Source organism: Watersipora subatra, chromosome 7 (genome assembly GCF_963576615.1).
Source record: "Watersipora subatra chromosome 7, tzWatSuba1.1, whole genome shotgun sequence".
Taxonomy (NCBI): domain Eukaryota; kingdom Metazoa; phylum Bryozoa; class Gymnolaemata; order Cheilostomatida; family Watersiporidae; genus Watersipora; species Watersipora subatra.
Window position 1 is genome coordinate 23,266,854 of NC_088714.1, and position 60,948 is coordinate 23,327,801.

Here is a 60,948-nt window from a genome sequence, read left to right on the forward strand (position 1 = left end):
TATAAGCCTAAGTTTGCTATGGGCTTTCATGTAGTCAATTTTACCCGTCAATAAATCACTTCAGCAAAAATTAATATTTCGATAGACTTTGAAATCAACACAAAATACAATTACAAGTATTGATATTAAAAGGTAAACCCGGACGTTAATTCTCAAGCCTTCACAAATGTTTGGTAGTAGGCAGGGCAACCTATGCACATAAGCAAAACATACCACAGAGCTGAGAACTACAGTTTCCGTTTTTCACATAGACAATGACTTCTCTAAAGATTATCTTTTGTCCAAGATCTACTTTCCACCAAGGGTCTGTTTCGTTCATAGTGCTGGATATACTGCTCAAGTCTCCATCAACTGCTCTAGCAGCATTACCTGTATTGCTTGACTGTTCAGTCATTTTACTCAAAGCATAGTTGTAATCTACAAACATTAGAGTTTAATAGGTACTGCAGTACTTTTCATGCAGCAAAATCTGAACACTAATTATTTCAACTATCCATAATCAGTGCTTAAATAATCTACTGTAGCATTAATATAATTCAAGAGTAAATGCAGGAACAAGTTTGGTAATTTGAATTAAATGCAGAGTTACCTCAATTGGTTTGAATGTTAAAAAATTCCTATTTAAGATAGTGCCCATGTCATTAAGAACTACTAAAGTTGTTATAGAATATTTTGCGTAGATTTTTAACAGTGTTCACAATAAATTTTATTTAGTCTTCATGGACCAGCAAGTCTCTTATTTTTTTGAGTTTGATATATTATCTTTCTCCTTCTACTAAATTTCGAATCAGCAACAATTCCAGCTGCTTTTTTAAAATGAAAAGTTGTGAAGTTTTTTTATAGTATGAAAGAGCATTAATTTTATGAAAAAACAGCTGTTGATAACTTTTTAAGTTTATCATTGTAGGTTTTAAGCAGGCTGACAAAAATTCTTAGCACAGAAAAACATATGTTGAAACAGATGCAGTATGATCACATCATTCACATCTTGAAAAACTGCGAAGTAAAATTGTCATTCATTGACAAAACAATGTATTTCTTCTCAATTCATACTTGCAAACTTAATATGCATTTGGATAGGAAAAAATACCTGGTTTTGTTAAAGTCTACTATTTTTTAAATTGGCTATGAGTTTATATTAATCAAACATCAAATGTTAATTTTTAGCACGTTTATTAGCTGTTATAACTCATTGAACTAAAAATTTAATTGTGCATATACACCCATGCCATATATTTAAGAGAGTAAAGATGATAAATTTTAGGTATCTGATAAGCTTACAGCAAGATAAACATAAACTATTTTTTAAAATTCAATACATCTATGATATTTCATTTTAAAAATATTAAAAGTTTACTGAGACTGAGTATTTTTTTACCTCTAAATAGCCAAAGCTTCAATTGTAAAATATAACATGACTGCTATGTTGTTTTCCATTTCACTAAATAATAGGCAAAACAACTACTTTCTAAGCAAACAATGAAAACTTCATATACAAACCCAATGAAACATTGAACAAAGATGGCCTTTTAAGCATTGCAGCCATTGCTAGAATGATCAAAGATTCTCCAAAAAAGAAGCGAAATGTTGTTGGGATGAACTATGGCTAGTATAAGAGCTGCAAAAGATTCAAATGCAAAAAAAACATGATATTCTTTTATTTATAATACACACATTAAAGTTATTAACTGATAAAGTTACCTAACAAACCTTTCTCACAAAAATTAAGGTAGTGCTACACCATTGTAGCTTGCAGGTTTTTTTCAATAATATTTTATTGAAAGTTAGTAATAGTGAAATTATGTTTGGTGTATATGATAAAATTAAAAACCGATAAAAGTATAATATAATATGATAAATTTGATATTGTTTAATTGGAGAAAAAATCTTTTTTTAATAGCAATCTATGCTTCCACTGAGTAAAGGATAACATTTTTATTTTACAATAAACTATCAAGCTTTGCAGAAGTTTTTATCTCACAATCATGCATAAGTAGACAAATTTTATAAACTAGACTAGAATAAAGTTTTTTTTTTAAATAAAAAAGTAAATAAAAGTAAATTCAAATTAAGAGTTTTATAAATATCTATACTACATGCAGATCTACAATATACTGGTGTTGAGTGAGTAAATAAAACATGTTAGCATTCTAGCATGTCATATACTCAGCCAAAATGATTAGGATGGGTGACAGAAACAGATAATACTACTTTTGTTTATTTGATATCATTTTACCACAGTAAGTTAAATGCTGCAAATTAGCATGCACTATTTACATTAAATTGAAATTATCAGCATAGAAAATTTTATGGTGCAACTATTTGCAAACATTTCACCCCCTGTAACTTATGGAATGAAATAAAATCTTGAAAAAAAAAGTTTTTTTAGATTGTCAGTTTCAAAGTATTGTGGTAATGCACAAATACTGAAACACATTAAAGCTTTTAATTTGTTTAATCTAATGAAAGTCTAAGATGCTGTATATTACATTTTTGTGCAGCCTGAAGCCGTTTTTGACATTGTTTAGCAACAATATTAGATGATTACTTTATATGAGATTACTTTAATTACTTTACTTTTTACTTCATGTATGCTTTTTTATATGAATCAATAGACACAACTACGCAATGTGATGCCTTTGTAAATTTAATTGAGCATTACTGCGCGCTTGACAAAAACCGCTTCACAAAATTTCTGTCAAAATCTTATAAAAGTTTTTAACTTATAGTGGTTTACAGTTAATTGATTGCAGCAAATTTAGCTATGAAACCAGGCTGTCATAAAAGCAGTTATTTTAGACATTTTTTTAGCTATTTGCCGATTTATAAAAAAAAAACTAATTGTTATGTTTTCAAACTAGAAAATGGACACTTTTGGGGATTTCTAACAATTAGTTAAACGGTAAAAGGAGTTCACAAAAAACAAGTGTTATTCAAAAGCTGACCAGTGACTACAGCTATTCTTTGATCAATGATTATGTGAAACTGTTATTACAACACCTAACAGAAAGAAACTCCCTTCCAGCAAATATTTGACCACAAATTTTGTTTTATTTTAGAAGCTAACTGTTTGGGTTTAGTATTTCATAGTTTTCTTTCAACAGATTCAGCTTGAGTTTTAAAAAATTGAAACAGTGCATTAAGTTCATCAATATTTACATTATATGTCTTTTAAGTTAGTATCTCTACTAATTTTAATTTAGCTTTAGTCTTTTACTAGACAACTTTTTACTAAACATAAAATACAACGATTGCTTAAAATTGGTGTAGATTTAAATTTTAATCTTGAAATTTTTGAGTATTTATACCAAGGCTTTGTGTGCTACCGGTAAATGCATCTAACATAGCAAATCTTTTGTTTTGTAAAGTGCAATGCGTCAATCCCTTAGCCAATAACGTGTATTCACTTTAATGGCGGTGACAGGCTAAAAGAATTATTTTTATGTATGGTTGGATAATCCAAGTATCTGCAATCTCAAATACACGAGTAAATAATGCGATTAGAATTATGTTTTTAGTTTTTTAAGAGATAATTTTGGTCTATCAAGTTAAACTGATATCTACCTCAAAGAAAGATAACATGTAAAATCAAGTTTCAAGACATACCATAAACTTCTATTTCAGCCAGACTAAGAGGACTTCCTTTTAGTTGACTATAAACAGCCAGATGCTGTAGTTCAAGTGGAGCCTCAAACCTCTTTACATACGTTGCATTAAATGCTGCCTCTCTGTAGTCTATGCGAGTCCACTGATTAGAGTTGAGGGAAGGATCTTCTGGTGAGGGATGAGCAGATATTAAGAGAGATTGATTGGCTGAGCGGTAATCTGAATATACAATTCAAAGGTTAAAATAGGCTCTTGTGAAAACTAAAGTAAAAACTCAGTTTGAAGAAATGAGCTCATAAAAATGCTGATTTATAGTTGAATTTTTGGAAAAAAATTTGCAAATTACCTCATTTTGTAATTTATAGCAAATACTAAAAGTTTAAAATGTGAGCAGATCAGCACAGTTACTCATAAATATCAGTTGAATATTTTAAATTAGTTGTACCAAACTTCATGTTTATAATTTGGCAGTGTTTCACGACAGACTGACAAACGGAAACCATTTTTACAAAACCTAAATGAATTTTCTGCCATGTAAAAGTGTTGGCTGAAAAATTGATTCTTAATTAAACTTGAGCCAATATTTATCTTCTCTATCATAAAATAGTATATATTTAAAGCCAGCTAAAATAAGAAAGAAAAAGTATTACTTCTGACAGGATTCAAACCTGTATGTTCGATTACGCAAATGTTAAACCAAGCTCACGACCGCAAAGCAATGCATCCACAATACATTGTCTTATGGTGTAGTTAAATAAAATAAAAGCATGCTTTTACATTTATCATTGCCTTCTCGAGTTACAGACAAACATTGATATGATGATATCATTCACAAACTGATATTTAAGTCTAAATTAAACATTTAATCTGAAGATTCATGCCCAGCAAAATTTCTTATGTAAAGTAGGAAACTGTTTATCTTAAAACTAGAATTTTAAACAGCACAGTGTATTAGCTGATAGTCTAAAAGTATACGCGCCCTAGATCGTTCATTTCAAGTTTTCAAAAAAAGGTTATCTAATTCATTTTACTTTTAGTGAATAAATGTTGATATAAATGAGACTTAGTGCCCAACTTGGTGTTAAGTTGCTTTACTGAAAACCTTAGTCAATTGAGATAATCTACAGAGCAGTTTATATTGGAAAATTCATGAAGATTGTAAGATAGCTAATAGTTACATACATTATTATCAATCCTGATTACAAAATTTTAAAGAGAAAAAACCTAATTTACAATAGAAAACTGAACTTTAAAATGAAACTATACATACATGTTGATTATTTCTGCTTGTTTCAAAAACTACAGCAAGTTTTAATCAGGTGATAATGATTTTGTAATTGCTATTTGATTTTTAGGCTTTTCTTAAATGATCCCTTAAAACAATGAACAAAATAAATATTAGTTGAATTATCTCCTTGTGTGAAAATTTTGGATTAGGTAGACAGCTGAAAGATTATTTGGCAATTACCATTACTTAATATTCTAACTGACTGCCTCATTGACTCGGGTTTATTAAAAGATAAAATTACACATTGTTTTTGTATATTGTATCATAATGTATTGGTATTTATCTATCACTTGCAATTGTTTTTATGTTTGAAGTGATCTAATTGCAAGGATATTTTTAGATTTATATCAATTAAATCTAATTGTGATTGAAACGCTTCAAAAAAAAATTGTGCTGATTGAGTTCAATAGTTATTATTGTTGCAATAGTTTATATAGGCTATTGTGTTTAAGTTGAAGCGTTAAGCATATTTATTCTGTCTATCTTTTTGCTATGCTTTTTAATTGCTATCGATTAATTTTAATCTTGAAACAGGCCAGCAATTAGATCATCTCAAAAATCAAAACAATAGCAAAGGATAAAAAAATATTTTTTGATAAATCTGAAAAAAATTTCTGTAAGTTGGTGTTTAAATGAGTTCTTTATACACAACAATGCATGGATGCATAATTGGTGTAAAACAAATGCAAAAGGTCAGACAAGTGCCCATGGCTGTGTTTATACTTATGAATAGTTTTTTAAAACATACACATACATGTAGATTCTGATAGATACCAAGTTATTGTGTGATTTAAAAATTTTCATGTGATGATAGAATTATTTGGGCAGAATAGAAAATGAAATTAAAAAACTTAATGTAACTTAATGCCATGCAATTGTGATATGTTTGGTTAACCATCAGTACAGGTTGTAAAAGATTGCAGAGTTTGATTAAGAATTTTTTCAATGGAAAACATATCTTCAAGATTGCTGCAAAAATAAACAAAATATCATAAGTGATTAAACAGGTGTTTAAATGCTGCTCTGTGATCTTTGCGCATCACAGAGAACTATTATTAATTGGATCCTTTTTTCAAAATTGAATAGTAAGTGGTTATAGGTGATCATATCAAATTAAATAGTAAGTGGTTATAAGTGATCATATAAAATTCAATAGTAACTGGTGGTAGGTGATCATATAAAATTAAATAGTAAGTGGTTATTGGTGATCATATAAAATTCAATTGTAAGTGGTTATAGGTGATCATATAAAATTCAATAGTAACTTGTTATAGGTGATCATATAAAATTGAATAGTAAGTGGTTATAGGTGATCATATAAAGTTGAATAATAAGTGGTTATAGGTGATCATATACATTTCTATAATAAGTGGTTATAGGTGATCATATAAAATTGAATAGTAAGTGGTTATAGTTTGTCATATAAAATTGAATAGTAAATGGTTATAGGTGATCATATAAATTTCTATAGTAAGTGGTTATAGGTGATCATATAAATTGAATCGTAAGTGGTTACATGTGGTCATATAAAATTGAACAGTAAGTGGTTACATGTGATCATATAAAAATGAATAGTAAGTGGTTATAGGTAGTCATATAACACTGAATAGTAAGTGGTTATAGGTGGTCATATAAAACTGAATAGTAAGTGGTTATAGGTGGTCATATAAATTTGAATAGTAAGTGGTTATAGGTTTTCATACAAAATTGAATAGTAAGTGGTTACAGGTGATCATATAAAATTTAATAGTAAGTGTTTATAAGTGGTCATATAAAATTGAACGGTAAGTGGTTACAGGTGGTCATAAAAAATTTAAATAAAATGCTTATTGATCGAGATGTTTGATCTTTGTAACTACTTACAGAATAGAGCCTCATTTCTGTTGTAGAGTTTTATTCTATCAACCGAGTATTTAGCCTGCAAATTCACCATCCACCACTTGTCTTCATCTGAAGATAATGTGTGAGTAAAATCTCCTGCTTCTCCATTGACAGCTAAGTCTGATGTGTAACTTTTGAAGTTGTTACTTTGCTGTGTTGGTCTGTTCAGAGCTAGATTAACTGCAGCTGTAATATATGAGACTAATAAAAAGCGCTAGATAAAACTTTGCTCTCCTACTACAGATCAAAACAATTACGTCAAGAACTTTTGCAGAAGTACTTCACTATGGAAGTAAAAAACAGATTGTTTGGTATAGGCGGTTTGGGGAGGAATGCTCAACTTAAACTTAAGGTGATAGATGAGTGAGTTTATATAAAGTTAAACTATCCATAAACTATAGTTTACCAGCTAAGAATCGTGCAACCAATTGATTATACTCTAAATATTTTGCCTGAAAACCACAAGTCTGGTCATGCATTCACAACTGGTTTGTATTATCAAGTTCAATCAAATGTTGGACCAAAGAGTTACTATACAAAACTAAACAGTAAGGTTATATCATTTACTAAAAACAATATAAACTACATACTTTTAGACATTAATATACATGTAGCTAATATCTGATGATAAACATCCTAAATTATGTCTAAGCTTTTGTGTATCCAAATCAATGTAAAATAGTCTTGTTATTTTGCCCGCACAGATTGAACATACCAATATAAAATAATGTACATTAAATGTATATTTTCACAGAGAATGATTTGGTATGCATGATATGCATGTACACAACTTTAACTGTCCCAGTTATTGTGAATGTGGTCAGACATTTCTAATTGCTTAGTAATACTAACAATTTACAGAATACTTTGCTTCTAGATATCTTTCTAAACATTGCTGATTTTCAGATATGCTAAATTATTTATAAGTGTAGATACTTTTTTATAAAAATTTACACATTGGTGTGCCTGTGCTCATACACACCACACAAACCTATGTAGATACTCATAGGCATTCATCATTCTGTTTGCACACCCTAATGCACTCACTCGCTCATGCGCATACATACACCCACATGAATGCACACACACGCACGCACGCACACACACAAACACACACACGAACACACACACGTATATGCACACATGCACACACACACACGCACACACGCACGCACACACACACACACATGCACACACACGCACACTCACACATGCATGCACATACACACGCACGCATGCATGCACACACACATGCACACAAACACGCGCGCACATCAATACGAACATGTACAAAAATAATTAGCCCTTAAAGATTAGCTATTGAGGCTCTCAGTAACACTAGTACAAGATAAACGCAGAAAAAAGGCAGATGTGTAATGTGACTCTATATGTGATAACGTATTGGCAACAGTTTAAATGTTTAAGTAATTCCTAAGACTATTGCTAATAATATAGACAAGGTGTTAGCTGTAACCAGAATTTATAATCTTTCGTGAACAATCTAGAATTACTGAAATGGGCAGAATTTTAAGTGTGGTATATATAGAAGCTATCATCACTTTGAGCTTCTAAAAAGTAGCATGCTCCAGTTTTTTACTTGTCATAGTAAGGTTCTTGGGTAATGGGTTACCATTTAGCTTTTTTAAAGACAAGATTTACATAAGAAAGTATTTCACTGTGACCTACTGTATGGGATGAAGTTATCTAGCAACAAATATTGCTGAGAATCGGAAAGAATGTAGTAGTGATTAACTGAAGTAACAAAACTGTTTGGGGCAATCAGCATCAGTCAGAGCAATTAAATTGTTAAAGTATGTTCAATATTTTATTGTTCATAGTAAAAATGGTTCTATGGTTAAAAAGAGAAAATTTTAAACTGGCTAGATAAGCAAACAGTGTGACTTGCAAAGTTATTAAATACTGTAACTACATATTAAATTGTTACAACTGATTGTATTTGATAGTAAAAACTGTACAACGTTATAAAGGTCAAGCTAGTTAAAAAGCAACTTTATCAATATTTATGTTTCAGCTATATCAGCATTTGATGGCTTGGATTTGTAACTAATTTAGCGAGATTTTAGGCTAACTGATTAAGCTTTTCCAATACTGTGATGAGTTGTAAAGCAATTATACAGCTTTCTCTACTAACATAGAGATGGAAACACAAAAGTAAGTATTTTATTGAAGATAAATCTGCTAATGAGAAAGCTAGCTGACTATAGTGTATGTCAGGCAGACTAGTTTATATCTGTAACTTTACACTGTGAAAAGTCATTTTGCATTAAAATTCTGTATGCTATTCTAGGAAGTTAGTAATTGGGAAAGAAAACTATAATTAATGTCTGTTTTGACAGAATGCTTTAGTGCAACAGTATATCCAAATCTTTAGATACCAAAAATATCACAGTTTTCCACATATTGACTTTATTTATTTTTAGATGATTGACAGTTTTTAATGTAACATTACAATTAGCTTATTTGTTAATAGTCATATAATGCACATCTCACGCTTTCATGTGAAATAGAGTTAGTTGATAAAAGCAAACAGTAGTCGATTGACAATTGTTTAGAAATTTTGAATATCTTGAATGTATCTATATACACATTTAGTTCATAAATGGTCAGACAGTGTTTTTTAGCTCTGGACAGCACTTTTTGTGTAAAAACTTATTTACTTTCAGTTTTACTGAATTTCCTTTGTAAACAACTCGGGCTCTTTGATTTTCTGTTTATGCTTTGGGATAACTATTTCACTTGTTCTATTACCACAGAAATGAAGGATGAGTGATTTAGGCAGCTTCCAGTTTGAAAACTATTATATTTAACTATATCGTCCTCGTTCAGAGATATAGATGCACAAAGAACCCTGACATGCAGACTACCTTTATCTGTGTTCAGATAACAAGCATTATCACCTCTTTTGGATCACAACCAAAAATTTGTCAAACTCAGAGCCTGTAAGAATGTTTTCTATAACTGCATATCTTGACTTGGTCTGCTTTAAAGGTCCACTAGTAAAGACATGTTTTCTAGCCCCAGACCAATCACATCAGGTGGCAACCAAGACAAGTCAATAGCGATCAAGTCCTATTAAGCATAAACCTTTAGGGCAATTCTCAAATTTGTTTTTCTCTATCTGTCATTCTCATCATTTTTCACCAATACAGTTTTATGTGTTTTACTTGACCTAAAATGATCTCAAACATCATAAGTATGAATAACAATAATAATAATATAAAAATTCCAATAATAGTAAATAATTTACAATTATCATAAGTTATTCTAGTAAGTTGGATGTTAGAAATCCTTAAAAAGGAATATACACTAAATCTTTCCAGATTTTATGAGAAAATATTGGTACTGTTTATCATCTGCAAATGTTTCTGATTTTTGAGGCAATCTAATTGTCAAGTTGTTTTCAGATTAAACTCGATAAAAGTTAATCCTGACTAAAATGCTCGGAAAAAAGATTTGTAAAATCACATACCTAGTTGTTACCATTGCAATAACTGATGTCAGCTATTTCATTCATGTTGAAAAGTTATGCACCTCTATTGTATAAGTCTCTTTGCCATTAAAGACCCAGGATAGTCTTGCTTTCATTTGATATGATTGTTTTAATATTATTCAAGTGTTAGCAAAGTTGATCTGGAAGCATCTGGACAATCAGACCACCTCAAACGAAAAAAAACCAGAACAGATAATAAAAAATACTATAACTTTCATATAAAATTTGCTAAAAATTTTGTTGAGTTCATCTCCAACCGAGTAAAGACAAGGTTTAATGTAAAGAATATTTTTACAAGTATATCGCTTTTATCGCAGTGTATCAGCTACATGGTATCATAGATGTTAGTGATTTTGTCTTAACTCTCAAAAATGTTCTTTCTTATCCAAGCAATAAATAGCCTAAAAACAAGACCGAAGCTGATGATGAGTGTTTAAATACAGCTGTTTGTGTTGATATCACATAACTCTTGCTTCATTGTATTTTGTTCGGCAAGAATATCATTCTTTGGCTATATGTACATGTATATATCTATATACATATACTATATGGGCATGTCTAAAAATAATAATTTGATATTTGGAGTTATTTGATGCCAACTACACATGCAAATGTGCTCCCATTATAAAAATTTTTGAATTAATTGATGCAGTACTTCATTAGCTTTCAGATAGTATAAAATTTACAGCTTTCAAAATAGTAGTTCGGGAGCTATGAAGTGCAACATGCGTAAATGATGGGACATCACAAAATGTCCCATCATTTTCGCATGTTGCACTTCATATCTCTTATTATTATTATTGTTATAGAAGTTTTTCTTCACAGTCGTGTGATGGTAGGTGACTGGTTGTAGTCCATGTTGAGTCCGGGTCTTAACAAAAGGCAAAAGGATCCAACATCTTCCTCAACTCCACTAAGAGAGGACCTTCCTCAAAATGTGAGCTGTTCCTAAGATGGCCGTCTTCTGTATAGTCTCAAAAGACATGTTCACTCCCACCTCCGCCAAGTATGCTACATGCTTCATTGATATTGTTCTGAGTGCACCAAATACTATTGGTATCACTTCGGTCTTCAGCTTCCACAGTCTGTTTATCTCGAACCCAAGCTCTTTGTATTTACCAATATTCTCATCTTCCTTCTGTACTACCCTGGTGTCTCAATGTATTGCTATGTCTATGACCTGGCACAGTTTGGTTTCTTTATTTATTAGTATAAGGTCTGGTCTTCTAGCTTCAATAATCTTGTCTGTTTGCACCTTGAAGTCCCATAGCAGGTTGACTTTCTCGTTTTCCAATACAGCTTCTGCACGGTGGTCGTACCATTTTGCTGTGTGGGGTAACTCATGTTTCTTACATATGCTCCAGTGCACTGCACTTGCCACTTTGTCATGCCGCCCTTTATATTCTGTCTGTCCGATCTTACTGCATTCGCTGACTATGTGGAACACTGTTTCATATTTCTGCTTGCACAATCAGCATTTCGGATTGTTTGTTGACTTTTCTATCTTGACCTTCCTATAGTTAGTTCTTAATGCTTGATCCTGGGCAGCAATGATCAGGCTTTCAGTCTCTCGTTTGAGACATCCCCTCTTCATCCATTGCCATGTTTCCTTTGCAGCTTGATCCTCTGTCTGTCTTAGATGTTGTCCGTTCATTGGTTTATCATGCCAGTTTTGCTTTTGTTTCAGTTTTCTGATGATTTCTATATTCTTGTCGTTCATCTTCACTGTTGGTATTTATGATCTTACCTGCTGTTCTTATAAATTCGACTGGGCTGCCTTCTGTGCACTTCTTTCGGACTGTGACTTTCAAAATTCACAGTTTCCTCAACACTCATTAATCCCCTTACTCCTTGGTCTCTTTCAACATATACTCTATCTATGTCAGATCTTGGATGAAGACCTTTATGCATTGTCATCAGTTTCCGCGTCCTTCTGTCCAGTTGCTGTAACTCAGTCTTCGTCCACTGAATAATCCCTGCTCCGTATCTGTACAAGGACACAACCCATATATTGATAGGGGTAATGAAATTTCCAGCAGTCAGCTTTGATTTCAGCACTTTCATAAGCCTGTGAATGTATTCCTTCTTGATCTTAGCTTTCATTTCAGATTGTTTTATGTCATCTGCCTCCATAACTCCTAAATATTTGTAGCTTTCATTATCTTCTAGTTCATGGATTTCTGTTTCATTTGGTAGCATGATATTTCCTCTGCCAGTTAATTTCCCTCTTATCATGGTGATGGTAGCGCACTTATCTAATCCAAACACCATACCAAGGCCATCACTGAAGATTCTCACTGTGTGTATCAGTGTCTCAATCTCATTCTTGTTCTTCCCATACAGTTTAAGGTCGTCCATATACAGTAGATGGTTAACTGCACATTTGTTTTTGAGATGGTACGCTGGTTTAACTTTGCGCAGTACAGTTGTGAGGGGTATCATTGACATCACTAACATCAAAGGAGAAAGACTCTCTCTCAAGAATAACGATAATAAAAATAATTATTATTAGTGTTGTTATTATTATTATTATTAGCTATATATACACACAAATTGTTTCTTATTAACTTATGATGACTGGTAGTTTCAAACTTCTTCAATGCCTGAAACAGTGAACAATCTCAGAAAACTTATTTATTTACAATTTCATTGACAGACTTGGACATATTTATGTATGTTTTTCTCAAATGTAGCGTGTTGCAATTTGTTGACTTAATTTGTTACCCTTCTGGTTAAATTGCAGGAAAACAATTCAAAGTACGTTGCAGTTTACTGCTATACAAAAATACATGCACGCAATGAAAATCAAAAAAGAAAGTGTTTCAGTTTTTGAATGTTGAGCGTTTTAGTAGTTGCAGCTAGTTTTGATAATCTTCAAATAGGATATGACAGCAACCAGCTTAGGCTACAGCCTACATCTTCTCTTGATGGGAATAGCCCTACTTGTCAGAATGTTCTAGCCTGTTGACCAGATTATGCTATGATAACTACTAAAGAGTCTCACAAACAAACACCTGAAGTCATCATAAGAACAAGGGTGATAGGTTTGATTCTTATAAACTAACCTTGTAGACGTGTTGCAGAAACTAGTACTAGAGTGATGACAGCAAAAATATACATGCTGAATGCCCGTCTTTAACTTAAGCTATCACCTGCCTCCAATAATCGTAAGTAGGTAGAAGAATATACTTGATATGTTGAATGACTCTCTTAACATAACTTCCTCTTTACTAGGCAGCGAGCAGGCATCTTTTAATTGATTATAGCTTAACTTTTTGAATAGCGCATTTTGACTAACACTGATAGATGAATGGATCACATACCATTGATTAATGAATGTTTGAATTAGCATGGATAGATGAATGGGTACAATAGTATTTATAGCTCAAAGGGCTAAAAAGCATTTGAAGTCTGAGTGCATAATTACTTCTCACTAAATAAAAGAACACATAGCGCCTTTGCACAGCTCTAAACTTTTGTTAGAGGTCTGGCAAAGTAAGAATTATATATAATATAGGTAGATAAAATTCTAGTCTCACAATATTGTTTTAGATCCTTACACAAAAACTATATTCAACTCAATGTGATATACTAATATATATATATATATATATTTTATATATAAATGTCTATATACATGTATATTTAGATATATATCACTCAGTGATATATATATATATATATATATATATATATATATACATGTATAAATACATATATATACGTATTTCTAAGTTATTCTATTATGTATTTCATAAGTTTTCTCAGTTCATTTATATATATATATCTTAAAACTATATCTCATATATATATATACAGATATGTATATATATATATATATATATATATCTTAAATATATATATATATATATGTAAGATATATAAGACCAGTAAGCGCTATAATTTGTGTATTTAGGAGAAATACTTCATTCTATGCAATCCTGAGCTTGCAAGCTTAAACTTAAGAAACGATCTTGGGTCAAAGTGCAGACATTCAAGTAAGCACCTAATTTGCAATGCTGTGACATAAACCAATTAAATTGTTGTATTACCATATATGTAGCTGGCCTTTATTTTTAAGCTACTCGATGTGTTTTTGCGTACAGTCATATGACCTTTAGTTCATTTTCATTTTACCTGATGAATGGTAACAACCATGAAACTTTAAGTTGTAAAATGTTTTAAAAGTTTTCAGTTCTTAATATAAATTATATAAATACTCTATTTTAATATTGAGCACTTTCTTCTAGTGAACTGCAACCTTCCTCTTCATCAGTATATATATATATATATATTTATAGAAAAAAATTGTTTCCTCACCCCGGATACTCCGTATGGCTGGTAAGTTCTGCTCTAACGCGGGTCTCCTACCAGAGACCTGGGAGTTTGAGCATTCGCCTCAAGATCTTAGCTGTTCCCAATAGCGCACCTTTCTGCAACTCACCTGAGTGCATTGTTGTTGGTATTTGGGCAAGCCACATTTCATGTGCCAGTGTTATTGCGCCCAGTGCCCCAATGACTACTGGGATTACAGTTGTTCTTACATTCCAGAATTTTTCAATCTCTTCTCCAAGAGGGAGATATTTCTCTACCTTATCTTTTTCTTTGCTGGCTATATTGTAGTGTATATATATATATAAATATATATATATATATATATATATACATGTATAATAAAGGCCATTCTATGCTCACAGTTGGCCTAAAAACGCCAAATGGTGCCATAAAAAATATAGAAACAGGGTACAGTACTTAGGGATTATGCAAAGCAACATCAACCACGAAACCGATGTACCTCACGAAGCCATTACCAAATACAAAAAACGCCTTCGGCAGGTCTTACGGAGCCAGCTCAATTCCAAGAACCAAGTCATGGCAATAAATACCTACGCACTGCCAGTAATAAGATATCCAGCAGGCATAATAAAGTGGACTGAGGAAGCCATTAAAGAAACATATATAGCAACTCATTAAATCCTGACTATGCATGGAGCACCCCACCAAAAATCTGATACTGCAAAATGGTATCTTGATAGGAAAGATGGCGATAGGGGACTCAAAGTGTACAGCAGACAGTGAAAAAGGAGGAGCAAAGCATCAAAGCACATGCTTTGATGCTTTGCTCCAAAGCATGTGATTTATTTTTAAATAAATCACTTTTATATAAAAACCAATTTGGATTCAGAAGAGCTAGAGGCACATCTGATGCCATCTCAACTTTTACTAACCAAATTCTAGAATCGTTTGACCGAAGTGAATGTGTTATAGGAATTTTTATAGATTTCAGGAAGGCCTTTGATACGATCGATCACGCAATATTATTTAAAAAACTAGAGCAATTTAATTTTAGTGAGTTAACCATCAGATGGATACAAAGCTATTTAACCCGCCGAACCCAAACAACAAAAATTAATGATACTTTTTCTAACGCTGACAATTTGACTTGTGGCGTACCTCAGGGCTCGGTGCTAGGCCCGACTTTATTCTTAATTTACATAAATGATCTTTGTGATTGTTTAACTCATCTAACTCCTATATTGTATGCTGATGATACCAATTTGTTTATGAGTTCAAAGAACCTAAACGACGATTTACCTAAAGTCCAATCTGATCTTGAAAAACTAGCTGATTGGTGTCAAACGAACAAATTAACCATTAACTTTGACAAAACCTGTTTTACTGTTTTTAAAAATTACCAGAGCAAAATTAAATTTGATCAGCCTATTCTTTTTAATAACACTTTTATTAAAGCAATTGATGAAGTCAAATTTCTTGGAGTGTCAATTGATAAAAATTTGAACTGGTCTTCCCACGCTCGTAAGCTTTTATTAGATTTACGGCCTATATCAGGCATCTTTTACCGCATAAGTGCTTTCATTCCAAAAAAATTGCTGATTATGCTTTATTACACACTTATTCACTCCAAATTATGCTATTCAATAGAAACTTATGGCAATGCATCCAAAATTCATCTTAACAAAATAATACAGTTTCAAAAGAAAATTGTCAGAATCATTAACCGTAAGCCATTTGGATTTCCAACAAACGATTTATTTAAAACCTCTGATATTTTAACTATTGATAAATTGCATAAATATAAGTTGCTTATTCAAGCCCATAAATTATTTTACTCAAAATGTGATCCAGCACTACCATTTTATAATACTCGTCATCAATTACTTTCTCTTCCCGTACCTAATCATCTAACTTTAGCCGGTCAACGATCCTCAAACTTTGCAACACCTGCGCTGTGGAATCGACTACCTAATTCAATAAGATCAATAAAATGTCTCGGTAAATATAAGGTGGAACTGAGGCACCATCTCCAGTCTGGAGAGTGAGTGTTACGGTCTGGTTTTTGTGCTGCTGACTCGGGCTCGCGTACCACTGGCTTTGCCATTTCGCAATGGGCCCCATCATCATTTCTTACTTATTGTTATTTTTTCACGCATTGGTTAATTATATTTTGTCTCGAGTATTAATTCAATTGTGTAATCTTTAAAGGTGAAATAAAACACACACACACACACACACACACACACACACACACACACATGCAGCCTCCATGGCCACTTCAGAAAAGTTGCTAGCTGAATTCCAATCGACTGCTCTTACAACGGACATACGCCCTGATGATGAGGAAATTGATTGACACACGAAACCTCTTAATGGTGCTTACCACCAACAAATATCTAAGGTTGGCAATCTTCATAAGACATATATGTGGCTGAACAAAGGAAACCTAACGGCCACTACAGAGTCGCTAATCATGGCAGCCAACGAGCAAGTGCTCCCAACAAGGCAACTTCAAACGAAAATCTATCACACTAGAGACGATCCTAGATGCAGACTGTGCAAAGATGCGCCTGAGACCATCCAACACATCATCAGTGGATGCAAGCAGCTAGCAGGAAACGAATACACTGAGCGGCATAATATTGTCGCAGGTGTTGTGTATAGAAGTCTACGCGATGAGTATGGCCTTAATAAACCACAACACTGGTTGGAAGCTCCTTGTAATGTCAATGAAAATGATCGCGCTTAGATCCTCTGGGACTTCTACATCCGAACTGACAAGCATGTCCTAGCAAACCATCTAGATATAGTGGTGGTAGACAAGGAGAACAAAAGGGCTACTATAATAAATATAGCAGTACCCAATGACTACAATAAAGCCGGCAAAGAAAAAGAAAAGGTAGAGAAATATCTCCCTCTTGGAGAAGAGAATGAAAAATGCTGGAATGTAAAAACAACTGTAATCATAGTAGTCATTGGGGCACTGGGCGCAATAACACCGACGCATAAAATGTGGCTTGCCCAAATACCAACAACAATCAACTCAGGTGAGTTGCCGAAAAGTGTGCTATTGGGAACAGCTAAGATCTTGAGGCTAGTGCTCAAACTCCCAGGTCTCTCGTAGGAGACCCGAGTTAGTGCAGAAACTACCACCCATACGGGTTATCCGGGGTGAGGAAACAATTTTTTTTTAAATATATATAAATAAATATATATGTATATATATATACATATATATATGTAAATAAATATATACATATATATATATATATAACAAAATTGTTTCCTTACCCCGGATACCCCGTATGGGTGGTAAATTCTGCTCTAACTCGGGTCTTCTACCAGAGACGTGGGAGTTTGAGCACGCGCCTCAAGATCTTAGCTGTTCCCAATAGCGCACTTTTCTGCAACTCACCTGAGTTGATTGCTGTTGGTATTTGGGCAAGCCACATTTTATGCGCCGGTGTTATTGCGCCCAGTGCACCAATGACTACTGGAATTACAGTTGTTCTTACATTCCAGCATTTTTCAATCTCTTCTCCAAGAGGGAGATATTTCTCTACCTTTTCTTTTTCTTTGCTGGCTATATTGTAGTCATTGGGGACTGCTATATTTATTATAGTAGCCATTTTGTTCTCCTTGTCTACCACCACTATATCTGGATGGTTTGCTAGGACATGCTTGTCAGTTCGGATGTAGAAGTCCCAGAGGATCTAAGCGCGATCATTTTCATTGACATTATCAGGAGTTTCCTACCAGTGTTGTGGTTTATTAAGGCCATACTCATCACATAGACTTCTATACACAACACCTGCGACATTATTATCCCGCTCAGTGTATGCGTTTCCTGCTAGCTGCTTGCATCCACTGATGATGTGTTGGATGGTCTCAGGCGCATCTTTGCACAGTCTGCATCTAGGATCGTCTCTAGTGTAATAGATTTTCGTTTGAAGTTAGTGCAGAAACTACCACCCTTACGGGTTATCCGGGGTGAAGAAACAATTTTTTTTAAATATATAAATAAATAAATATATATATATATATAAAATATTTATAAGTGGAACTTCATTCTATAAGTTAAACATTTTATTACTAATAGTTTCATGTGGTACACTCAGTATCACACTCTTCAGATAAAGTGTCTAAAATGAATTTCATACTCCAGTATTAAATACGCTGTTATGCAGAGTTAGATAAGCTGATAATTGGATGAGTGTACAGAAGCCAAAAGCCAAGTAGTTAAGTGATACAATTACATAGCAAGAACTTAGATGAATGTCTGCATGATGATAATAGCTCGTTACGTTTATTAAGAGTGCCTAATGATGGTCTGTAAATAATAAAGAATTTCTCCCATAGGCATAAGTTACACTTGTTGGAGATAGTGTTGTATGCTTTAGCATACCGTAGGGTCTTCCATGCTATTGCGTAGTTGGTATTATTGTCCTTTAGTGACCATATATATTTACTTAATTCAGTAGAGTTTCTCTTAGATGGGTGGTTGAAAGAAGCTTTATGGTTAGTGAATCGCGTCTTGAAAGTGTTCTCTGTTAGTCCAATGTATGTCTGGTCTGGTGAATCGGTGTTAGTTTTTACAGTAGCCTGGTAAATTAATGATGTTTTCAGGCATTCTCCATTCATCGGGCACTCTTCTCTTTTTCTGCAGTTGCATGTTCGGTCTTCATTTGCGGTGTTGGCAGTCAGTATAATTTTGTTGTGAGCATTGATAGACTCTCTTATATTGTTCATACAACTGTAGCTAATTTTGATATTGTTGCTGTTAAATATATTATGCAGTGGGTGCCTTGTCGTAAATTCCTTCTTGACTACCACAGTGTCAAGAAGGAATTTACGACTTGACTACCTTCTTGACTACCACAGTGGTACCTTGAGTGTACCACATGAAACTATTAGTAATAAAATGTTTAACTTATAGAGTGAAGTTCCACTTATAAATATTTTATAATTTAGCTCTGATTTATCATTGAGCACTCTGTAACGAACTGTGCAGCGTCCACTTTGTCTATATATATATATATATATATATATATATATATATATATATATATATATATATATATATATATATATATATATACTCATGCTACAGACAGTACCGTTTCGGCGATTGAAGCCTCATCAGTGCAGCTCAGAGCATAGGCAGGGGACACAAATCCCATTACCAATGAGAGTTGACTTCCTGCCATGAAACAACTAGGTTGCCTCATAGACTTTAAGAAAGTCAATGTGCTGGCACCAGAGTTCTCAAATCAAAGTACTACATATACTTTTGTATATATGTATATATATATATACATATATATATATATATATATATATATATATATATATATACAAACTGAGAGAACAAAGCAAAGTTCATGAGTATGTTGAATTAATAGCAATTCTTGCATACAAGTGTGTGTGTATAAATAAAGTTACTGTTCCATCAGAAACGATTCATCAAAACTTTGATTACGACAATACTGGTACAAATGTAAAAATGAGATGTCGTGTTGTGGTTGTCTGACCGAACAGAGAGAGAATGTTGACGCTTTTTCCCATGAAGATGATACAATTGCCTGATGAAAAAAAATTAGCCTTGACCACAGCTATAGTGATTGAACTTTACAAAACATATTTCTTAACAGGGGCATCGTAACGCTTAGCCACATTGGTAAAATATTCAGCGTGCGCTATATATATATATCATTGTATATACATATATATATAAATATATATATATATATATGTATATACAATGATATATATATATATATGTATATATAAATATATATAGATATATTTAGTATGAACCGGCCTCATGCAACTTATATGCTTAGCAACTTCTCTGACTCATGACTGCCAGAAAGGTAGCAATATTATCCTATAACAGTCACAAAATTTTACAATACAATGTATTATATTTTTTGGACCTATTGGTTCAATCACAAATTGTGGGCAGACTGGCCTCCGCTGCACGATTCCGCATATATTTGTTTTGTCCAAAGTATTTTAATTGTTGTTAAAACTTATCTACATGTATTGTATAACATGTTTAGTTATAAGGTAGCATTTAATAAATATGTACCTAAAACTGTTGCTATGACTATGCTTGATACTAAAAAGTAAAATTAGTTAAGTGCCATTGAATTGGTGTTGCTCAGTCACCAAACATAGTAAATTTATTCATGCATCATGTTCAAAGATATATTGCAATACCGTCAAAATAGGAAAAATCTGCTAGCGGTATTTTTTGCAAATTCCTTCAGCAAATTTTTTGCTTGGATGCAAATCATCATTATAGTTTTACAAAGTAGAATTTTTGGAATGGCATCCGTCTTTGATCTTGTTGGTAGTTTGCCTAAATTTTTCTTTCAGTGCTTTTTAAACTCTCCAATTTCTTTTAGGCTGCACCGCCTTCTGCTGACTGTTCATAATTATCCGTTATGACATAGTTATGGTTCAATCTCATATCACTCTTGCACTGCATAAAAAAGTTAAATAAGCTAGTTGGAAACAATGCATGAACACATTTCAGTTACTGTTGTTGTTAAGATGAAACTCGGGCAGTTTTCCGTTGCTGCGCATCTGTGTCTACACTAACAATACGGATTACTTGGACAGCATACTCCGTTAGTTCCATACATTTATTAATACGGTAATAAGAGCATTGTCATTTTAAAAAGAGCTCTGTTCATCTTACACCACTATTACAGTGTTAAAAAATTGTTTGTTCAGAACTGGAACCTGGAGCATCAGATTCATAGGCGGTCACGATACCAAAAAATCACTTAGTGGGTAGCTTCTCAGCCGTCCTATTGTATCTATATTGAACTAAATGTAAATAATTATCTGTGCATGTAGAGCCAATAAAAATATGTTAACAGCCTACCTTGAGTGTAGTTGCCTATAGTAAAAACTTACTTTTTATTGAAGTTAATTGTTAGCAATGGCCAATCAGGCTAGACCGATTACAGCACCAAATTTTGACTAACTTTTGATCTCTGGAGTTTGGGAAGTTTTTATTGATCAGTAGTAATACTGAGAGTTATTATTATCAGTATTAATACTGAGAGTTATTATTATCAGTAGTAATAATGCTGTAAACTGTAATGATATTGAGTAATCACCCGACTAGGACGTGCTCACTTTCTTTTGAAAAATTGTCCAAAAAAGAGTTCTTTCTCATTGTGCAACACATTTGTTATTTTTTATGGCATAAGATGATGCAAAATTTTATGATGATAAATTTAGCAATGAGACATTCTTATAGATCAAGAATTTAAAATTTGTGAACATTTATGCACCTCCGGTTAGATACAGTGCTACTTCAAGTTACAATGTTTCTTTTTTACATTTTTTTCCTTACAATGTGGCTCACTACTTTTTTGACCTCCCTGTGCAGTATTTTTTCACAAGACATCAACAACAATGTCTCTGAAAATAAAAGTTTGGGGTCAGTATGCTCCATATGTTCGAATAACAAAAATGCTGATATGCTATTTATAGAACTTCTTCCCACAACACGTAAAAGATATGTGATTATTTTGCTCTCTTTCAGCTCAGAGTTCTTCATGTTTCATGAATGCTTGTTTTTGCGTGAGTGAAAAATAATTAGTTGAAAGTATGCAAAATTTAAAACCATATTCTTTTTTAACATCTTTTATACTATTTCCTATAAACTTCAATTCAATACGCATGCATAACTGTATATAATTATATCGGCCTATATAACTTTACATCATTAGTCATGGGCCTTAAAACTGATAACAAAGTTAAAGGATTAGGTTTGAATCTTAACCATATTACTAGGCAGATCATAACCGGTAAATACCTGTACCTAATTCTCTTTGTCAGTCCGCCTTGCTGTGTTTTCCTGCTTGATTGGTCATTCTTTCGGTAATGAATTGCTAATTGTGTTAGCACAATAAAAACAAAATTAGATAATATAATCATGTAATTTCAGGCTACCAATTATAGCTCACAAATTCAGATATAGCCTATACATTGTCAAACCTATAATATAACGCCACCTCTATGTGAATGCCACTTTTAGTTGACCGCCACCCTGTGAAAGGGGTTGAAAGATAGATCGCCAATCTCAAATTAAACGCCACTTTCGTTTGACTACAACATCAAAATTTTTTGTTGCCAAAGCTTTTTGTTCTTTCTGCTTTAAAACTTTGAATGTAAAACTATAAAAATTATTAATAACTGTCTCAGGGGAATAGTAGCTCTTTGTTTAACGTGGTCTGGATACTTCGAAGTACATGTATGTATATAAAAAACAGTTTACATTTGTGATTATAGATGAATGACTAGTTTTGGGCCAATGGCTACATTTAGCGAGCAAAACCATTCCACGCTACTTTTGTGCTAAATGCAATGTTTTGCAAAAGTTTTATTCCACCACAAAATGTTTGGCCGCCAACATCGACTAGTTCAACAGTGAAAAAAAAATTTGAAGTGATAAGACATTTTGGAAGGTATTGAAATACTAAAACAAGTTTGTTTCATCAAAAACAACATTCAGAATACGGCTATCCGAGCAAACAATGCAAATATATATTTTAAACCCGTTAATATTTGTTTCTGCATAAAATATAAGCATGGTCTGTTCATGCCATTTGTTCATGATTAAAGATTTTTGGTGCATTTGATCGATTATCATTATATAACTTATAAATTTTCAGATTTATAGCATACTATTTAATAGCATCATTGCAGTTATCTTAACACGGCTTACAATGGATCGACTCTCAAAACTCCTATTTTATTGGACATAAAAAGCTAGTTGTGACTGCAAACTGCAGCAAATATATTAATGAGTGCATCAAGCTCTAATTCCACTTTGTTGAATTTACAATGAATGAAAATTGGTAATCTCTAACAATTGCAAAGCAATGCTCAGGCTATTGTATCATAAATACTAATTGCGAGCAATAGATAACAACTAGTAGAGATAATTCTAGGCTTCCAAATACATATTTTATTTAGAGAACTTTGACAAGTTATGATTAACTTAGCAGATTTATTGCATCCAAAGGGTTTAATATCAGTCTACCAAGAAAAGAGGGCAAATAATAGGCAAATTCACTTCACTTGTCAAAGAGCAAAATTTATCTTCCTAAAACTCTGATGAGCTGTTTGAAAAATACAGCACCAGCCTTTATTTGGATGTCACTATTCACTGACCAACACTAAAGAGGAAGGGATGAAAAGTAGATCACCATGGCGTTCAATTAGAGGTTTTACAATATGTTTATATTTTATTACCAAATTACAATTATAGAACAATAACTAATGATAATTAAAATTTGCACTGCATAAATGACCATTGGTTAGAAACAGTAAGGTCATCATTGGAATTTTTTAGGATGGCTGCTATTGTTCTAAAACGATGGAGCTCACACTTTCAGTTTTTGGCACTACAAAAATTAAATGTGGTATTGAAAAATACAACACCAGCTGTTACCAGTTCACTTATAGTAGTAAGTGCTTGTTGATTGTACTTAAGACAGCCCAATTCTAGTAGTAAGAGCTTGCGAATTGCAAAAGCGTGTTAACTCACTAGATTTGTGTACAATTGGAAAAGACTGGCTGTTCATATCACTTCTATGTCAGTCTCAGCAAAGCTTTTATAGTTTTTTGCTGCATAGGCCGGGTCAGCATGGCTTTTCTTTTGGTTTGACAATGATGCCAATTTACTCGACAGTTGAGGTTGATCTGTCAAGAAACATATCTTTTGAGTTTCTTTCGCATCACACAGTTACACTTCTGAAATGCAAATATGTATATTCAATAGATGTTTTTAAATTGTCAGGGACAGTTTTTGATTAGATCCATGCAATAAATCTGGTTATAATGTGCCACCAACAAATATATATCACTGTAGCTTCATAATATTGCACACAGCATTAAAGCTACACCCAGTATCTACTACAGCAGCAATTGAAAGTTTAATTATTTGTAAATGCACCTAGTCGGAGGACAAAGTCTTTTTAAGTGCAAAAACACTTATGCTCACCAGATTATGGAGCATTTCGAGTAGACTGGCATTCAACATCAATATATAAATACTTGTAATTTCCTGATTATTAATATGATCATGCTTCAATGTCTTGGTCTGCATTGCTGTCGTGGCAATTTAATAAATGCAGTGCTACAAAATTATCTAGAAACTGGCGACTGGTACTTGTATTAATGCTGCCAGATTCTTCTAAACAGGCAGCTAGTATCAGTGAGCCCTTAAAATAGTGAGATTTGCAGCGGCTTCTAAAATAAAAAAAAATCGCATATCAAAATTTAGGAAGGTAGTGGTCATCGACAGCTATTAAAATTGCATCTCGTTACACCTTATGATTTGATCAGCCTGTTCATCTCACAAAAACCACCTAACCACTGCTAAAGTTTATAAAATAGTTACCAAACTGTTCTTGAGTCAATATTTAGAGTGAAAAATATATTTTATACCTGTGAATTAGATTTAGAATTAGAACAAGTGTCTCATTCATAGTGAACTATTTTTATTCTGCTAATTTTTCGCAATACCAGTTGGAAGCTGCAATAGATAGCAATTGGGCCTTTCATAATCATAGTTACCCAACAGCAAGTGCTCAACGTCATTGAGCACAATGACTAGGAATAACAACACTAGATTCCATTATAAGGCTGATGCTATTGATTGAAAATTAGAAATTGGATTAGGTTACCAGGCAACAATCAAACGCACAGAGTAAGAAAATAAATATAAAGCTTTATGTAAGCAAATAATTTATGGACAATATCACTCCCAAATTTCTTTGGAAAGCTAAATACCTTTGGCTAAAAATTCCAAGATATCTGGACAAACTAACCAATGGAAAAGTTTGTTGTTATGCAACTTTACTCGGCTGCTTTAAATTTTGGGTGTTTATTGCATTGGATGTTTAACAAAATGCGAGCGTGGAAAACATTAAGAGCACTTTCAACAATAACTGGGTAGAATGTAGTGTTTAATAAATATCTAACTTTTGAAAAGGTTTCATTCTGTTTTTAGCAAGCATTTAGCAAAAATGTTTGTTTGCACATGAATTACTACTGTATTCCAGATACCTTCTGAAGTTAGTAAGCTGTTGCAGTAAATCTTTTGCTACAAACACCAGTAGAAGCCAAAATGAAAAAAAATTGCAGTTTCCTTGAAAAATGATGGCTTCTGTTTGCTGATAGAAAACAATGACAAGAAATAAGAAAAAGTAATTTATGTTCTATATCATTGGCACTTTCAAAAAATATTGAATGCAAGTCATGTACCACAAATAATCTCCCTGTGTGGTTTATGGTATATTCTGAACCTCCTAATACTACATTTGTTTTAGATTTTAGAGTGGGCATTCATAATTGAGCAAATGAGGTATTAGTAAAACATTTGTTAGCTTCAGCAAATAAACTGCTTACATGCTGGCAAAATACCACAAGCCAAGAAGTGTTTGTGTATATTGCTAATTCTTTTTTTATTAGTAATTTTGCAGTGTTACTCCATAATTTGTTTTTGACCACTCTATTAAAGATTTGAGAATTTGTGAAGTCTAGCAGTTTGTTTACTCTTCCTATTGCATGTTTTCAGCAATCTAAAGTAACAATAAAAAACTATGAGTTGAGTGTCTAACAAGCTATTAAATGTAAGTCATTGTGCAATTTTAGCAGAATTTATATATTATTCACCAACTTCCCTGCTTTGATTCATTAAGCTTTTTCAAATAATTCATAAGAAAATACATATACTTTGTATTTCTAATTCTTCTATAACTTAAAAGCACAAACAAACTGTAATTCCATCTCATGCTTCTGAACATGCTAGTTGTAATCTATTGATTACTCTAATTTTGATTTAATAACCGAAACCAATGATAGTAATTATCTCTATACAATTCAAATTTATTGTGTGACCACTACTACATGCATATTGCTTTTACAAAAGCAAAAGCAAAAGCCAACACAAATTAAAATCATTCAATTTTTTGTTTTGAATTCATAGAACTCAATAAAATATCTCCAACACATATACAAATTTTTCTACTTTTATCTTGCTGAAAATACAAGAGTAAATCCTTTTACACATTGTTATTATTGGTGGATACATGAAGTGTTGGTTAATCAGCACTTTATGTAATAGTTAGCTGTCAGGAATGAAGTATTAAATATTACAGATGGTAAATCATGTGAAACAGATGTATATTTAGCTTTAGCATACATTAAAAAATAAAAATTTATTATTTTATCCTTGTTATTTTTTTATTAAACTCCCTTTAATCTGTACAAAATTGCTATTCAGGATCAATTTTTTGATGATTTTTGCTTTTAACTAGGCGAGGTTGCACTACATTGTAGTTTTTCCTAGTCACAGAAGGTAGAGCCTCAACAAAACCTAGAACAAAACATTGTAATAAAACTTGAGTGAAACAAAATTTTAAGCTAGTTATAGGCTAGATGTAGGCTAGGCTAGATCTAATTAGTTAGCTATAGCGATGCTGTTTTTTAAATTTAAAATCAGATATATGCTATAGAAAATGTCCCTGAGAATTAATGTTCCAAAGCAAGCAACGAACAGTTTGCATTATCATAAGTTGAAGCAGTAAATCAGATAACATAGCTAGTTTATTTGGAATTGGGCGCAGCTACCTATGCTAGGTTGTGTCGCCAAGAGACGGACAAGCCTTTGGCCAAAAAAACGCAACACGGTGACATTGATGAGCCAAGATGAAAAAACCGACCCGACCTTTCTGCGATGAAAGAAACCAAAAAAGTTGACCGACTCCTCTGGGACATCATATTTCTTCTGTTCCATCTGCCTACAAAGTTTCTTTGACAGTCATTGAGTTCTTGCCTAAGGGTTAGGCTTTTGGTAGTTTCAGCTTTGTGGTTTTCCAGCTCCAACTTGGCCCTCAACTTGGTTTAACTTCCTGCTTCCTTGCCATGGTCTCTTTCATGTTAAGGCCTCCATGAGGTTCAATGGTAGGTGGCACTCTTCTTACCTTCTCCAGGTAGGCATGAAAAAGTTTAAACCAGCTCTCTTTTTCCACAGAAGAATGTCTTTGGTTCTGTTTCAGGCAAGTGTGGTTAAGCCCAGCTTTAATGAACTGGCACAGCTCTACAAACATTGTTCAGAGCTTGGGTTGTCGCTTTGCTTTTGCTTATTATTCAGGAGCCAAACCTAAACTCTTGAGGTGTATATTGAAGGCTCATTTTGGTCTGCCTGCTGGATAGCCATCTGCCATTTTTTGAGGGCTGCATGCACTTTATCTACCTTCTTCCATACATCTACCATGTTTTTGTGTGATGGCTGGGTCTCCTTGGGTGGTGAGCCTAACTTCAGCTGGTCTAGCAGCCGCAATTCTTGGATAAGCATCGAAATAAATCATCGTGTCTATCACTAGCTCCTACCCATCGGTCTTCATTGGCGACCACGTCTCCTGCTGAGCCAAAGCTCAATACCGTTGTGTTATCAGTTCTGGGGTTAGCTAGACAGCCGGCCTTTTTCTCAGCAATCATCCATCACAATATAGTCAGAAAAAGTTTTCTTTTTTTGTTTTTAATTATTAGCTAGCAGCTGGTTTTCTTGTGGGTTGAACTGCAAAAAAAGGCAATATTGATTAACATCGAAACAATGGCAAGTACTGCATCTAAAGTGCTCCTCTAAGCTTTTCTTTAATTTTGTGTTACCGGCAGAATTTTTTACTCAGACATATTTGGAAACCTTGACACGTCTGCTACTTTTTTAGGTAAATAAGTTAAAAAGGCGCAATTAACTTGAGATTTCGAGAATCAGTTGAATCAAGCCCATGCATAAATATATAATTTGAGCTAACCGTTACCTGCTTTTCACAACTAGCAATCCACATAGCAATTAATGTATTAAGTAGAATGATTTAACAAATTCAAAACAATCTTTTGGCAGTCCATGAATACTGCCAAGATTTGATTATCATAGAGTATCAAATGTTATCAAAGTTTTCAGACAAGGTTATAAGTAGCTCATTTTGGAACCATGTGTATGGTTAGAATCAATAGTAGAGTTACAAAATTTCTCAACCCATAACAAAATTGCTAAAAATTTCTAGAAGCCGTGTAAAAAGAACAAAAAATTATGGGACTCCTGTAGCAGGCAACTGCTCTTTAGTTTATGGGGCAGCTTTATCAATGACCAAGTGGCAGTCCTGATTGCAAACATGGTCAAACAACATCAGAATGCAATTTGAGTTAAAACAGTAGACAGAAACAGCAAATACATTGTTGCTGCATTTTACAATAGAAAGCAAGCTAAGAGGAATCTACAATGTACATTTTATGTATGCCTATTACACATGCTCTATGTGCAAAAAAAATATGCACACATACATATGGCATTGACTGTGCTGGTTGGCGCAAAAGAGGTGTTGAGAATTTTAACCACTGCCAGAAATAAATGTCATTCAAAAGTAAAAATGCTGCTATTGTGTATCTCGACCACTTGTGAAAGGGAAAAAAAGCAGTTTTTCCATTTTTTGTAAATTTTTGTTAAGTGTATTTTAAACACTTAAGCTTAGTTTATACAGTTTATACAGCTTAGTTTTAAAAATCAACAATGACCCTTCAATTCTTTACAAGTAGTCAAACCTTTTGAGTAAAACAGGCAAAATATACATTTCCCGATATATAAATAATGCAGTTCAAAGTATGCAGGAAGCAACAATCAACTGCACGGTAAGAGACTGGCAGGAGCTCTACTTGACTGGGCTCATTTTTATACATCTCTGTTTGATAGGCTCTGCTCATCGACTGCAGAGGCCTAATCGATGGCCGATTTTGTGACGCTACTGAAAGCCATATTTTCAGCCGAGCCAAGTGTCAACTCGTTTTCTTTTATTTCGGAGGGTTCGAGCTGTTCTCCTAATTTTAGTGGCATTGCGTTTCTCTGCTGTTTTCAAAATATTCAAATCATTGATGCCAAAGCATTATCCAGACTGTCTAAGCCTCTTACAAAAAATGAAATTGCTGCAATTGTGGGACAAATAATGGTATTTTCTAAAAAATTTATGTTTGTGATTATATTTTCTACAAAACTTTATTAATCGAGTTATCGAAGCTTCATTTCATAAGCTGATTCCAACACCAACTATTTCATAAAACAAATGTGGTGTTTTTAGAATACGTGTCTTTGGATGGAAAACCTGCAGCATTTCACTATGAGTTTTTGCGTCATGTTCATGTCTTTATAAAACTGCCTCCTCCTCTCATGACTGAAGAAAGTCATGTGGTTACTGGATACAAAATCATTTGCTCAACAGATGCCAAAATGTCTCAGACTGTACCATGCTATAATAACTTAGTGCCTGTCACTTCTGAAATAGTTCAGCTCACTCTACCCGATACCACCAGAACTTACCATGCAGCTGTACAGATCGCTCAAAACTTTAATGGTAAAAAGGAGCTGGAGGATAAGCTCTTTAATATGAGCTGACCTTTTTTTACAGGTAAAAGATAACAACGAAACATTGAGAGTGTTCATTACAACAGTAAGCACATAATTAGGCCCCTAATTAAAAAAACTTATAAATGCTTGGTTAGGTTTTTTACAAACAGGAATAAACATTTAAAACTTAATGTGACTAAAAATTATATTGAATTTGCAATATAAAAACACTCTAACACTTTGTATCAACCGCTGTTTATTCTTTGTTTATCTGAAAGTTAATTTTTAATTTTTTAACTATCAAACCAAAAAATTTACAATTTTGTAGTTTTAACAGTCTTGGTTCTAATTCAATCCAGTTGCTGACATGTAGTTAAGAAATAATAAATACAATTATCTTTGCAAATTTAGATGTAGGTACATAAAGTAGCCATCAACTCTTTGCTGGAATATTTGATGGTATTGAAATATTATAACAAGGAGGAAATTTCTCGGTTAATTTGTATGCATTATTTTTAGGAAGAAACTATACCGGAAATGTAAATATCAAAGAATCTCCTGTTGAGAGTGGCAACTCAATTTCTCAAGTCAATGTTACCCTGATCTATTCATTTCAGCTAAAAATAGATTTTTTTTTATGCAGGTTTTCTCAAGCTTTCTTTGTACAAATAGCTAGCGATATAATAAACTTAACTGATTATAAAATTGTAGACTATCTGCATGTTGCATTACAGGTAAAAAATTTCAAATTGAACTCTATGATGAAAAGTCTTCTGAAAACTGTGGAATTCTAGTCAAAATTTAGACACAATTAAAACTGATCTTAGAAATAAGTTTTATATTTTAAACGTTTTAAACTAAAGTCAGTTGTTGAGACGTCTTATAATATGTCTTATTTATAAAAGTTAGTTGTAGCAGATGGTAAAATACCGACGCAGTAGTTTGGACATCTGAGAAATCCTGTCAGCTACCTACTACTTCTCAAGTTTAGCTCACAACATAGAATTGAATAGCAAACAAAGCATCTTTAATCAAATCCTTTTTTTTATTTTCCAAAGGCCGAATCTAACAAATACTAAAAAGTTGCAAACGTTTAAATTAGTGGTTCTTCAGTTAGTTTTCAAAATTCTTATAGTATTAAAAAGCACAATGCTAGGTTAAAATTGGTCTGTGCTTTCAACCAAAAGTAAAATAAACAAACATGATTTTCATGACTTTTTCTTAGGCTGTACTAAAAACTTATTACAGAAAACTGGCTAACCTGCACATTTTAATTACTACTTTACCAAATGATGCTAAATGTTTCTGGGTAAAAGAATGAACAGATTGGATACCATGGGAATCATTTGTCTAGTTAGTTTGACTGAAATTGTTGGTAACTATAATTGATTATCTGAACTACAAGGCTTGGATTATTATAATTTGAAGTTGTAATAAAGTTTTCCAACTTGAAAAAATATATTTATTGAAAATTCCAGCTGATGGAAATTCATTGCTTTATTTATTTGTTTACTACTAAACATTTTACTGTCCATTTAAATAAATGCAAAGCAGGATATAAAAGTTTTTTCAAGTTGTGTTACAGCACATAGTAACTAAGACATTGTCTTATTGTTGGATGATGATTGTGCTGAATGAAGTAAGCTCAACCACTCCAACTTTGACAGTAAATATGAAGAGTTGAATGGTGATGTTTATGATTTTTTTCTTAAACTGGAACAAGGAAAGACCTATTACCTGACTATCTATCTATTGCTAGCACATGATGGAGAAGTTATTCTTTGGACAGAGCAGTACACAACTCAACCAGGTACCACAAAGTTTCTCGTAACATCGTATTGTCAAACTAAAGTTTACTTCTTGAAGCCAAATAAGAATATTATAAGAAATGGAGGCTGATACGTAGTTGGACCTGCTTTAATAACTAACATTATACAAACTGGTGTTTATAAGCTCGCAAGTTTTTAAATTATTGTTCACTTAAAAAAGTAAAAATTAATGTTCTGAAAAGTTACAAGTTAATTGATAAGTCACTTTGTCTTGACTATAATCTTTGAGATACAGTTTGTGATGCTTATTTTTGTATTGATAATCTATCAGTAACAGCTACCCATATTTATGGAGCAGTATCAACACAACAGTCAAGTGGATTGTCAAAAGGAGAGATAGATGTTGCTGCTCTGGTACCCTTGATAGTGCTGCCAGCTGTAGTCATTCTTCTCATAGCTTTACACCAAAGGGAATACTTAAACGGTAATCCTTTATTAAACATCAATTTTGTAAGTTCTAACTTTCCCAATACCCTTAACCATATGTTTGAAGAAATAGAGATAATAATACTAGTCAAAACATTTTTGCAGTTTAATTTTAATTTACACACGTTTAAAGAAGTTTTCAATTGCACAAAATTGGATGCCACCACAATGAAATTATTTTCTCAAATGTATCTATCTGCTATTGTTTTGTTGAAAAGAGAAGATGGTGTCTAAGGCCATGTGTTATGCTCTTTGAGAGGCAAGAGGACTTCTGTGAGAATTGAAGGAAGACAAGATTTGTACTTTTTTGTGTATCGTTTCGGGGCATAAAAGAGTTTAAAAGTTATTTAACTCATTGTAGATTTAGAAAGTCGCTATCACTGAAGTTTGGCACCCTCAACAAAGGTAAGGTTACTTCACTATTCCATGGCTGCCTGACTACTAATTACTATGAAATATAATAAAAATATAAAAGTATTCATAGAATATTACATATAGGAGCTTCTACTGCCTATGAACCTTTGCAACATTATACTATATCCTTGACATTATAACATAAATGATAGTTACCGCTGCCAAAATCGACTTCTATAAGTGTCACTTAATCATATCTCAATTTATTGATGTTGTAGTGAACCTTTGTCAGTGTTATTCTAAACACATTTTTGACTAAACATAACTTCAAAAACATATAAGTATATCGTTGAAGAAATTAAGGAACAGAAGCCATTGTTAAAATATAATTTTATGGTTAGATTACTGAACATGTTTTTGCTTGATTTTGTTTAGTTATGATTAAGTTTGCTTCATTCGGTGTCTTCTGCTTGAACAAACTTTTTTTTATGAATTTTAAGGAGCTTCTGATTCTACTATGCTGGACATTCACGGAAAAGCAGAAAATGGAGAAAACCTTTCACAGCAAGCAGCAACGCCTGTTTCAACTGAACCAACATATGAAAATTCTACCAGAGTTCTAGTAGATCAACTTTATGAGAGAGTACACGAAGAGAAGAGAAATTCCCCTAACCATCCTTTTAGAGATGAGTTCAAAGTAATTAATATATTTATCTAGCTGTCACATATTAATGAGTTTTTGTTTTGCTATTTTGTGATTGATGGAAAAATACCCAAATTGCCACGAGCATTAATAATGAAAGCAAGGTTAACATTCAGTAAGACTCTGTATGCCTACGCTATGTTAATTTACGGGAGCAACTGATGAGCAGTTGCTAAAGCCTATGTGTACACATAAATTGGGAGTTATCTTCCATACATAGCTTTAACCACAACTATAATTTACATCGTAATTGTTTTATTAACTTTTGAGCAAATAAAATAACAAAATTGTTTGCATCTACCAAAACTTTCTGTTATATTGTGAGAGCCCAACAATGCTAGTTCAAAGTAATCAACCATGGAACAGGTATTTAGAGTGTTTTAATTAATCATATGACATCTAGACCTTGAACAAGCTTACAGATTATTTTTGAAGTTATCTTACTGTCAATGAAGACTTAATTCCTTTTTGCTTACTATCACATATACTGATCTTCCCAAAACCTACTACTTTCCTTTTACAACTAAACAGTTTAACTCAAGCTCATGTATTTATGCAATAAACATGCCTTCTGCTAGAAAATCTAAAACCATGTTTAGATGAACCAACTACTTGTGATAAACACAGATGATGTGTTTTGTAGCTCTTTAAAATTTAGTATAAGATTGTTTGTTTTATTACTATTTGTAGACACTAGGTAATCCACAGCTACCACACGATGAAGAAAGAACACATGAAAATGCAAAGAAAAATCGCTTTAAAAATATCACTGCTTGTAAGTGCAAATTAATATTTAGTAATTATAGTATTAATATTTATTAAATAAGCCTCATATAAATCTATACACTAGCAAATAATTTGAACACAATTTTTGAGCAGAAGTACATGAAACAGCAAAACGGTATCTATCATGCATAAATCAGAAAGTTAATAAAGAATGCAAACAAAAATTTTAAGGAAATTTATATAGAAGAAAAATACAATAAAAATATATATTTTTTTATTTTATGTATTTTCAAAATATATAAAATAATATATATTTTATATATTTATTTCTTAAAGTTCATAAGTACCCGTGTTTGAATGTGAAAAATATCAGCTTCCAGGAAGCTGTTTAAAAATAGCTTACTTTTAAAATTTTTGTGCGAATGCTAACCTAATAAGTGATAATTTTTAATTAGAAAAAGAAAACTATAAAAATAATGTAGTAATTTACACATAAAACAAACTATTTTGTGTATGTTTTAGTCAACACAACAAGAGTAAAACTCAAAGTATCGGACACCCACCCAAGTGACTATGTAAATGCTTCCTATATCAAGGTAAAGTTCTCTAACAGGCTCAGCTCTCAGTCACATGCACCTGAATTTTTGTGCAATCATTATTTCCAATTGTTTGTTAGAGCTTGTGATGATGCTAAAAGATAACAATCAGGTAGCACCAAACTTTAGTAGAATTTATCAAAAAGTATTATTACTTTCTATAATTTAGGATTGTTTTTTATGTTTGAACTGATCTGACTGTTCGGGACATTTCATGATTAAAATCAGCACAGCTTGATCACTCAGATCAAATGGAAATGCCAATATGACACTTATAATTACAAAAAGACTGACGAAACAGAAATGCGTAATGCTGGAACATGAATGCAACAGCCAACATACATTATAATATTGGTAGCAACTAGTGTTGTCATTTTGCAGATACTTTTATTCGGAACTTTTTAAACTCGATCAAGTTTAATCGATTTTAATCTTGAATTATAGTGACAGTCAAATGTCCTGAAACATAAAAACAGTCATAAATGATAAAGGAATACCAATGTTTTCTGATAAACCCTACTAAAATTTTGTGGAAGTTCATCTTTAATGATATTGAAATTTTGCTTTTACCACCAAATGTCCTAAAACATTGCTTTGTGTATGGACACTTATTTATGCTTGCAAGGTCAAAATGTTATTCGCTCAGCCTTGGGGCTGAAATTTATTAAATAGCACCAACTGATAAACATAATGCTTGTCACATGAAAATTATATAAAAGTAATTATTAGCAAGTTAGAGTGTTTGTGAATGAATTGTCACATGATATTGCTGACAAACTACAAGTATAAAATATTTGAAAAATCCTTGTTACTTGATTATTATTAGTCAATCAGCTGCATTGAGTATAATACAAATCGATTAAGTAAAACATCAAAGCTCTAGTCAATATGACACGTGACTTAATTGTTGTTTGCAAATATAATTTTTGTCAGAAACGATTTGATACTGCCAACTAGCTCAAAAAATTATAAAATTAGAGTTAGCAAGGACAATGATATAAACTACACAAGTAATTGCTTGTTACCGGATTATCAAGGCAGAAAAAAAATTTAGCGCAGCTCAAGGTACGTAGCTCTCAAAAGATTATATACTGACAGTTTAAATAAAATCAATTTGAATTTATTTGCTGTCTAATTCATGTGCAACAAAATAAAAGCTCCCTTGTAAAAGCTTTTAAAACAATTTACAATACTAGATATAATAGCTTGCTTGCCCAACAGGTCCTTTTGATGCTACAATCGTAGACATGTAGAGGACAATTCAAACCACCAAAGCATCAGTGATTGTCATGCTCACCAACCTTATTGAAAATGGAAAGGTATGTATTAGCAAAAAAATAAAAAATTGAGAATATAAAATAAATGCTTGATTTAGTAAATTCAAGTCAGTTTTATCATCATCTACATCAGACTCACACATGGTTCACCTTTTTTGTTTTTATATCAACAAGTGTAGACTGAACATCTGTGCCTTGAAACTGGATGTATTGCAGCTTTCTTGTTAGTTGTAAAACCTTGCTTCCTAGCTATAATCGATTTTTAATTGCTATTTGCTTGTACTCTCTAAATTTTGTAAACAAATACTCAGTTTACAAAATAAACTCTAAACTCTCTTGGAAAAATAGAAAGTTGCAGTACTATCAATGACTTACAGTGTTTACCAAAAGAACCTCATACATTTATTAGTCTGCTATTTGTATGAGAAAATCATCTCAAGCTTTGTATGTGTGGTCTCCAGATTTTTTTCAGAGATAGAACAGGAAAAACTGTAGCATGTTGCCCTTAATAACACCATTAATGGTCTTTGTGTGACCTCAACCAGATATCAACTGATCACAAGTCACTGCCCTAACCTCTGAACCATGACTGAATCGCCTAAAGCCTGACCTGCTTTACTACTGAACTCCTTTCCTTTAACCATGGAGGTTTTGTTGATGCTAAGTATAATTCTTCTGTAGAACAAGTGTTCAAGATACTGGCCTGAGAGTGGCAGCACTAAATTTGGAGATTTCTTGGTTACTCTTATCGAGACCACACAGTTTTCTTCTTATGTGGTACGCAAGATGAAGTATGCAATAGGAAACGTAAGTAATACTATAGATAAATGAAAATCAAATAGCAAATTCACTCCTTGTAGCTTTAAAAAGCTTTGATAGATGTGCAACACACAATATTTTTTGAGGTAATCAATGCACAAATTTTACATTAAGATAACGTTTTGACATTGTAAGCAGGTTCTTATTTACGCGCAAATGTGTCATACCGTTTCAGAGTCTGAGAATGAGTACATGACCTTTTCTCGAGAATTAGTGCTACCCTAGATCCTATATGAAAAACAGCTGCTTAAAAATGATGTAAAATAGAATGCATTTCATGGCAGCTTATTTTTTGTTTAACGAGGAATATGATCCATTTACTGGCATAGTAATACTTGAGAGCGAATAAACCAAAAAACTTGATAGGAAAAATGTCAGCTGGTTTCTGACATGCCATTTATTTTAGATATGTGTCTTTGATGAATAATAATACAGCAAAACCTCTTCTCACGAAAGCCTATACATATGAAATTTTTGAAACGAGAAACACCTTTTGGTAAAAATTTTGTTTACAAAGTTTGTTACTAGCAAATTGAAGTCTTGTTGTCCTGCATGCTAGTTTTATAGTTCACACCAAAGTAAATAATTGTTTTTATATATGTTTAAAAAAAATTATTCCCGGCAAAACAAAACCAAGGCAACGATACATAAACAATTTCTTCTGACTACCATCCTCCATTTTCCCGCGTTCTTCTTTTAATCTGGTCTAGTTGATCAACGCCAAAGGTACACACACTTACCATTCAAAGTATTTCTTTGTTATTTCCCCAATTTTTTTCAATGAATAATCTTTTATCTAGTATGTTGTAAAATAATTATAAAATATATTTGTTACAGGTTTTAACAGGAAAGATTACTTATAAAAAAGCTGTATCTGAGTCCTGTGAATGCTGGGAAAAATTAGGGTATTTATATGAAAAAATTGAATTTCACTTAAAAATGTTTCTACTTATAAAAGCAGCATCCTAAGCGAATTACTTTTGTAAGTAGAGGTTTTACTGGATAATAGTGCTTCTTAAACTTTTTTAAGAATTACAAGTGTGGTGTTTCAATTCCTAAAGAACTAGGGTAGGTTTTTGCACCGAATATTACAAGCCTCATTGGCAGTAAATAACTATGTTTATTGATACATATTTAAACCTTTGAGGTGAGAATGATATCAATAGCTAATGTTTGACTGCTATGATAACTGGCAAATTGTGGTATAGCAGACATATTTTGTTAATGTAAAATAATTTTCTATTGAATTTATTTTTAAATCATTAGAGAAATTATTGTGTTGATGAAATATCGTTGAAATTGGAGTTTAGAAGATAAATGCAAGTATTTCGGCATACATCGGCGTTAGTAAATGCTTTCAACACATTTTCATTCGTCGATAAGTTTTTTACGGCGGATCTAAATTGGTAAGCACCGAAAATCTGAAAGCATTAAAATTAGTCAGGATTTCATATGAATTAATTTCTGACATATGTCAGCTGATAACTCAATACAGCAAACTTTCTCCTTCTATTGCAGATTCTATGGTAACATATATTAGTTTGTAAATTAGCAGTAGATGTTGGTTATGCAATGTAAGATTGATTTGGAATGCAAAGAAAGGTGTACAATTGTGTTGCTTGTAAATGCAGGAAGTAGGAACAGTGACGCTGTGTCACTATACAGAGTGGTACGACCATGATGTCCCATCGCCAGTGGGTCTTTTGAGTTTTCGAGCTAGAGTAAAGCAAGAATCAGCCGCAAGTGCTGCCCCAATCATCGTACACTGCAGGTATTCTATTTAGAATAAAGGAGTATTCACACTAACCATGCTGTTTTAACCAATGTGGTTAAGGCTGGTTCACACTATATCGCCGTATCTCGGCGTTGATGCTACAATACTTTGGTGAGCGACGATGATAACGGCGTTCACACTATCACAAACCCATCGCTGTTTGCATCAGGAAATACTCTGTGATGTAGCGATCGCATTTATTTTTTTGAAATCTTCGTGAAAAAACCTTTTTCGTTTTTGTGTGCTGCAATCAAAAACTATTCTTGCAGCGACTATTATAAACAAATATGAATAAATCACGTCACCCGCGACCACGAATTACCATCGCCGAGATGGTTCACATGTGAAGGGCGATTGTCGATGCTCGGCAAAACATCGAGAAAGTATGACTGCTGCAAACTTTCTCGCCGTGTCCACGATGCTTCGTCGATGCTATCGGTTCATATAATCGATGATGAATGCCAAAAGGAAAACACTGACTAGCAGCGATATGGTGTGAACCAGCCTTTAAGGATAACTCATTAAATATTTATCTGGTCTTTTATAACAAGCTGACTAGCTAAGAATTTCAGTATTCTCAGAAGAGAATGTTCTTTAGAGAGTGTATTCTTTAGAGATTCTCATGTGTAATAGGTACGGCACAATTATTTAATACCCCAGCAAGGTTGTAGGGTAGCGCAGTTGATAGTGTGCCTGGATGCTAAGCTATGCATCAAAGTTTGATTACTGTGTGATGCATGTTTTTGTAACTTTCAAGTCAGTACTCGCGGATGAAGGATGGAACTGGCTCTTATTAAAGTAAAGATTCCTGAACTAAAGCTTAATTTCCTAGCTTCCAAACATGGTTCTGGTGCTATTACTCTAATGGTAAATGTTTTTGAAAACGCCTACAAATAAACATTGATTATCCTACCTTGGCTAAATGTTATGACTTAGATAATAAAATGAGCCAAATGATTTTATTCTAGAGATTCTTCTTCCTTAACACTCTCCTACAGAGTGTAACTCTGTAGGGGAGTTACAGTTGAACCTGTAACTCTCGTTCAACTCAAAAGCAGTCTTTGGTAAACTATGTTTGTGATGCGTATATATTTTAGTGCAGGAGTAGGCAGGACAGGTACCTACATAGCTCTAGAGATTCTTATACATGAAGCAAATGACTCAAAAAGGGCAGCAAAATCTATTGATGTCTTTACACGTGTAAATAATCTGAGGAGCCAAAGAATGCACATGGTGCAAGTTGTGGTAAGGCTATATGTATGGCACACAAGTTGCATGAGTAGACAACTACTGAATGTTTGGTATTTTACATTATGAAAACATTGTGAAAGTGCCATAAAAGTAACACTGTTATAGTGAGCTCTTCGTTTATGGCAGACATTTGTCTTGTTCCAGGATTCATGAATCTGAAAAAGTCACTTTCACCTTGTTACTTGAGAAATTTAAAGAGTCCAACCCAAGGACTTGACGGACTCTTGACTTCAGATTTTAGCAATTGCATGCAAACCTTTCTGTAGCCATAAATGAAGCTATAGGATCATGGTTATGTAAAAGTAGCAAAACATCCACTTTACCTTAAAAGTGATGAAAAACAAACTATAGCCTGCTGATCAGTAACAGCGAATGACTATGAGATGATCAACTATAAATTGATTGCTCTCCTATACTGTTCAATTAATAATAAAAGTACCTTAGCCAATGAACAGCAAACTGGTGTGTTTTTAGAGTTTCTTTGCCAAAAAACAATAACTTTCATTTACTAAAAACAAGCTTGCTTTTGTTGCTACTGTTTAAAAAAATTCCCTTCTATTACACAAGTCGGATGAGCAATTTTCCTATATATTAGGAATAACTAGTAAGAAATAACTTTATGTTGACCAAGGGTAATTAGTTGATCTTTGAAAATTTATCGAAATGCTACATTCTAGTGAGTAAAATTAAAGGCTGGTGAAAAAGAATAAAACATAAAAATATTTTAACTTAAATCTAAAGTTTTTGAGGATAATCATAGAAGCTGTAAATTAAAATTTTAGCAATTTTGCACAACTGAAAGAAAACAAGTCTATTATATTAAAGTTGAAAACAAATCATTATCTATGGTACTGTGTTACATCGAATAAAAGTATTTAAATTTCATCTCAACTCAAGCACTTGTTGCAATGCGTTAAAAATTGTTATTCTCTCTGCAATGGTTATAGATTTGGTCAAAATGTCTTAAAACAAAAATCACTTTAAAGGTTGACTTGCAACGAAATTCACATTACAGTTATTTGGCATCAAAAGATTGACCATGTTTTACTCGGCTGTGCTGCAGGTGAAAAATATGTGGAACTGTAATTACAAGCTCTTAAAACCTCAAAAACGACCAGTTAATCGCAACCATTTCGAAATGTTGTAGATTAGAATTTCTTTCCAAAACGTTTCAAATGGGACGTAACTGAACACAATGGCTTCTGTTCATACTTTCAGGCAACCTCATTCATTGAAATATTTTCACAAATATATTTCTTGCATTTTATAAAACTGTCTATTGTCCTTACGCGTCCATTTCATCATCATCGTGATGCTGTCATTTTGAGCCCTAATATCTCAAAACCTACCGTAAAAATTTATTTAATTTTTCAAATTTAGCTCGAAGGAGTGCATATCATCATCTGCTAAACCTGGCAAGCCTGTTGGTTGCCTGTGATAGTCAAAAAATGCTGCAGAATTTCTTCAAGCTGTTTGGCAGAAAGTATGGGTCACATGATCAGCTTATGTCAAGACAATTAGACCAAGCTGAAACTGTAAAATAGCGAGCAACTACATCTGATAAAGGCTTTCCGGTAGAACCCGAAGTAATTGTCATAAACTAGTGCTACGAGACGTTTTATATTGAGCCTTTTATTAGACTTCTAGTTAATGTAATAACATCACGTGTCAAAACGATAACCACAATAGTTGAGTACGTCTTCAAAATAAAGAAATGCTAATCTACGGCACTTTTGTGATGGCGACGATTAACTGTTTGTTTTTGTGCTTTTAAGAGCTTGTAATCATATTTTCACATATTTTGCACCTACAACACAGCAGAGTAAGACATGGTGAACTTTTTGATACCAAATAACTGTAACGTGAGTTTTGTTGCAAATAAACTTTTAAAATCTTTGTTCAGAATGTTGCATTTAGTGTACTGCACAAATACAATAAAAAAGTTTACTTTTATTCTGGTACTAGGAGCAATATGCCTTTCTGTATGACATGGTGTCAGAGACATTGTCATGCGGAAATACCTCAGTTCCATGTGCCAACTTCCCTGCGACCTTCCAAAAATGGCAGCAGGTAAATATAAATATTCTATCATTGTTGTGAGTTGACATGTTACGGGTAGAATAAAATAATATGTAGCACATAAGTTGACAAAGCTTTTTCATTTGCATGACTTTGTTTAAAAAATGGTTGTATAAGTATGCATTTTTTAATTGTAAATTAAAGCTTACTTAACCATTGCAAACATAAAGTAAGTGTGCTTTTAGAAAGGAGCAGGTGGCGTTTCATTTTTATCAGAACAACTCACGAGGCTCGATCAAACATCAAGCAGTTGCGATGATGGGGTCTGCTGCTCTGCATCGCAACAAGAAAATATCACCAAAAATAGAGATACCAAAGCTCTTCCCTGTAAGTAGAATTCTAAGTTAACTTTTAAACTACCAGTATGATTGTAGTTACGTACTGCTTACCGAAAAACTATATCTGTGGGAACTATACTTTTCTGGGTTCTATTTGCGCATAACCTTGTTTTTTTATTAGACAACTACATAAAACCATTGTTTTACAAACAATAACTTTTAAAAAGGTTTTAGCGTTAGCTTGGTTGCGTAGTATTCTAGCATATCATGCTATAGTAAGGCAACCAATCATGAGTAAATATGTTTATTAAGCCCAGCATCATGACATAGAGAGAGTTTGTGTAGTTTGAACTTGCCTGTCAAATCTTCATACTTCAACCAAGTAAATAGCGTCTAACCTACCTACACTTATAGTAAGGTGCTGGTAAAAAGATCATTGATTACACAAGGAAAACATCAAAAAAGACACCATATTCATTCCAGTAGCTCACCAGTAAGCTACAAGTGAAATGCCCTCGTATGCAACACAATATTCAATATGCGTGTACATGTACATGCTAGGAATGCTTCCATCTTGTGATTTGCCATCGCCTAGAAAACATCTGATCCTGATCAATCTACCAAACTTTATCATAGTCAAAGCTGTTTACAACAACATGTGATCAAAGTGTCAGTATTAAAATAGAGTACATTGTTTTCCAAAGCAACTTAATGAACAGGCTCTATGAACTGTCTTGATTTGCAGCTTCCAAAATCATATCATGGCAATAGTATCAATTCAACATATCTTTTATCTTCTAGAGATAGGCCGATATAATAGCTAAGTGTGGCACATATATAGCGCTGTTGCAAATAATGACAATTTTATACTGTAAAGTAAACAGATCTTCAGAGGTTTATGGTAGAGAAGCTTTAGTTTCACTTGGCCAAAATTAATGTGATGCTACTCGTAAGCCTGATCTTACAAACCAACAATATGCATTGCTTTTACACATACTTCCTTTCAAACTACGAAAGCCACACAGAAGAAGAAAAGTAGAATATGTTGCTTTTTAGCAGCATAAGACTTTGGTAAATGCCCTCATATGTTTAGTTTGTTTAATAATTTTATAGCTGATTGCCAGAGAGTACTCTTTATCCACTCAGATGACTACATAAATGCCACCTAATCTAATGCATGTATATTCTTGCTTCTTCCATATATGCAATTACTTTTTGCATTCATTTGTATGACTCCCTGTTTCTCAGTCAAGTTACCTTACACCTTATGATATGAGAAAGTGGAGATGATGCTATGTGCACAAATATGTATGACTATGACAATGGTACTTAAATTTAAAGCAATTGTCAAATTCTATATCTTTGCAGGTCAATCTAAAATTAGCTTGACCACTACTTTTGCTTAATGTACATATTACGTCCTAAAATTGTACAATTTATCGTGAGAGCTAAATAATCACAGCTTTCAATAATATATTTGGATCTATTTGATCTTCATGTATTTTTGCAGGGATATCAAAAGAAAAGAGGATTCATTTTGACTCAGATTCCCATGAGCTCTACAACACCAGAATATTGGAGAATGGTTGTAGAGCAAAAGTCAGCTCTTGTGATATATCTAAATGACTGTAAGGTGAGTAAACGCAATGCTTTAAAATGACAGACATTAGCATGGAGGTTCTGAAGGTTTTACATTGAAACCTTTATTTTAATGCAATGGTGCTCTATTTTGTCAGCCTTTCCCAATAGTTTCACGTTATTAAATGTGACATTCAAATAAAGAGTAGCGTTTTATTTTTAAAATACTTTGACAGAACTTTAGAAAGATAAATTTAACCCTTTCACACAGTCTCTGCATAGTAGTGCAGAGTCCATTGTAATTGTGATATCATTTTTCGTATTTGTCAAAGTATCAATACCACGCTAAACAAAGACCTATTATTGGCCTGATTCACCTATCAATTATTTTCATGGCATTGCTTTCAAAGTTTCAATGAAAAACCTGTAAAGCTTTGGAGTTAGAAAACGGGCTTTGATATAAGCAGCAATAACAAAACAATTAATTGCTGTTGATGTAACCAAGTCATTATTAGTACCAGTTTGTAGAAAATTTTCTACTGATTGCTTGTTAATGTAAGTTTTGAAAATCTAAAGTATTTTCTTAAAAGTTTTATAAAATATGGTGTGTGAAACATTTTAATGGTTGTGAATTCTAAATATATTGTTTCAAGTTTCATAATATCAAAAGCTTGTTTTTATGATGTACTGTTGACCGAATGTTCTTTAACTTTCTAGCTGAAGTTTATGGAGCAGAAGTTTGCAGAGTACCGCTTTCTAGCCAACCTTGAATGATAGCATTTCAATAATTAATATTAACTAAATATCTGCAAGCATTTCTTCAGTATGTGCAAGGGCATAGTAATTGAATAAATGAGATGAAACGCTTACTTCCTATATTCAGGTTTTATCTTTTAGAGAAAATCTTAGAAATATATGTAGCTGCAATTGATGTTACTTCATAGCCTACAGCCTACTATGCATTTATTATACAAGAAACATTTTATTATAACACCTACATGGAAAATATTTTTATATTATGTACTGAACACAGGAAGAAAGTCCTTACCTGCCTCAAAAAGGTCAGTCGGTAAGAGTTGGAGAGATAATTGTAACCACTTTACACATAAGCAGTGTTGAAAGCTCAACTAGCAAAACTGAAAGAGAAAGTATCATAGAAACTGTCATAGAGTGTCAGCAAGATTCTGAAGTAAGGCTTAACACAATCTGTTAGTCAATCAACAACTTATACAAAAGTTGACTTGTCGGTGCAAAAGTTATTTATACATTTTTGAACCATAATTTGTTTACACTAACAATGAAGAGAAATTTTAATTTGCTCTTTGCACCTTTTTTTACACCATTCAGAAAGCAGATCCAGAAGCCATATGTTATAAAAAATTGCCTTTAAGCAAGATGTTATGTTGTAACCAGTTTGCTGAGCTTTGATAAACAAAACATAAAATTTCATAATGTGATTGTCTGATGTGTTCCATAATGCTAAAGACATTTTGATATTCATTTTTCCCAGGTGCATCGTGTGAAAGTTCTGGAAATAAAAACAAGCAAGAACACCCTTCCCTCATGCCAACAGCTTGTTCAACTTTGTCAGAAAGCAGAAAAATATGCCACTTCTGGTTCAGATACTATTACTGTGCAATGCAGGTATGGTGTTTGTTTGAGCATAAGTGCTGGTCTTGGACACGTTATAAATTTATGCAAGAATCACTTAACGCCAAATGAATTATAAAAATCGGATAAATCTAAACATAGGCAGACTGAACCCAAATTTTACTGTTCATTGACAGAGGTTTTTATAGCCTAAACATTGACTTGTTAGAGTTGTTTATAACTACTCTAAACTCAGCACTGGCTGTAAAAAATTATCAATGTCAAACTTGGAATTCATCACATTTCATACACTTAACGCAAGGTACCTTTTGTAGTTCAGCGTTTTTGTGCTCATTTGCATGTCATCAGTTTATGAAGCAACTAGCTGTGCTACCCGGCGTTGCCCATGTAATGAAAAAGTCTTTAGTCAAAAAATTGATTTTTTTTTAACATATAACAATATTTACCATTCTAACTTTTAAACTACATATCATGAGAAAAGTGTTAGTTGAAATAAGTTGATAGAGAATAAAAACAACTGTTAAGGTTTTCAAACTTTGTCAAACAACTTTTAAACTCATGTTTTCTTATATCATGAAGAAAATTTTTTGTGCAGGTCAAATAAATTAAAAAAATAAAATGGCTATAAAAGGGTTTAGATGTAATTGTGAAATAATTAGCAAGTAATAGCTTAATTATGTCGGTTTTGCAACGGTAATGATACAGTTAATACGAACTGAGAAAACAAAATAAAAATCCTGAATATGTAGAATTAATAATAACAATTCTTGCATAGAAGTATGTGTGTCTAACAAAGGTTACTGTGCCACCAAAAGCTATCCTTAAAAACTTTGAATACAGAGACACTCCTACTTTACGGAGACTCTTCCCACGTAGACAATGTAATTGTCTTTGTGGTTTACACGAAGTCAAAGAATTTGCCTTGACCCTAAATATAGCATTTGAACCTTATGAAAAATATTTCTTAACAGGGGCCTCGTAACGCTTGGTCGCATCAGTAAAATAATCAGCGTGCGCTGTAGCTATAACTATAGCGCACGCTTATTATTGCAACCATTTATTGCAACCCTGAAGCTACTATAATTGCAACAGTTTAAAATGTTTTGAACATCAGTGAATAGAAAACTAGAAAACAAGCTATTCCATGTCTTTTAATAATTGTAGAAATGGGTGTCGTCTGAGTGGACATTTCCTTATTTCTATGAACCTGTATATGAGAATGAGAATTGAGCAGGAAGTGGATATTGTCTTGGAGGTTAATCTGGCCAGCCACAGCGGGGCACAGATTGGCACTACTCTGGTGAGTTTGCCCTAGTACATTAACATTAGGTGATAGATGTATGAACTAATGCTAGTGGTACATAAGTAGTGATGTAACTTAAAATTATGGTGAAGACATCTTGGTTATCTGAATCTATATGGTACTTGTGTCAGTGTGTATGTCTATCAATTCACAAGTCTATGACCAGTCATGGCTACTCAATATTAAGTTGAACAAGCATTCTGTGTTTGTCTCTGTCAACAGTTGGTTTTGTTAATAAAACTTTTTTGTTGTTATTCATGAGAATGTGTTTTTGATCATCTGTCTTATAGGTAAGTGTGTTGGCAAAAATGAGTATGCTTTCTAAAAGGGTTTTAGTGATTGAACGATTAAATTCCCATATGTTCACTAATTGTACCATATGTTCACTAATTGTTCCCATATGTGCAAGTCATTTTTTGTTTTCTAAGTTTTTGACCGATCTACTACCTTGCTAGTGCTGTGGTATGATTTTACAGTAGTTTGCTTGGTAATTTTTTTGTTATTTTAATGAGTAATCTTTTATTGCTTTTTCTTAGCCCTGATTTAGCTAGATTATTGAGCCTACATATTAGTGCAATAAATATTGGCAGTTTCTTTCTGCTACTACATTTACTTTGTTTTCAGGTCCAACTTTGTGTGCTATTCCTTGTTTTCTTTCATATGAATTAATTGCTGCGTTCCTGACTGGTGAATATTATGTTTTTATAATGCTCTCTTAGAGCAGTTTGTGGTATTAACAAATAACTGCTAACTTCAAGGACATTGCTCAGACTAAAATATAGACTACTAAGCTACTGTAAACAACAACATAACACAATTGTAGAAAATTTTGAGATATCTTTGCTCAATAGGCCTTAAAACGAAACGGAATGCATCATTTAACCATAGACACAGTATTTAACCATAAAACAAAATGATCCAAACAGAAAAAAATTACACATTTTCATATTGAAAGATAAATCTGTAACATACAGCATAACCTAAAAATATGATGGCATGTGCCCAACCATACAGCAAAAAAAAAAGCTTTAATCTCTGCATACTTGAAAATTCTACATAACATATAAACCTTTTCAGACCAAATCAAATAGAAGCTAAGAGTAATCTTCCTTGTGCAAGCAATCTCAGAGTTATCTTCTCAGGAACGCATAATTACAACACCGTCATCGAGTCCATTTCAGAACTTTTCACCAAGCAAACATGTATTAAATAATTTCCTGCTTATCATGACAAAATGTGGTTGCGAAACCAGGTTTGCAGGAACTATTAGCTGGGTATTTTTCCTACCCATATAATTATTGTTGTATATATTTTTGGATTTAGATTTTATACATGTGTGACTGTATACATATAAGTAAATTTTGTGTTGTAGAAAGAGTTGGAAGCACTGTACAAATTTGTGGAATATTACCTATCAGAGTTCAACACCTATTCCAACTTCTCAGCCATCGATTAAATTATTTTGTTTGCATACTAAATACACTATGTAATTGAGTGCGAGACAGAATGATCGCTATGACCACATATTTTGTTACTATTTGTATTCCCAAGGATCACCTTGAAAGAATTATCAACCTTTTTTATTTAACTTTATCTGCACATTTATTCCATAGTTTTGTACACAATGTTTGAGGAAACAATTATAGAAAGATCTTATCTCATGACTTTCATGACGTTTTAATAATAGATAAAATACTCTATAAACTGTTTTATACTAATATTTTTACTAGATTTAGTATAAAATGCTACAACAGCACACTCACAATCTAAACTTCAACCTGTTCCTATATTATAAAAACCTAAAATTTTCTTCTGTTTGTATACAAATATAATATTGTAAAATTTTTGTGCGACCTTCACTTTCCTCCACTAGTACAAGACTCATGCATGAGTGCAATACATATATTTCTGCTTAGTTCATCAAGGTGTACAAGAAAGAATCAAGTAACAGGCAATGAACAGGCCCAGAACAGCTCTGCTCTTCTACACAAATGTGCGAGCTTATATAGCCAGTAAGCTCCGCCTCCATTCTGCTTGGTTGGACCCTGAATGGCTCTGGGTGGGCTTGGCTGAACTCCGACCTCATTAACACACCTGACTGAACACAGCTTGGTTTGGCTTAACTCAGCCCTATGCTCAGCTCCCAGTGGACCACATTCCACCACAATATGAACAACGTCATTCACGCCAATTCATATAATTTATCCAAAAACAAAAAAACAGAAAGATTTGTTAAAAACGTAAAATGTCTATCTTACATAAACACACATTATCATTGATAACATGTAATATATGAGATATTTGAAAATGAAGATTTTACACATCCGTAAATGAAAATTTTATTTCTGATGCTTTGATTATATTGCAAAAATAATAAGCGTATCAGAAATCTGTGTTAACTGCCAGTGGATAAGAATGGGCCGACAATATACAAAAAAGCAATTTTTCAACCCTGTTAACACAAACGGGTGGCAATGCCTATTAAGTCTTGAGTCTTCTGCTACAGACCTTTTAGTTTGAGCAACCACCTCGAAGATTTAGCTATTTCTAATAACACTTGTTTCTGCAGCTGACTTGTGTTGATGGTGGCGGGTTTTTAGGCAAGCAAAATTTGATACGACGGTGTTATTATTGCACCCAATGCTCCAATTACTACAAAAATTACAGATGTTCCTATATGTCAGCACTTTTCAAACTTGTCTTTGAGTGAGAAATATTTCTTTACTTTTCTTGTGTGCTGTCTATATTATTGTCATTTGAAATTGCGCTATCTATATTTACATACGTATATATATCTATATACATATATAAATATATATATATTCTGGAGGACGAGACAATCTAGCCATATTTTATTCTTTGTGCTTGTGCTTACGTTGTTTCTAGTTAACTTTATGTGTATTTCTTTACCCAGTTACATAATCCTCTGGTGAACCTATTACGTAACACTGTATTTTTGGGCCTGCTTCGCAGGCCTGCTGGTTGACCCTTATACCTATTGTCTGGGCCTGCCTCACATGCCTGACCCAATACAATGGCTGTTATATAATTGTGGGCGGGGTAAATAGTATAAAAAGAGAAGGCATAAGCCAACTCCTTGGGATTATTCTTATGGATTCGATACTGTCAAGACGAAGTTTTACATGTGCTGATATACATTAAATATACTATACTTATTCTTACGAACTGCCTACGTTTGATGCCTGCCTGGTTGGCTTCATAAGGATTCTTCTGCCAGAACTGATCTGGTTTCAAGCACGAACTGCTTCGGAGAGACACCTAAGGAAGGCTAGGGGTTGGCTGCGTTACGATCGGACCTGATCAGAAATGCGATAGCATTGGAGATCAGGCCCTCCAGTAAACTAGCCGGGACCTAGATTAGCCAAGATAGGGTCTCAGAGAGCAGGCCGTGCTAGCGCTCTAAGTGAGTCTGAAATGAGGGCAACCAGCCGCGACCTGATCAGACCACTAGGTGTGTCAGGCAGGCCGACAAGAGGAAGGCCCAGCGTTCAGGCTGCACTGCCTTGCTAGAGAAGTAAAGCTGGCTCAGCTACTGGGGCCAGACCTTTACACTGGTGGCAGCAGTGGGATCTAATCAATCCACAAAGATAACTAGCAAGGCACAATCATGGCAAGACGCACTCGTAGCGCGGAACGACTGGGAGTCCCCCAAAGGGAAGGACTAGAGGGTCTAGAGCGATTAACAAACGCGTTAGAGAGGATGATTGTGAACCGAGAGGCACAAAGGAATCTGGAGCCATCGGTACCCAGAGACATTCAAGGCTCCTGAGTACGATGGGAACGGTGATGTGGAGGCCTTCATAAGGCAGTTCAATGATGTGGCTGTCGCCAATGACTAGGGAGCCAGATCCGCCTTATTACACATTCGAGGAAGGCTGAAAGAGCAGGCCAAGGAATGTGGGCATGGGCATACACTACAGGCGGTGTTCAACACCCTCCGGACAAGGTTCGGCATGACTCCCAAGGAGGCAAAGTCGGAGCTGCAGGGCCTGAGGAAGGAAACCCACACTACGTTGTTCGAGCATGCTACTCGCATAGAAAGGCTTACGAGCATTGCGTTCGAAGAGTTGTCCGATCGAATGAGGGAGGAGATGGCAGTGGACTCGTTCTGCAGGTCACTGGGTAACGTATACCTGCAAAGATACCTTTTGGCAGTACCCACCCCCACCCTGGAGGCCGCCGTGAGAGCAGGGAATGAGTACCTACAGATACGGCCCGAGATGACCATCCGACAGAACCACCCAACGAGATCCGGAGTAAGGGCAGTTCAGCCAGAAGGGCTTGAACAGACCATGGAGGAGCAGGCGGAGGTAGAGCAGGCCGTGGTTGTCCGTGCTGCCCCTGACTCCCTAGGTTTACTCCTGACTATGATGGAGGGTCTAAAAAGGGAGATGGCAGATCTGAAGAGACAAGTCGGCCAACCACACAGTCCTCCACAGTAAGTGACTCGAGAGAAAGGAGTAAGGAGATGCTGGGGGTGTGATCAGGCAGGTCACTGGAGGAGGAACTGCCACAAGAACCAACCCAGTAGCCGCGCCACCCAGGGACAGAACCAGGGAAACACCTACCGCCCGCAGCAGTAGGGCGACCTGCTGGCTGCAATAGGGCGCCAAGAACCAATAATCACAAAAAGGTGAGAGGAGCAGGCCGAAGGAAGGCGGAGGTGGACCCGGAAGGCTGGTTACATCTCGCAAACTCGGTAGTTCTCTCGCAGAGGTCTCCGGTAAAGAAAGTTCCTACCTACAACCACTACCAGAGGCTAGAAGGCCTAGACGGAGACGAAGAGAACATGGATGTGGATCCTCGAGTATCGCCACAGGCGGCCCGACAGGCCCAGAGGCGTTATGTCTACCAAATCCAAAGGCAGACTAAACCGAAAGCGACATCGGGAAATGTCGGCAGTCTAGAGGAAGGCATGATCGGGAGAAGCTACCCCAAGAGATCTGGACTGCGAAGGTCGGAACAGAGAGCCGATCCAGCACCAGCTGGAGCTCTCGAGAGACCTAAGCGCAGATTGAGAAAGAGGGAGAAGTTAATCTCGAGCGAACGCTTCCAAGAACCAGGACGACCTAGGTCGGGGGAAAAAGGCCCAGCCGGCGCTGATCCTTCCCAGAGATTTGGACAGGGTAGATTGGGAGTGAGAACCAGTTCCTTCGGAGCTAAGCTTCTCCAGAGATCTATACCCTCCAGATCGGGAGAGGGGTTGCAGATCCAGGAATGGGTGGGGTTGGGATCGAGCCTTCTGCCCCCAGGATCAGTAGAAGAAGGACAGAAGTCAAACCAAGTCTACCCGTTTCGGGGTGGAGACCCAGGCCAACGCCTGAGTCCGGTGTCGGGTCCGACAGGCCGGTACGGGGAGAGCACAAGGCCAGCTACTCTCGAGGAAAGCCTGGCGGACCAGCTCGATGAGAGTCCACCACCGGACAGGCCTCGGCGTCTGCCACGAAAAAGATATCCTGAAGGGGCGCATAACGGCGCCTGCGAAAGGAGGGAATTACCAAGAATCGGAGCCTTGGAAAAGCCCCACAAATCTAGCTACTTCCTGCCCGGGAAAATAAAGAGACAGGACCTGCTCTTTCTCATAGATACCGGCTGCAACACAAACCTGTTGTCGAAGAAGGTGTTTGACCGACCGCCAGCCAGGATCAAAGACCAACTGGAAGAAAATGACCGATACGGACTGATGGCGGATGGGAGTAAGCTCCAATTCTACAGACTAATCCGACTAACCGGGAGAGTCCGCAATGTACCGATCGAGGAAAACTTAATTGTGAGCCAAATCAGCGAGGACGCCATCCTGGGGATGCCCTTCCTGATCTCGCACAGATGTCACATGGATTTCGACCAACTGGTCATCTGCATCGGGGACAGAAAACTCTCCTACACCGATAAATACGGCAGGCTGATGGTGTCGAAGGTACACACATGGAAGAAGGTCACCATTCCACCATTGTCTGAAATAACAGTGGTGGGAAAAATCTCAGCCCGAAATTATGTACCCGTAGGCATAATAGAGGGATCTGACCCGCACCTTCCGGTGGCCCGTAGCCTGAATCAGCCCGGAGACCAGGGCGATGTGGCCGTACAATGCCTAAACCCGGGTAACCATCCCATCGAACTGACAGCTGAACAAGTGATAGGCTTGTACACCGCCATCAGGGCAGAGGATGTGCAGGCCGAGCCCTGGGCGGAACAAAAAGACTTCGACACCAAGGTGACCAGAGTAGGGTGTACAGCTGTATACGCTGGGAAAGCAGTACCCGAGCATCTAGTCGAGCTCTACAATCAGGCCGTCCGAGGTTGCTCTCACGACCAGGAAAAACGAGAGTTAGCCGCCCTGCTGGCTAAATACCAGAATGTCTTCAGTAAGTACGAGGGCGATGTAGGACAAACCGATCTGGTAAAGCATAGCATACCGCTGATAGAAGGAGCCAGGCCCATTAGACAACCTCCCCATAGGTTGGGACCCCTCAAGGAGGTGGAGGCGGACAGACAGGTGACCGACCTGTTGGAAAAGGGCCTGATCGAACCTGCAAATGAGGCTTGGAGCTCCCCAGTGGTGATGGTTCGAAAAAAGGATGTCGGATGGCGGTTCTGCGGGGACTACCGGCAACTGAATGCCATCACACGACAGGACGCTTATCCAATCCCGAGACTCGATGAGAGCTTGGGCGCCCTGGCGGGAAGTCGCTTCTTTAGCACGCTAGACCTGACCAGCGGATACTGGCAAGTGCCAATGGACCAGGAAGCCTAGAAAAGATCTGCTTTCACCACCCGGAGTGGACTATGGAAGTGGAAAGTACTGCCGTTCGGACTAACTTCGGCTCTCGCCACCTTTCAGAGATTGATGGAGTCAGTGTTGCAAGGACTCCACTGGAAAACTCTCTTGCTCTACCTAGATGACATCATCATCATCGCTCCCGACTTTGAAACGCACCTGGCTCGCCTGGAGGAAGTCTTCCAGAGGCTGGCAACGACCAGGCTGAAGCTAAAATCCTCAAAGTGTGAGCTCCTCCAGAAGAAGGTGAGATATCTCGGACATGTGGTGAGCCCACAAAGAGTGTCCACGGATCCAGAGAAGATCAAGGCGGTGGTGGAATGGCGGGTCCCACAAAATGTGAAACAACTACAAGCATTTTTGGGGACAACTGGGTATTATCGACAGTATCTGAAGGACTACGCCACTACCGCCAAGCCACTCACTGTTCTGACAGGAAAAGGGAAAGCCTGGCAGTGGGGTAACGAGGAGCAAGCGGCATTCGAGACACTCCGACGAGGGTTGATCACGGCACCGGTCTTTGGCTATCCCAACCCCAGGAACCAGTATATCTTGGATACCGACACTAGCAATGTGGGAGTGGGGGCGGTGCTGTCTCAGAACCAAAATGGTAGGGAGACAGTAGTAGCGTACTACAGTAAGACACTCAGCCCCGCAGAACAGAGTTACTGTGTAACCCGCAAGGAACTCTTGGCGGTAGTAAAGGCCGTAAAACACTTTCGACCTTATTTATATGGGCAGCGCTTCCTACTCCGAACGGACCATGCCTCCTTGAGATGGTTGTGCCGAAGAAGGGAACCGTCGGCTCAGGTGGCCCGTTGGTTGGAGATCCTGTCGGAATTCACCTATCAGCTGGAGCACCGACTCGGGGCCAAACACGGGAACGCCGACGGTTTGAGTTGGCAAGTCTGCCCAGAGGACTGCCGACAGTGCACCCGAATAGAGGAAAGAGATGGAGGTCCAAGCAAGCAGGCTATAATGAAGGAAGATGCTAACAAGGTGGCAGCCATCAAATTGCCCGGAGAGCGGAACTTCCGTCAATTGGTACAAAGCCAGATGGAAGGAAACCAGGCCGTGGCCCGAATGTACTGGGTCGTACAAAATGACCAGGAATTGTCAAAAGAAGAATTGACCTTGGGGAGCAATGAGCTCCGAGTCTTGCACAGAAGGCGGGAAGCCATGCAGTTATCAACCAACGGTGTCCTGGAGATCAGGCTAGTAATGAACGGCCACTCTCGATGGTGCACCCTATGCCCCCGAGCAGACCGGAACCGAGTAATCTGGGAAACCCATAGGCTGGCTCATGCAGGAGTACACAAGACAACGAAGAGAGTCCTACTGAATTGGTACTGGCCGGGCCTAAGCGCGGACATACGACGCCTGATCAAGACGTGTGAGGTTTGCCAGGTAGCCAAGGCCGGAGGGACCCACACCGCCAAGAGCCGGCACCGGCTATATGCCGGGTGGCCTTGGCAGAAGTTGGCGGTGGATCTTGTGGGACCAATGCCAGAGACCGAGAGAAGGAACAAGGGGATTCTCGTAATCAGCGATCACTTCTCAAGATGGCAGGATGCCATAGCAATTCTGGATGCAACTGCCCCGGTAGTGGCCACAACCCTGGATGAGAGGGTGTTCTGCTACTTTGGCCTGCCGGAGGAGTTGCATTTGGACCAAGGAGCCCAGTTTGAATCTAAACTCCTGCGTGAGTTGTGTGGATTATAGAATGTAAACAAGACACGGACCACCCTGTACCACCCTCAAGAAAATGGAGTCGTAGAGAGGAACAACCGTAGCCTAGGAGACTCGTTGAGGGCTCTGCTTCTCCGCCGAGGACCAACAGAATGGGACCTATTGTTACCCCAAATCATGAGGGCGTTTCGAGGCACACCGCACTCCGCCACAGGAGAAACCGCGAACTTTATGATACTGAGTAGGGAGCTGCGTCTGCCCGACTAGCTGTCTGAACCAGTGACCACGGACAACCAAGCCATCTAGCCCTACGTGTTGGAGTTGGCCAGTCGACTAGAAGAAACACACGAGATTCCCCGGGAGCGCCGGATGAAAGTGAGGGTAGAGGATGAGGAAGAGCCGCCCCTGTTTGAAGTGGGAGATCTAGTGTTGCTAGTAAATAAGCGGCGAAGGAGGGGTGAAAACCCCAAACTCCAACCCAAATATGTGGGGCCGTATACGGTTACCAAGTGTCACTCTAATAATACCTATCAGGTAGAGCGGCAGGGTCAGGTCTCCGTTCAGAATGAGGAGCGCCTGAAACCCTATATTGCATGCCCGGAGGCAGATGGTAGGGCCCCTGCCACCAGGGAGCCGGCTCGGCGCCCCAACATGAGAGGAGCTACTAGTAATAGGAGGAGAAGCAGGGAAGAACCGATGGAGTTGCTGCCTACCCTGGAGTTCCACGAGAGGGAACCTGCCTCCCGACCACCCCTGCGGCATAGGGACATGGACCTTCTCCCCGCACCAAGTAATAGGGAAACGCTCCGGTGACAAATACTGGAGGCCCTGGCGGAGGGAGAGCATCCCCTCCCAGCGGACAGCAGTATTGGTGGGGGGAGCACGACGATGTGCCAGGACGCCCAGACCCCTCAGAGTTAGGACAAGATGACCTGGAAACCGAGTCCGACCCAGTAGTCCCCGTCGAGCCTAACAGGCCGGGCGAGCTGGGAGAAGAAACGATAACGGAACCACAGGCCCGTACGTAGACTGAACAGGTGGAACCGACCCCCGCCGTGAACTCTAGACCGGTTCCAGCCGGGGGAGAGACTCAGGTGGAGGTGGAGCCCACTGGAACCGACAGACCCGTAGAGCTTAGAAGAAATGGAAGACCTCAAAGAACCACAGGACCGCCCATATGGTATGGGCAGGCGGTGTGTCATCAGGTCAACCCCGAGAATAAAGACGTAGAACATTGCCGATACTCGGGAGGGATTAGGAATAACCAAGAAACCAGAAAGAGGTACGAGATACTGAGAGCCTGGGTGGAGGACATAGAGAAGCTACTCGAAGGAGGGAGCATTAGCCTCGACGAAGAAGGAGAGTTACAGTACCAAACACTGAGGGACTCCATGGAGGAATTGGAGGCGACACTGACCACAGCTAGCCAGAACACGGGAACAGGAGAGGAGGAACAGATAGAAAGCTTCCAGCTCTCAGAAGAAGTGAACGATAACCCGGCAGCCAGAGAGAGGCATGAAGTATTGAGGAGCCTGTTGAAGGACATAGATGAGCTGCTTAAAGGAGGAAGCATTATCCTCGACGAGGAAGGAGAGCTGCAGTATCGAAAACTAAAGGACTCTATGGAGGAGTTGGAGAGGGCGATGACCACCGAGAGCCAAACTGCAGGAACGAGCGAAAAAGGGCAAGCGATCTGGAACGAAAGGGCAAAGATTGCAGAGGTCGTGGAAGTCTCGGAGGAAGAGAGATTTTCCGACCGGGGACGATCTGGGCCGATGACTGTTGGCGACACAATTGACCCGGGTCAAGGCCGAGGCTTCACCGGAAACTGGCCGCCATTACGCTCAGTCAACCACAACGCTGCTCATAGCCAATTCATTCACACGTCACTTCTTGATTACTCTCTGCTTCAACCGGTTCGGAACTGCGTTAGCCACGTGGACCCAAGAAGTGCCAACTACGAGGATAAAGAGTTGCAACAACTGCTAACGGAGCTCGATGGAATACTAGAAGGAACAGAGGTATCAGCCACACAGACGGATATGGCCCAAGAGCGTCGAGCCATTGAACCCGCAAAAAATCCAAAAGTCATACCGATGGCGTACAAAGGGACTAAACCAACCCAGGTCAATGCGATGAATGTGCGAGTGATCCAGCTAGTAGCAACATCAGCCAAAGAAAAGCCAAAACGGAAGAACTCCTCCAGAAAAATATGGTATACTCCCGAATCATATAAAAAGATGGAGGCCGCAGAGGACAAAGTGAAGGGAGAGTGCCGCTTGTGTGGATTTCAAAATAAAGAAAGCCGGGTGGTGCGACGCCACATTAGACAACACTTCTGGCGATTTTGGTGCCAGTGCCAGAAGAGTTTGTCTTCATTTTTCTCCATCTATAAACACCAACGGACAGAGAAAGACGTCGAGAACCACCCATGCGTGGTGTTCCAAGTAGATGAAGAATCCTTTCAGGAGTTCTGTGAATACGTCAGATGGGAAAACCCCCCTCCCTTCGGCACCTGCCTGCCGGTCAAAGATGGGAAAGGATGGACGGCCAATAGAAAAACAGGAACCCAAAAACCAACAATTACCATAGACCAACGGACAGACCTCCCAAACCTGACATTCCAAGTAGAAAATCATCAGAATACCTAAGGCAAGAGGGAACCAAGTCGATCCTTCCCCTCGGGATATACCATTCCCAAAAAGATGAGACGGAGGGACACCCAACAGGAGGAGCCAATATTGGAAATACACGCCAGCGCGGCGGATAAGGAAGGGATAGTGGTGGAACCAATCACAATGGCCCACATGCCAACCGGCGGAGAGAGAAAGCCTCGCCGCTCCAACAAGAGGGAGAGCTATCTCTACCATGCCGACCAGGAGGAGAAAGAATATCGGCGATACCGACGTTTAGCCCGAGCCAGCTACCAAGAGGCACAGCGCCTACGAAGCTGTGCCAGCCAATATGACTAGCCACCTATGACTCCACCGCTTATAATTGTTAACCCCAGGCTTAACAATCGGGGGGTAGAGTGTGGAGGACGAGACAATATAGCCATATTTTATTCTTTGTGCTTGTGCTTACGTTGTTTCTAGTTAACTTTATGTGTATTTCTTTACCCAGTTACATAATCCTCTGGTGAACCTATTACGTAACACTGTATTTTTGGGCCTGCTTCGCAGGCCTGCTGGTACACCCTTATACCTATTGTCTGGGCCTGCCTCACAGGCCTGACCCAATACAATGGCTGTTATATAATTGTGGGCGGGGTAAATAGTATAAAAAGAGAAGGCATAAGCCAACTCCTTGGGATTATTCTTACGGATTCGATACTGTCAAGACGAAGTTTTACATGTGCTGATATACATTAAATATACTATACTTATTCTTACGAACTGCCTACGTTTGATGCCTGCCTGGTTGGCTTCATAAGGATCCTTCTGCCAGAACTGATCTGGCTTCAAGCACGAACTGCTTCGGAGAGACACCTAAGGAAGGCTAGGGGTTGGCTGCGTTACGATCGGACCTGATCAGAAATGCGATAGCATTGGAGATCAGGCCCTCCAGTAAGCTATCCAGGACCTAGATTAGCCAAGATAGGGTCTCAGAGAGCAGGCCGTGCTAGCGCTCTAAGTGAGTCTGAACTGACGGCAACCAGCCGCGGCCTGATCAGACCACTAGGTGTGTCAGGCAGGCCGACGAGAGGAAGGCCCAGCGTTTAGGCTGCACTGCCTTGCTAGAGAAGTAAAGCTGGCTCAGCTACCGGGGCCAGACCTTTACAATATACATATATATATATATATATATATATATATATATGTATATATATATAATATAATATATATATGTATATATATATATATAATATATATATATATATATAGTGCACCCTCCGGATGTGATATTGACCCGCTCCAGAGTTGGCATCATTGGGTGAAAAATTTGTATGTAGGGGTATAGAGACCATTGTAATTATACAATGCCCACATTCCCTGGTAAAAATTGTCAAAATTTTATAAAAATAATTATGTACATATGGAAAATTAGTAACAAAATAGTATGTTAACTTTAGTAACTATAGTTACCTACAGTAACTGTAATGTACTTAATGTATTTTAATGGTTATGATCTACAATAAAATGCGACATTAGAATGTGTTTACCAAATGCAGTACGCAAAGTAATGAGTTCTAACTTTCAAGACATACGTATAAAATAAAGTTTTAATTCTCTTCAAATAAGTTTAGCTTACTAAAACTTACATTTGAAACTAAGTTTTAGCATGTGTTTTTAACTATTTTACTGCATTTCAACTTTTTGATTTTTTGATTAATAAAATCTTATCACTCAGTAGTTCCTGTCTACAGTTTCACTGTAATATTTAGCTTGTCTGATTAAAAAAAATTTAAACCTAATTTGACAAGAAAGACCGAGCACTGCAGTTATCAAAAGCGGTCTCTCGCACCCTTGACCATTTAATATCCATAAAAAAAAACAATTTATTTACTAAGCAAGACATACATGTACATACCTTTGGGTTACATGACTTCAGTTGGTACTTGTAACAAGTACAGCAGAGAAAAGGCAAAGGTGTATCAATGCTGGTTATGTTATTGTAAACTTTAAAATAAATTTAACACGCAGTGAAGTGGAATTTTTTTAACAGGCTAAAAGAAGGTGTCTAGTCCCGTCGAAGGATCGCAACTTCAATTTTTCTACTGGTTTCAAAAGAAAACGTTTACTAATTTTTGGTCCTGCAAAGCAGAAATGGCCAGAAAGACACCGCTTTCCTGCTGGTGCAGAGAGTTCTCTAAGAAGACAGGCTAACTTAATGCAGTGTAGAAAACACTCTACTTGATCATTTATTATGGATGATGCTTGCTGGTGCACTGTAAATGCTGATGCAATGCAGTATATTGCTAGTGAGCTAACACTTGTGAAAGGATACAGAGGAGGTTGTAGTTTTTATTGTTGGAAATGTGCACAAGAATCAATGTAACCATACATACATAAGTTAGTACGTATTTATACCCTAGAGGACAGGGCATTAGCAAGTCCTAGAAGGTAATGTGGATGCGTCAACTATCTTGTGTAGCTAGTTATATATGAATTACATACATGTGAGGATTTGTATTTGCGTAGTAGAAAACAGGCCCACTTGCAAAGAGATAGTTAAACAAGAAAATAAAACATAAAATCAACATGAAATAAACAAAACAAAATTAAAACTAAAATAAAACATAAAATTAAATGAGTAAAACAAGAAATACATGCCACAAAAAAATAATAATATACATTATACATGTTTTGTACAGTATTGTTTTTATGTACCAGTCCACATTAGTAAATTAAGCAGTTTAAATTAAAAATTATTAAAAAAAAACATAATCCAATGTTACTTCTCCAGGTGCACTTTTATCTTTAGCTTTTTTGTTAGATTCACTGCTATCATCCGTGCTTTTCGACACTTTTCTTTTGAATAAAAATCTATCCAATGAAGTCTGTTTCTGACGACTCTTCACAATTTCTCTAAAATAGCTCATGCACCTTCCATTAACATTGTCAATAAAATGGCCTGTTAGGACCTTTTATGGATGTTTATTTTCAACGAACGTAGTAAGGTTTTCATACCAACTTACAGCTTTTTTATTTCTGCCGATGTAAGTTTTCTGCCTCTTTTACTTCCCTGCCACCACTAAATTGTTGCTTTTTTGAAGGCTGATCCCTAACTCCATCAAGTCATCAATCGTAAGCTTTTCCTTGTGCTTGCTTTAACGGATTTCTTGTTTTAATAATGATTGCAATTGTTGATTGGTTGCGAGCATATTCCTTGGCAATGTTA

General features: G+C 35.9%; 2 protein-coding genes across 2 annotated transcripts; one reads left to right on the forward strand and one right to left on the reverse strand.

The window, feature by feature from the left end:
• Positions 1-12,029: 12,029 nt before the first annotated feature.
• Positions 12,030-12,734, reverse strand: LOC137400562 (uncharacterized). Its single transcript, XM_068086889.1, has one exon. The coding sequence runs from the start codon at positions 12,732-12,734 to the stop codon at positions 12,030-12,032; it is 705 nt and encodes a 234-aa protein (XP_067942990.1).
• A 20,407-nt stretch (positions 12,735-33,141) lies between these two features.
• Positions 33,142-48,075, forward strand: LOC137400563 (receptor-type tyrosine-protein phosphatase alpha-like). The gene is made up of 10 exons (XM_068086890.1): positions 33,142-33,321; positions 36,608-36,733; positions 38,377-38,516; positions 39,617-39,764; positions 41,770-41,840; positions 42,035-42,176; positions 43,638-43,760; positions 45,216-45,349; positions 46,481-46,616; positions 47,992-48,075. Exons 1-10 carry the CDS (start codon positions 33,142-33,144, stop codon positions 48,073-48,075), a joined length of 1,284 nt encoding a protein of 427 aa, XP_067942991.1.
• The last annotated feature ends 12,873 nt before the right edge of the window (positions 48,076-60,948 follow it).

Excerpts from the sequence above, each read along its gene's own strand:
- LOC137400562 (XM_068086889.1), bottom strand. The coding sequence starts at position 12,734 with ATGTCAATGATACCCCTCACAACTGTACTGCGCAAAGTTAAACCAGCG.
- LOC137400563 (XM_068086890.1), top strand. The coding sequence starts at position 33,142 with ATGCTGGACATTCACGGAAAAGCAGAAAATGGAGAAAACCTTTCACAG. Across the intron at positions 33,322-36,607 it reads CTTTTAGAGATGAGTTCAAA|AACAAGTGTTCAAGATACTG; the intron begins GTAATTAATATA and ends ATTCTTCTGTAG. Across the intron at positions 39,765-41,769 it reads TGCACATGGTGCAAGTTGTG|AGACATTGTCATGCGGAAAT; the intron begins GTAAGGCTATAT and ends ACATGGTGTCAG.